General features: G+C 42.5%; 1 long non-coding RNA gene across 2 annotated transcripts; it reads right to left on the minus strand.

Moving 5' to 3' along the window:
• Window positions 1–23,620: 23,620 nt before the first annotated feature.
• LOC106021671 lies at window positions 23,621–33,875 on the minus strand. 2 transcript variants are annotated; one of them, XR_005876993.1, is made up of 3 exons: window positions 33,473–33,875; window positions 29,766–30,058; window positions 23,621–23,800 (listed from the first exon to the last, which is right to left on the minus strand). It is a non-coding gene; the product is annotated as an uncharacterized LOC106021671 (long non-coding RNA). The 2 variants fall into 2 exon arrangements; XR_001196886.3 differs by having other exon boundaries at window positions 23,622–23,800; window positions 29,766–29,939.
• Between the last annotated feature and the right edge of the window lie 38,214 nt (window positions 33,876–72,089).

The raw sequence follows: 72,089 nt of genomic DNA on the forward strand, positions 1-72,089 counted from the left end.
ACCAATGAACCCTCTCAGGAAGAAAAACGGAAGGCTGGATTTTCCCTATATAATGAAGCTTTTTAAAAATGTTGCCAGTAATACAAGCATCTCTAAGGAAAGCCCAAATGGTTTCACCTCCTGTAGGGAAGAGCAGTTCATGAATCATTGTTTCCATGCAAAAAAGGGTTTCATTCCCTTAACTGGGGCTATCAATTGTAGCAGCTGGATTCTTTTTTTTTTTTTAAGTAACAAAATTTGATTCTGCTTTAAGCTCATTTATTACAAGCAAGGGGGAAGATCCTTCAAAAAATCCCCAGTCGTTTTGTGGATGAAGATGAGAGTGTACTGCCGGCATCCCTTTGTCCTTAGGTAGTCTGATCTGTTGTGGATGTTCCCTAAGCAGCTACGGTGGGTTCTTGAGCAGCGGCTGCTGCTCTCAGTAGGCTCAGAGGCATTTCATTTTGCTAGTTAAAAGCATTTGTTGCAGTTTACATGTGGTCTTGCTGGGGTGTTGTGTGGTGGAAAGAATATGGCTTCTGAGCCTCCAGTACATAATACGGTGACATGACCAGGTGTTGGGCATAGGTTTGATGCCTCCTGAGTCCCTGAGAGCCAGGGACTGCCAGCCACTGTAGAACTGCCACCTTACCTGAGCTACTCCAAGGGATCTGGAAGAAGACAGACTGATAGAAGGAGCTTAGTGTTAATGATACATCACGAGGGGAACCTTGGCAGATTCCATGGCAGGCAAGGGTGGCCAAGGCAGAGGGACAAACATGCCAGGCAGACAGAGCTTAGTGAGTTTTATTAGAAAGGGAAGCGGGGGGCGGGGGGGGGCGGGGGGGGAGGGAGTGGGAGGTTGGTAAAAAGACACAGAAAGAGAGAAGACAGAAGAGGGAGAGAGGAAAAGTCCTGTCTGCCCCAGGGGAACAGTAGGAGAGCGAGCGGGAAAGAGAGGACCAGGAGAGGAGAGCAGGAAAGAAAGTGTAAGTGAGCAGAGGTTTGTCTTTTAAAGGGGTCCTTTGCATCTGGGCTGACCTGAGTGCATTCCGCCAGATGACAGGAGCAAGCCAGCATAATCCTTACACTTAGTCTTGTGTCCTTGGCTGGAATCTCTCAGATGTAACTGGGCCCCGAGTCAGGAGAGAAGATGTGTAGTTCAAGGTGATCCCGTGTCTAGGGTCTGTTAGTTTGTTTCATTTGTGATCACTCACCACCATTGCTCAGACTGACCAGGGTTCAAGTTCCCATGACACTTCAAAGAAAGAAAATGACTATTAAACACTAAGACTTATTGTGAGTACTAAGTGTCCATTTTCCCAAGATTTGGTAATTAATGTTCATGAACATACCTGAGAGAATGTAAATGAATATGATTTCTATCTCTGAGAATATTGAAAATCATGACAAAATTATAGAGAATATAGCTCTATAAGAAGTCTCTCTTTCTCTCTCTTCTCTGGGTATGTGTGTGACTTTGCTGGAGGGATGATGGGGCAGTAAAGAACGAGTGTGTCATTCATGATGGCATTAGACACAGTCTACCACGGAGCTCTTTGATACATTGGCAGCAATTCTGGCAGTGATTTGTACTGATTTATATGCCAATGAGAGATCACTGACACATATTATCTTGTCTGATACCATCATCAAATTTAATTGTGATTCTTTTCATAGTAAAAGAGAAAAATTAATTTCCCAAATCTTTATTACAAAGCAAAATGCCATTCTACAAATCAGGTTTCGGTCAGTTTGACAGCAACTGATGTTTTTCTCTGCATTAGCATTGGAACAAATCTTGTTCTCTGAGTGAGTGAGCGAGCGAGGGAGCGACGGCAGCTTGAGCTGGGGTCTGTCCATATGCACTAACGGATCTCCATACACTGGGAGTGAGCAGAAGTCCTCAGGAGTTTACTGACCCTGTTTGGCCTGAAAGACGTGGACCCCCCCCCCCCCCCGAATGTTTGCACATTGCCTTAACTAGCAATCTCTGCATGTATTCTGTGTCTGAAGACCCACACTTGACATTTCATTCCCCCAGTCCATTCAGTACTTGCAACAGCCCTGTAAGTTAGGTGTTGTTATTCTCCTGTTTTACAAAGGAGAAAATGACACTGGGAAGGCCTGGGCAAAAAAAAAATCTTGAGTTCCGGGCCAGCTTGGTGTACTCAGTAAGACCCCGTTTCAAAGTTAAACAAGACAATGTGACAGACAAAGGACAAAACCAGTGCTGTGGGAGGCAAAGCAACCTTCCCAGGCTGCTCACCCAGTGGGCTGGCTGCTAGCTGTGGACAGAGCTGCTTTGAGTCAACTGTATCTGCTCTAAAACTGCACGGATTGGTCCAGACACCACCACCACATCCCAAGTACCACCCAATCCTGCCTCCTTGTAGCTGGCTCACCTCACACCCAGAGCCATCCTGGTGGCTTCTGCCTTTTAATGGAGGTACTGGGAATGTAAAACTCTTCATTATCCCATTATCCATTTTCTCTTTTGTGCTAAGCCTAACAATTTATTAGCACCATTTAGGCTAATGTGTACTTACATGATTTTACAGTTACTCTGTACTCTTCATATGGTGACACACTTAGGTGTCTAGATCCTCTGTGTGATGTTTCCGAAACCAGAAATTAGATGACTTTGGCAAGGTTCCTATGTAGAATGCCTTCCTTCCCCCAAACCTGAAGAGACCACTGTGAATCACATAGGCCTGAGGTGCAGGGGGCTTTAGGAGAGACATTCATCATTACTGTTCAGGTTGCCAAGGTGATGGGGAATCTTGGGGGAAGTTCAGGAGCCCCGATTTCAAGTTCCTCACTATAGACAGATTTCAATTCATACAGCCAAAGTCTGTAAAGGTCTTTAGATGACAAGTTAAGAAAAGGATCCATACTGACCCATTAGCAGAAGGAATTTATTGCAAAATCATATGTGGTCTGGAATTGAGAAGAGGTAAAATCCTGAGGGTGGAGGAAGAGGCAAGCTGCCTCAGCACACCCTTTCTCTCTCTCCCTTCCCTGTACCTCCCCTCCTCTCATCTTGATCTCATGGCATCTGCTCTCTGGAACCTCCCATCTCCTCCCTAGGTCCACTGTTCACACAGTGTGCTCGGCTTCTTCCCTCTTCAGGCTTTAGAACACAGCCAAGGAGCCAATAATGTCGGAAGATGCCTTTTATTCAGCCAGCTCAAGGTGTAAAACAAATTTTAACTTGATTTTTAGAATCAAGTTGTACATTATTTCCATGTAATTACAAAATTTTAGTTTATTCAGATGATAGCCTTAAGACTGCTATAATCTGTACATATTTGCATTTTCTTTTGTGCCTTCATCATGTTCCTACTTTTTAGCTATGTTCTGACTTTCTGTAATTCCATCTCACCCTCGTTGTACCAATCTACATAATAGCCATTCTAAGATTATCCATAGACTTCCTTATCATAACTGGGAAAACATTGTGCACTGGTCCGAGGGCATCTGTTGTTGTTGTTATTATTTGTTAATATGTATTGACTGATCCAACTCCCCCTCCCAAAAAAAGCAAACAAATACAACCTTCTCTCTTGGTACAACTGGTGACTTACTGCTTTGTAATCTGTCCAAAGACCTCAGCTAAAAAGCACAATGGCTAATCTATGAATCATTAAAAAAAACAAACCTTGAACAGACCCATGGATCTCCTCTAAATATCTGTAGAGGAGTAATTTCATATTTAGACAAATGATCTGGGTTCTTGGGTGAGTTGAATAGTAGGTTGGCACAGTCGCATTACCTGAGTAGGAGTAGGTATGTTAGGGAGGCTTTGAACACACTCTTTCATTTTTGGATACAACGAAACAGTCCATGTTTTTAAAAATGTGTGTGGTCTTTTCTTATTCTTAAAAACCAGCCCCTTCTTCATCTTTGATACACCCACCACCTCTATTAAGGCAGTGACATAGCTGTTTCATTCTCTTCCAAATGTCTCTGCCAACACAGATTTAGACTTGAAATAGATTGCAGAAAAGAGGTTATGAGGGAATAGAAGCATTTCAGCTCTCTGTGAGCTCTGGGCACTGAGGCCAGATCTCTCAGGAGTTGATCTCGTAAAAAGATAGCAACCATCCCTTTCAAAGAAGCTCAAGCAGAAAGAAAGATTTTTATGTAGACAACAAACGTAGTAAGATATGTTTACAAGGAACAGTCTTCGGCACTTCCTAATTTCACTTAATTAAGGTTAATAATTAACTTTGTTAAAAATAAAACCCAAAACAAAGAAAACAATTAGACAAATGGCCTTAGTCCAGGAAATGCAAAATTCTGCAAGTGCCTAAGACTCACTGGAGGGTCTCGTAAGTTTTCTACCAGAAACAGTTTTGAAAATTTTATATGTATTTATTTTATTTTGCACATATGAGCATTTTGTCTGAAAAATACTACGTGCATGCATGGTTCCCAAAGAGTTCAGAAGAGGGCATTGGTATACTGGAATTGGAGTTATAGCTAGCTGGCTGTGGGCTACCATGTTCGTGTTAGGAAGTGAACCCCAAGCCTCTGCAAGGGTAACTAATACTAACTACTGAGCCACCTCTCCAGCCCAGTACACACGGGCTTTATACATCAAGAATGCTCCACTAAGCTGTATAAAAAAACAAAACAAAAGGAGACAAGTCTAGGGCAAGAAGGTGCCATCTTTAAGCCAGGTGCTGTGAGTGGAGGTATCTGTAGAGCCTCTACAGGACGCAGTACATGGCTGGAGGTAAGGAGACCAGCGGGGTCTGAGGTGATGCCCAAGAGCCTGCCATAGCAGTCAATTATACAACCTGCTTTGTGTAATTGACTTACATTAGTCTAATAATGGAACTGATGCTGATTCCTCTCAAACTTCCTTACATTTATTTTATTTTGCCTGGCAATTTGACCTAGGGAATATTTCAGACATCCTGTTTCTTTCACTGGCCACTTTTGCCTGCTACTTTGGTGGTTCAGACCCGTGAATGTAGAGCCAGCAAGCCTGGCTCAGCACACTCAGCAGTGTGACCTTGGGGAAGCTGATAACTTTTCCATCTATTCTCTTTGGGTAATTGCCAATTACATATAGGGCTTTTATTCTTGATAAAAATGAAATAATACTTGTAAGACATGTAAGTCCAACGTATGCTTTGCTTGTTTTTAAAAAACAAGTAATATATATATATATATATATATATATATATATATATATATCTGTACTTTGTAAATCTGATGATGCTTCATCTGAGTCTTGGGAAAATCATTGGCGAGTTAATTTTGGATGAAGAACCCAGGAACACTTTCACATAAATGGGAGGGATCACAAAGCCTCAGCTCTGAGAGTCTAACCATTGAGCCTAGGCTTACATTTGTTGTAAGAAGGGACCTTAATTGCTTTGATGAAGGAAAGCAATGCTGGATTCGTACAGCCAGCAGAGTTACTCAAATTGTGACCCAGGGACCAGTGCTACAACATGGACTGTTTCTACTCTGAAATGAGGTGTGTTCAAGCATTGGTAGTAAGTGGGCTCAAATGTCTATAGCAGTTTCACACCCAAAAGGCTCATGAATAGACTTCACACACTGGCAGCTATCAGGAAGTGGTGACCCGCGAGGTGAGTTATATACAATGAGGAGCACAAACATGTAATATTTTAAGGTTAATTTGCTAATTATAGCTAAAAATCTATAAATATAAAATTCCTGTGTGTCTGAAAGCCAGTCTGCATCTAAATGTAACTTTACAGAATCAATGGGTGACACGAGCTTGCTTATGAATAATTGAAAAAAATGTTCCAAATAAATTATTTTTCATTTCATTTTAGGGAAGAAATGGATGCCCAATATTCTCCTTATTGCTATGAATATCTCTAAGATTGGTTTCTGTTTTAAGTGTTATTAAAACATAGAGTCAATTTGATATACATTATCCCCTATGAATAACACTGTCATCAATCTAACCCAGATTAGATAAATTAACAAGCAAGAGGAAAGCTCATTCATCACATTAAAATTAAATATTGATGTATAAAGTGTTCATTAAATGTCTGCATATAAGGCTCTAATACAAGGTTTGCTCACTCATAATTTTATGTTATAATTGAAGAGCTAGAAAATGTGAGTGTAAAAACAGTTTTCTCTGTTTGTTTCTGTAAATGTTTCAGTGATCGATGTAAATGTCACGCAAGCACTCTAATCCTGCTACGCGGAAAACTGGGTCAGGAAGCTCCTGAGTTCAAGGCTAGTCTGAGCTACACAGTGAGGCCCTGTCTCAGAAACTAGTTGCCTCTTGTTGTCTATTATTTGGTGGCATTTATTGAAATGCGACTTTATATCTTTTTAATCTAATGTTGAAGAGGAGCATGTGTTTTGTAGGTGTCTGTCTCTTTTTTAAATCTCATAATTTAGTTTATTAGCTCTACAAAAATGGCCAATCTCTCAGAAATTCTTTAAAACTCTGATTTTTCACAATAGTTTGAATAGTATCATGGTATTTTATTTTCTGGATTCACCAATGTTCCAAAAAAAGAAAAGAAAAAGAAAACAACTATGAAATTAATATAAGCCTTGTAATATTCAATCACCTATAAAATGGTTGCAGTTGTGTCACACAAGACACATGTGACTGAATATTGTTTATGAGTTAGCTTTGAAGGCATCTTAAAAATGACTACTCCTGTTCACATTCATAGCCATGTCCTCCAACTTCTTTTGTACCTCAGTGTCAGAAGTGGAAGGCATCACAGGAGGTAACCTCTTTTAAGTCACAATGTGCATGAGCCTACACCCAGAGCCTCGGTATCCTGAGGAGGCAGTGAGGACCCTGCAGGCGAGTGGAGGGAGGACTCTGCAGGCGGGTGGAGGGAGGACCCTGCAGGAGGGCAGAGGGAGGACCCTGCAGGCGGGTGGAGGGAGGACCCTGCAGGTGGAGGGAGTACCCTGCAGGAGGGCAGAGGGAGGACCCTGCAGGAGGGCAGAGGGAGGACCCTGCAGGCGGGTGGAGGGAGGACCCTGCAGGAGGGTGGAGGGAGGACCCTGCAGGTGGAGGGAGGATCCTGCAGGCGAGTGGAGGGAGGACCCTGCAGGCGAGTGGAGGGAGGACCCTGCAGGCGGGTGGAGGGAGGACCCTGCAGGCGGGTGGAAGGAGGACCCTACAGGTGGGTGGAGGGAGAACCCTACAGGCGGGCGGAGGGAGTACCCTGCAGGAGGGCAGAGGGAGGACCCTGCAGGAGGGCAGAGGGAGGACCCTGCAGGCGGGTGGAGGGAGGACCCTGCAGGTGGAGGGAGGGTAGGCATATGGACCTTCATTCTCAAAAAACATTCCTTCTTTGATATAATTTATCTTGCTGGTCCCATAACATAAACAATACTGCCTGTCCTGTGTTGTCAGTTCTAAAATTAGAATAAAGCTATAATTCGTTACTCAACACTAATCAGTACTGGGGCATATCTTTACATCCTGGAGTTACCAGGACTTGAAAGGGGTAAAAACATATATGAAGGAAGTTAGTAATAATAACAATAACAAGATTCAGTGAATGATGTTTTAAGAAAAAATATGTAAGTTACATAAGCAGGCCTGGAGAGATGGTCCAATGGTTAAGATCACCTGCTGCTCTGACAGAGGACCTGAGTTTGGATCCCAGCACCCATATCAGGTGGCTCACAACTACCTGTAACTCCATCTCTAGGGGACCCAATGCCAGTCTCTCTGGGTTACCACATATATGTGCTGACATGCATGTACACACACATACATGCACACTTGTGCACACACATAAATAAATAATGTAAGCATACCGATACTTTAAATTTTCCATTTATGGATATAACTCAAATAGAATTCATTTAAAGGGGACAGTGCAATGGCTTTTGCCATATGCACAGCACCGTGCAACCAACACCACGATCTAGTTTAAATTACATTAATCCATTATTTTGATACAACTCTTAATCATGCTCACATATATGTTGTTTTACTCAATGAAAAAGTTCATTCAGTCACTTTAGAGAATCACTGTGATGAATCAGGATGAATTCATGGTTCTACCTCTTGCTCTGGAACCAAACTCAAGTTGGGTGAGCAGCCCTCAGGGGCCCTGACACTCTCCTGAATGTGGGTGACGCTGGGCCGATCCACACAGGTTCAGCTGCCGCCCACCCCTGGTCTACTGTAGCCTGCTCTGGATGCGTCTGAAATGGCCACAGAACATTGGGTGCTGAGTCTCCTTCCCATCAGCCTGGGTTAGAGTCACACCACACTTTAGGTCTATGGGGAAGACCTAAAGGCTTCCATTCTTCACCCATCCTTCACCCATCTTCATCTTCACCCATCTTCACACCCTGAGCCAGCTGTGTCTTTAAACGTGGTTTCTCTTCCTCCCCCACCCCAACCCCAACTCTCACCTTTTCCTGTGACTCAATGGAAGGTCATCAGGGCCAACGTTTTTTTAACTACTACTAGTTTATTGGCTGGACATTTAGCCAAGGAAGTCTTTTCCTAAATTCAAACACCACATTATCTTCCAAATGATTCACTCAGAACATCCCGGCATTTTTTTAACTACTACTAGTTTATTGGCTGGACATTTAGCCAAGGAAGTCTTTTCCTAAATTCAAACACCACGTTATCTTCCAAATGATTCACTCAGAACATCCCGGCCACAGCCCGTGTGGAATTTTGTGGATTTAAACAATGAATGTACTCATCTGGTGAGAGAGAAGAAAATGTGAATGTTGTTTTATTGGAAAACCTAAATGATTAAAAAAGAATAAATGTAGGGGAAATATAGCTCCCTAAGGTACACTTCACCGTGGAAAGACAAACGTCATAAAAATGTGGTCTGTTTCAGGTAGTCTGGAAACACGCTTGAGGACCCGGCCCAAGCACTGGTGAGTTAAGGGATGAGCCTCGTTTTTGAAGGAACCTGTAGTAGTAGCTCGCTTCTCCTCTCGAGTGCTCTCCTCATCTTGCGGAATGTTGAAGGCTGGAAACTTGACTCCAATGAACAGTTTAACAGGGGCTGTGTGGCTAGAGAAATGACTTAGTGGTTAAGAGCACTGCCTGATCTTCCAGGGGATCTAGGTTTGACTCCCAGATACACAGGAAGCCTTACAACGCTCTGTATCTCCGGTTCCAGAGGATCCGACGCCCTCTTCTGGCCTCCTCGGGCACTGCACGCTAGCAGTTCACTAATACACATGCAAGCCTACCAGTCATACACAAGTAATAAAATCTTTAAACAAACAAGAATCAGTGGCTTCATTAACATGCATGTAAATAATTTCAACTTGCAAATGTTAGGCCCGAATGACACTAGTTTGAATTTTCATTGACCATAATGAAACATAAGTCACAAACAGGGCTAAGGATTTTCATCACCTGAAATCGTGAATTAATCAGAATTCTTCCACAATGTCTTGAGTTCTGGGCTGGAAGCAGCATGACTCTTGCCTTTGACCCCAGGGTGAATATTCTAGAGCACATCTAGAACAAAGCAAAAAGTGTACTATTCTGGATAAGGATCGTGGTTCTAGGGGACATCTCAGCAGAGGAAGGACCACCCCAGCAGCATCCTCACAGGGTCCCTGGAAAGGGAATGCTTTTAGTTTCACTGATCAGTACTTGAATCAGCGGATATCAGCAGCAAATGCAAACATGCTCTCATATTCCGCCAGGTCAGAAGCTCTTTCCCCAAGGCAGGGGATTGAAATGCCTTCCCTGTTACCTGAAAGGAGTTCTCCACTCACAGCAGTTTTTGTTGGTTTTCCTTTTTCCCCTCAAAGATGCTGGCATCTCTGTTTTCTTTGATTGCTAAGGACTTCATTAGAGAAAGCTGAATATCTACAATTCCCTATTATTAATACACATTGTCTCTTGTGAGTGATGAATTCTGCCAACTGCAGTATCAGCCTTTATTTTCCACTCTGATCAGTCGTAAATCCTAAAACCTACAAGTGATGATGTGATTTGGCTCCTCCTGAGGGTGCTGGCTGGAGCTCGGGTGCTCATGTCTCCAGTTTTATTGTGCTGGGAAGACAGACAACTCTTTCAAGTTGCTGATGGAGATATTGGCCATGGCTCAGCTCTCTTGGGTGATGATATGTGGATTGCTTACTCTAAGGGATTGCTTTCTCCTGGCCGGCCATTTCCTTCATGGCATCGTGTCCATCCTCTTGGAAGACTATGAAGTAGCAATACTCCTCTGGATAATGGGAGGGTGGGAGTGGGGGATGGGAGTGGGGGAGGTGGGAATGTGTCTGTTGAATTTGAAAACACAAAAGGAAGTGAGTGACTAGAAACGTACACATTGGTTCAACGCTCCCCCCACCCCTTCCCTCTACCTCCTCCCTCTTCCCCCTATCCCTGCCCCCTCCCCCCACCCCGCCCCCTTCTACAAGAACTTGTTAAACACCTTCTATACCTTTCGAAGCACTAGGTATCAGCAAGTCCTAAAGGAGTTCATGGTCTGGCGCAGAAAAAGCAGCTATAATCTGGAAAAGCAAAGCCAGCTGTGGGTTTATATCGTGTTAGTTAGCAGAGCAATGGCTGTTGTAACAACAAACCAACTTACCAGTGACTTAACAGGAACTATTTCTCAGAGAAGAGGCCCAAGGCAGGCCTTATCTGAAGGAGCCTTCTCTGTGCAGTCACGGAGGAGTCAGGCTTCTCTCCTGGGGCTTGGCCTGCCTATATCTTTAGAATCATTTCCAGCCCTCCTGGGTAGCAGAGCAGGCACAGCCACTTCCCAGAAACTCCACTTCTGATCCTTCTCCGGGGTGAAAACTTGTCATGTGACCTTGGCTAGAATGGAAGAAGTCTAGAAGCTCAGTGTGAGCCAGGCAGCTGCATTCCACAGTATAGACAGAGACACAGAACTGACAGTGACCCACAAAGAAAACATGAACTCATCCCTCCCTCCCTCCCCCATCCCTCTCCCATCTCTCCCTCCCTCCTCGATCCCTCCCTCCTTGTCACTCTGTTCCTGTGTCTTTCTTTCTCTCCTTTTCTTTCTGATAATGGAAGACAAGAAAAAACCGGAGAACATACACAGGTAAGTTGGACAAAGTAAGACACATTTGTGAATCCCCAGGTAGGGATACAATACAAGCAGATCCAACCTGTTTCTGCTCTAAGAAAGCCGGATACTCTTTGTGCCAATTCTCATTCTCAAATTCCTCACCACAGTGTGATCTGCCTCATTTTCTCGCTCTTTTCTTTCTTTCTTTCTTTTTTTCTTGAATGGCTCATAAAAATTAAGTCTAGAACAAATGCGCTTCTGAGAGCAAGTTTGGGTGCCCTTCTAACCTCACTTGTGAAGCACTTTGTAATGGATGCCATCTTACCATCAGGGAAATGAGCTGCTACCTTGAAGTCAGGTCTGTTAGCTCCTCCCACCCCACCCGCCCCAATCGCCTCCATTTTTCTTTTAGCCCCAGTGAGCAGGGTTTCTTTCATCTTAACGTAGTCAGGGAGAAGATGAAAGGAAAATGTTCTTAATTCAATACTGAAACTTCCCAGTTGTTGGAGCACTTTGAAATACAAACTAATTAATAAGCACAGCTCTCCTCCCAAGCAGTAAGGATTGCTGGGTCGTTTTCCACAGCTGAGAAGGCTGCCATTAAAGTGGCTTGCCCCAGGCTGTGCACCTTGTCTGAGAACTTGGAGGCACCAGCCCCGTATTCTCTTAGGACAGCGTGCTGCCCCTCTGGAGAGTAATCAGCTTTCATCTGGGTTGTAGCTAACAGTGACTTCCTCAGACTCTCCAGTGCCCCTGGCACCAGCTAGACAATTAGTAATGTTCTTGTCGCCAGCTTGGAGCAACCCACCAAGGAGAATAAAGGAAAAGTGACTCACTGGATGGCCCTGCCTCTCACAAACACTTTTGGGAGACTGAAAAGACTTTAGCAATAATCACAAGCGGTGTGCTAAACTGGGACTCGGAAAGAAAGAAGTATTTCATTCATATCCTCATTCTGTGAAGAGCTTAATATCACACTTATTGTCATTTCATGGGTAGAGAAATTGACCGGATATCACTGTTCCCAAAGGTAGCCATTAGTGAGTCTTTCCATAATGCCCTTATTTTGGCTTGGCTCAACACTTGAATGTGTTGTAGACAAATAACACTGCAGCTATTTCAGTAAGAAAAAAAATGCACAAAGCCACCATCAACTACAAAACCACAATCAACCACAGTGACGTTGTGTACGAGGGTTTCCCTGAGTGCGTCTTTTCAAATGAAGCGGTTGGTTCTGAAGGGCCCCATAGTTGTACAATTGCAAGCTGACCAGGGTAGCAATGAAATCTCTCGCTATCCTGTGGAGCCCAGAATGCTTGTAGTAAACCACAGTCCAAATATTTATTTTCCTAAGACTGTATCATAGTTTGGTTATGAGATATAGGGGCTGTCATTGTAAACATTGCTGGCTGTCAAGAATAAGAGAAATCCTTAAGGTGGAACATGGATCTCTGTCTCCTTTCTTGAAGCACTGTTTATGCTAGTGAGGGATTAGTAGACATGATGAAAACCAGCTCGGATATTCTGGGCTCATTTTATTTGGGATCATAGCGTTGGTTTGGACATCACAACCCTCTAGTTTTAACATGAAAGCCAATGGCTCCATGTGGTTACTGAGTACTCCAAGGGGACAAGTGAAAACTGGGGCGTGCTCTCCCTAAAAGAGAAGTGCCATGTATTGACGTTTTTACCTGAAAACAAAATTGAAAATATCTCATATTTATGTTTTATTGCTGATTGAAAGTATGGAATTTCAGAAAGATGAGGTTAAATGCAGTTTTTTTTAAATTGGCATAATTTGTTCTCTGTATGTGAACATTTCAATTGTATGTGTGAATCACATGCTCCCACAGGAAAGTGCAGCTGTGAAATGCTAAACTGAGAGTTTCCTGAATATGCATTCCTTCGCCCAGTCAGACCCACACACCTGCAGACACCTCTGCTGTTAGGAGCTGCCCCCTTTGGCATGAAGAGGAAGCGGTGTCCAGATGAAAGGATGCTTCCTGGCTTTTAAATCTCATCTACTGTTTTACCTTTTAGTACCAAAAACTATATGAAGGAGAATATTTTCCCTTCGTCTTCTCTTCCTCTCCCACTCCTCCTTATCCTTTTGTTTTTCTGGGGGTAGGAGGCCTATGTCTGCTATTTAACCCTTCATCACCAAACCCCATCCACAGCAAGGAAAGTTTCTTCCTCGCCTTCCTCTTTCACTTATTCTCGCATGTACCTCAGGACAGCTCCTCTCCACTTCCCTTACCACTCCAGCCCCAGCGCCTTACCATGCTTGTGTGCTGTTCCAATGAGATTACACACTCCAGTTAGCTCATCTCTTTCCCCCATTTCCAGTGACGTCTCTTACGGCCAGAGATTTTGCCTTCATTGTTCTGTTTCTGCCGTTTTTCACAATGCCAGGAATATTCTCATTATTTGTTAAATGATTGTATACATGAACACTGAATCAGTGAAAACAATTCTTTAATTGATACTGTAATTTGACACTGGTAATAATAATAGTTGGGGCAGGAGTGATGGCTCAGTGTTAAATGATCACACTGCTCTTGCAGATGACTAGAGTTCAGTTCTCAGCACCTACATCCAGCATTTCAAAACTGCCTGGAATTCCAGCTCCAGGGGATCCCAGTGCCCTTTCCTGGACTTGGAGAGCACTGCCTTCATGTGCAGAATTCTCTCCTATGACATGAATGTACACATAATTGAAAAAATAGTTGATGCTTGATTGACAGTTAAGGGAAGATCTGTTCTTTGACTTGACCACGGTGCTTTGGGGGATAATTCTTCATCATCAAAGCATCACCTAAGGCTGCAGTTAACAGTCCTCTGGCAGAGGACCCTAGTTCAGCTCCCATCACCTACACTGGGTGACTCACAACAGCCTGTGACCCCAGCTCCAGAGCACCTGGTGATTTCCTCTGACCTCTTTGGGAACCCATACTCATGGGCATATGCACAGACATACACATAATTAGATATAAAAAATAAATCTTTGGTTAGGAGTGGGAGGATGGAGATGGACACAGACAGGCAGACACACAGACACACAGACACAGATCCAGACACACACACACACACACACACACACACACACACACCCTTTGCCCTAGGCGGGGAGAAGAAACCACCGGCTGCCCAGCATCTTGTGGCATGGATGGTCAAGCACCGTTATGGTGAGCAAGCATGTGGTGGGCTGTGGGAAGTCTGCCTGCCACAAAGGGCTGTGGTGATGTCTGGTCCTGGGCTGCTGCCAGGGACTGTGTCTGGGTCTGTGGCCCTGCTGCAGCCTCAGTCTGTGTTGATGTCCATGGCTTCTGTTACCACAGATGTCTGTGAGGATGCCTGGGGTCTGGGCCATCACACACGGCTACTTTCAGTGCCCAGGGTAATCAATGCCACTACGGGGGCCATCCTGATCTGAGTGACCTGAGCTTCCACCTGGGGCCTTGGAGACATCAGGGCTTGAGCTGCAGCAAGGGCCATGTCTGGGTCTGTGGTCCTACCTCAGCTGGAGTCTGTGTTGAGGTCTGTGGTTCCTGTGACCATCGAAGGCAATGAGACTTCCCAGGATCTGGGCTGCCACCTGGGACCACGTTGAAGTCCAGAGACCATGCTGCTGCTGGGCCCATACTGATCTGAGAGACCTGGGCTGCCACCCAGAGCCATGGTGACATCTGGGCCCAAGCTGCTGCAGATGGCCATGTCTGGATCCATGGTCCTGCGGCAGTCGGAGTCTGTGTTGATGTCTGTTGCCCCTGTTACCACAGAGCCCCATGGGAACCATGTGTTGAACCATGTGTGAAATCCTGTGTCAAAGTAGGAGGGTGGTTGGTGCTTAGCTCGCCCTTCTCCTCACTTGTCTGTTAAGAGCCGTCCCTTCCTGACCAGAGGGCTGACTGTGTGTCCCTGATGGAAGGGCACCCCCCACACTTGGGAAAAGTGGCCTCACTCTTCATCACCGCTACGGAAGAGCTGGCTCCACCCCTGACCATAGTGGCAGGATATCCAAGAGGAGTTTTGGTGAGGGTCCGGTATTGACGGTGTACCGGAAGCCAGGAGTCTTGGAGCTGACCAACGGCACATGATACAATGAACATGCGCAAGTAAAGCTGTTTGGACAAGAGGGTGTATTGCATGACAAACAGCAGCTCCCAATGCCCAAGACAAATACAGAGGCGATGGAGAAGTGGGAAAGCCAGAGGACGCGAAGCCGTTTTCTTGCTTGCTTTTTTGTTTGCTTATTGTTTGTTTTCAATTAGTATTCTTATTTGTTTTTTGTTTTATTTCTCTCTTATTTTTATTATTTCTTTTTTGGTTTTCCTTTCACAGGGGCCATTACAAGAGTGAAGGGTAGATACAGAGAGACTGGAAGATGAATGGGGTTGGAGGTACATGATGTGAAACTCCCAAAGAATCAAAAAAAATGTTTAAAAAAAACGATCTTAAAAATCTTTGAAAACGACTTGTAGACGTTTTAAAGTCACCTTCCCTAGGTTGCCTATGCCTTGTTGTGTTGTCACACCCAGGCGCAGGCAGCCCTATTTGGCCTCAGTGTGTTGACAGCAACAACAAAACCAGGCTATGAAGTTGGGAGGGAGCAAATGTGGTGGCTACGACCAATCTCCATTGTATAAATGTATGAAATGTTTAAAAAGAATCACCTTTTGATGTAATACTTGGAAGCAGCACATTTTAGTAACCACTATTTTTTATAATTACTCCCATTAACTCAGGATGCTGTGAAAACAGTATTGATGACTGCAGAATGTTATGTGAAAATTACAAAGTGGAAATAGTAAAGTAGTAAGTAACTCCTTTGTACAGCACAAGCCAGCAGCGATTATGGTAAGAAGGCTGTGTATTCGCATACACTGGAGGTGGAGATGGCTGCTACAGGAAACTTAATGTTGTGTTTAGGGCACTACATGACTTATTGTTTAAACCCAGACATGCAGAGAGTTGGTGGGTGTGCTATAATATTCACTCGGACACAAAATGTGTAAGGCAGTCTGTTGTGAGGAAACCAGGACACCTGGTCATCCACAGTTATATTTAATGTGGATCATTTCCCAGGCAAGAGATGGGTGTGCAGGTGGCTGGGTCATTGGATGTGCCCTACAGGGTGATGGGAAGGAAGGGACCTTCACTCATAACGGAAGTCCCAGGAGTTAGGACCAACAGTCTAAGACTTTGTCTCTTGTGATGGCTGCCTCCTAGGGAGTGGATGCCCTCCAGTGTGTCGTCTCTACAGGTGAATCACACACTGTATGAGCCCCCTTGTGAAGTTCCATCGCGTGCCTCAGATCCAGAAATCAGCTCAGATGGCTTCTTTGCCTCCTCGTGTGTGTGTGTGTGTGTGTGTGTGTGTGTGTGTGTGTGTGTGTGTGTGTAGCGGCCGGGAGTGGAGGTGGGGGTCCTTCCTGGACCATCGTTTAACTCAGCGGATACCTTTCCCCGTCCTTCCGTGCTTACCGTCACAGAAGCCAGAAGGAGACAACCCAGGACCTGCAGTTCATTAAAGACACGTGCCTATCTTGGTTCTCAGTTGTTCTTCCAGTCTTGGAGAAAAGCTAATAGCTGTATTGTCTTGATCAGTGCTTCCAATTAAAACGCGCGTATTCGTTCTTATCTTCACTTGAGAAATGGGGAAATGGTGGCTCGGAGCCATGAGGAGATTTATCCAGAGGGTGGAACTATATGAGACAGTCTGCAGCATTTTCCACTGCACCACCCTGCTTTATAGAAACCTCTCATGAAGAAGGACTGCCTGCCTTAATGTCACTTACCGCAAAAGCTTGAATTATGCCAGAGTAATAAATGTGTGACTGTCACAAGTTCTTCTACCTTGTGTCATTCTTTTGAGTTGTTCCTTGGGTCAATGTGATCCCACGTAGCAATAAGCACAGAAGATCTAGGGGACTTCTGTGCTGCTGGCTCTCCGTGATGCCGACCGGCATTATTTAAGATTTCATTCAAAACCTCCTTTAGGGCGACTTCTGGGCACCTGCAGTGCCCGTTCAAGAAGATCAACAAATGGCTGAAGACAGATTTCTCAGCTAGAGGAAAGAATTATTACCTTACCATCAGTCTAATGAAAACAGAGGTGAAATACCAACCTGCACTAGATAAACAGCACACTGAGCCATCCATCAAGTTCAGCTGTGCTGAGCCGGGCACCCTAACCAACTCCATCCGACTACTGCGCCTGCGCAGACAAGCTCACAGTATCAGAGAGTCGGGACCCTTCCTCACAAGTTTTGTCCAAATGAAGACCCAGACAGGAATGCTTTAGGCGATTCCTTTTCCCGGTGTGCATTCCCTTTTCTCTCAGACCACAGCATCTTTGCAGGCTTCTGCTTCTCACTCCTGTTTTCTGCTGAACTGTGATTGTCGCGGGCCTTGTTTCTTCAGAATGGTCCAGTCAGCATTTCCCAAGGCGACTTTCTCAGGACCCCCTATTCCATAAGCAGCACATTCCTCTGCCCAGTAGAAACCCCTCCCTATTCATTCTGGACACAGAGTTCAAGGTGCCCAAAACTTAGGGCGAAAGATATTATCACTTGCTTTATCCTTACAATACCGTGAGAGGTAGAGAAGGCATTAGCGGGCTCACTTGGAAGAAAAGAAGCGACGACCTAGGGGTCATGCAAGAAACCAAGAGCAGTTTTGTTTTTTTTTTCAGGTGTGGTCAGACTGCAGGCTTCCTGCTCTACATCAGACTTTTTGGATCCTGTGTCCAGATGTCCTTTTCCTAAAAACCAAGTCTCTGATAGCATCTACACAGCCAGATCCCACAGAGTACCTCCCATCAACTCCTACCCCTCACTCATTTTCTTAGAAGTGCTGACTGTCTCGTGGACCCTTGACATCTCCTACCAGCTGACTTAAATTTAGAGGCAGTGACTGGGGTGACTTCTCCTAACCTCAGTGAGACCAGAATCTGGTTTTAATGATAATAATAGCCATGTATCACTTCCTCACTTGGGGCAGTAGCCCATAGTTTATGGGTGAAGTCAGATTATAAGACCAACCCACTTACCCAAGACTTTCTTTCCTCTTACCCAAAGTCAACTGTAGTTCAAAATGTTATGTGGAAAGTTATAGACATAAGCAACCTATGCGACCTCAATTGTGTGTGTGTCCTTATGAATAATGAAATATGAGATGGAATATTACTGTCAGTCCTTGCCTGTCCAGGACTGGAATCATCCCTGTGTACATTACCTACTTGTTAGAGGCTTCGTGACTATGTAGGCTATCAGACTGACTGTCACAGTACAACAGCATTGTGTTTAATCCTTATTTTACTCCTCATGGTCCCAAAACACAAGAGTAATAGTGATGGCAAAACTGACATGACAAGAGAAGCCAGGAGATGCCTCGTTTAAGTGAAGAGATAAGTGCTCTTGACTTAAGGGAGGAAAAATCAGATGCCAAAGTTGCTAAGATCTAGAGTAAAAATGGAACTTCCATCCATGATATTTTGAAAGAAAAGAAAATGTGTGCTAATTTTGTTTTTGCCTTTCAAACACCATGCTACGGCCACAGGAAATAGTGTGCATAGAACCCTCTGGGTTCATGTTCTTCCCATGATTTCTATCAAAAAATTCATCATGACCTTTATTGATTGGATAATAACATTGATAACACAGAGACCTATGTCCTCCAAATGGGCTCACATGCTCTTTCCCACAACCTCCAAATAATGCTATCAAGCTATGTCTCTATCAGTATATCAGTCCATTGATTAGGCCAGACCCCTTCCAGTCCAGGCACTTCCTAAAAGTACTACTTCTGAACACTACACTGAGGACCAAGTCTTGAACATATGAAGTTTGTGTGTTGTTGGGGGAAGTCCTGTATATTTGTCAATAAAGCACTGTTGGCCAATAGCGAACCAAGATAGGTGGGACTAGGAGTCCAGGAGGACTCTGGGTAGGAAAAACACAGGGAGTCAAGATGTAACACCATAACACCATGGGGTAGGAAGCCTAGAAACTTCTCCGGTAAGAGACGTACTTAGATTAACAATTATGGGGTAATTACTTAAGTCAGAGCTAGCCAATAAGAAACAAGCAAGGCCAACAGCTTCATAATTAATATAGCCTCCTGTGTGTTCATTTGGGACTGATGGGGCTCTGGAACCAGGCTGGCGGGAAGGCTTCCCTTTACACTATGTGTGTGTGTGTGTGTGTGTGTGTGTGTGTGTGTGTGTGTGTGTGTGTGTGTAGGGCAAAGCAATTCAAAATTCAAAATATGCATCACTTTTAGTTGCCACTGGAAAGATGCAGACAGCGTCTCTCAGCAGTCACTGGTCTCACAGAACATCTGAAAACACCTTCTTGATATCATATTATCTAAGAAGATTATTATTCAGAAGTGTCCCAAGGGAGAGTGACTAGTGTCAGGACACAGTCTATGAAGCCCATGGTAAGGGCATATGACATTTCGAATAACCCAAGCATCTACCTATTCCCCAGTGACAGAGGTGCCCCCATCCTTAAGGCATTCTAGACAAATCTCTGCCTCTCTCATTACTTATTTTGTGTTTCACTGCAGTTCTTCCAAGGTCACATATTTCCTTTTGCTAGAGCCATGTTGTATTCCCAGGGTAGGTATGTTTTGAAAATCAGCTCCTTAGTATGTTAGTAATATGATTTTAAAGGAAAGAAATGGAGACAGTGGGTGAACTCTATGATTTGAAAAGAAATGTATGTGAAATAAAAACACAGTGTTAATTTGGTACTGGGACTATTAAAGGTAACCTCAAACTGTCTTATGAAACACTGCAGGCTATGTTCCTTGTAACGTTGGGCTGTACCCCTGCTTTTTCTGAAACATTTTGTCTCCTTTAATTATGCATTTAGAGTTGATGTCTGGAGGTCGGCCATTTGTCCCATTCCCAAGGCACCTCACTGTTACCCAACCACCACCTGCCTCTAAGCATGTACACTTGGTGGAAGAATAAAGTTTCATCAATCAATACTGGAACTGTGACTAACTGTGTTAGCATCTCACCCATCATGGCTGTTCCACAAAATGGAATGATAAGAAGAGTTAAGGTTTTTGGATTTTTCTTCCATGGTTGTGAAACCTGGAAGTAATCCAGCTGCTGGGTCAAAGACAAGCTTCACCTGTACTGGTTTAGATCCATCATGCATGCGAAGTGGAAAGATAAGGTTACACCCAGTGAGGTGCTGAAACATGGGAAATCGAACAGACCCAAGGGCCGTGGTAATTAAAGCAGAGCTCTGCCAAGTAGGGCTTATCAACCAAAGGGACTGTCGACTCCCCAAATGTGCACAGTTCAAGATCAAACTCGGTCAATCCCTGCATATGGCGGAGAGGTACTTGGAGGGTCTGTTTGAAGCTGAGTCTGAGCTTTGCTGGCATCCATTCAAATTCGTACAGTGGACTTTGATCATAGAATGAAGGGTCACAGGATTTCAGACCAAACTTGGACTCAGGTACCTTTAACTTTAACAAAAGGGTAGATTAGAAGAAAGCAGAGATTTCAATCCCACGTCAAGAAGATATCACTGTCAGGAGGGGCTGTCAGTGCCCCACAAACTGCCTTCAAGCTGCAAAGGCCACCAAACCTATCTCAACTGGTGTCTTTCAAGATATTTTTCTGTTCCTAGTTCCCCCTTGCTGAGCTCATGGGCACCAGTAGGGATACACAGAGAGTCAATTATTTCTCTAGTGTATTTACATTCTCCAGGTTATACCATGTGCTGTGTGTGCCAACAGGAGATTTTTGAGTGGCCTGGATTCTGGATAAACATAATAAGGATTTGTTTTTCCTTGGTAAGGCAGAGTTCAAACCAAGCTCAAGGAGGGAAAGCTGACCACCCAGTCTTACACGGTGGCGTTTTGATTATTGTGTATCTGTCCAGCCCTACTTCTTGTGTACCTTGTTCTTACATGGCTCCATTCAGGGGCTCTGTGGCTGGCTGGCAGCCAGGTGTTGAAAGAAGAGAAGCTGGTGTGTTGGGGGTGTGCTGATGGAGTGCGGGTGGCCTGGGGAGCCATCAGTCCTATTAAGTGATGCTCTGCACTATTAGTCTGGGCCAGATGTTCTACACAAGAGGAATTTGTGGAACCCATGTCTGTGACCTCTGGAGTCTGAAGCCATAGAGCAGCATATTAAGAAAGGACTTTCTTATACTTGTATCCTCTTCCTGGCATTTGCAATACTCTTTCTCAGTGCATAAAGCTCGCAGTGCTGTGTCCCCTGAGGAAATAGTTACTTTAGTTGTTAATGGTACTAGTAAAGAAGTATTAACTCATGGCCACCCCAATTAAACCAAATGCAAGCCCAACCTATTAAATGTATCTAATCCACCCAACATTTTGAACACTACAACTTAGCCTCCCATACTTTCAATGTCCTTAGTGAATTTGCAATGACCTATGGTTGGCTACAATCCATCTCATGCAAAGCCCATTTGAGTACCATCTAGAAATGTAAAAACTCTGATTTCCATAGAAAGGGAAAAAAATCTTAAGTCAAATCACAGGGCGATATGCTACTGTCAAAAGCCAAACCTGTTGTATAATTGCATCAAAGCTGCGACTATTTTCTATTCTGTCTTCATAATTATTTACATCTGTTCTCCTTTACAAACATGAATTCTAAGTTAAAATTCTTTTGCGTGCCTGTATGTGTGTGCATATGTGCATGGAGGACAGAGATCACCTTTTAATGTCCTTCCTAAGGAGCCATTCATCCTGCTGTTTCAGACAAGCCCCTCGCTGGCCATAGCTCACCCAGCAGGCTGGACTGGCCAGCTCTTGGGCCCGGGAAAGCCTCTTTTCTCGGCCCCTCAGCACCAGCATTACAAGTGTGCTCCGTCACACCCAACTCCTCTTAGCATGAGCTCTGGGGACTGAACTCCTGCTCTCACGATTGTGCTGCCAGCACCTCACTGGCTGAGCCATCTCCCCGATAAAACAAAACCCTTTGGCAATCGAAAGGACCCACTTCTCTGCTCTGTCACAGTCACATCTGAGTGTCCAGCAAAGGCACCGCATCCTGTGAGGTCGTGAACTGTCTGTGTCACTAGTGGCACTTCTGCATTGTGTGTGAGATTGATGCCTGGCACTTGGTGTGCTGGGTATTTGTAGTCAATAAGCCGATGATAGCTGCGTTTTGCTTAATGTTGAACTATTATCACTAAGTACATCACTGCAGTTGTCATTTAAGATAGTGCCTAAAGTGTAAAACCGCAACCTAGTCTTACCTGAGGTTTGCACGTTATACAGTAGCAAGTAACAGTCCTTCTACAACCATTTACTGCAGTGCAGGGTCAGTGTTCTTCCCTCTGGCTTCAGCTCTGTGTTCCAGTGCCACTGCTATGTTAACTGTGAAATATTCTATAGGTGCATGTGTTTGAACCCTGGTCCCCTGTTTTGAGAGGTGGCAGAGCTTTTGTAGCAGGAATCAAAGAGGAGGGTCACTGGTGATAGTCATTTAAGGGTTAGAGCCCAGCGGCACTCACAATCTGATTTCTGTTTTTGTTTTCATTGTTTATATTTTTGTTTTCTGGTCAGCATCCCATGGGAAGCTTCCACCACAATGAGCTGACCCACTACTCCAGCTGCCTGTAATAAGCTATCCACCCTGCCACACCTGTAGCACTGACCACGCCCGTTTGGGTGTGGTCACGGTTACCGAAGTGAGGGAGGGCAGGACTAGATCTGGGCTCCCCGACCCCAGGGCTCTCTCTTGCTTCTGGTTGGGTCACAGAGGACGGCCTGGGTGGATCCTTGGAGCTGGAACCTTCATCGGTCACTCACTTCTTGTGTAAGTGCATTCTAATCAAATAAACTTCACTTAACCTGTACTGAGTCTAGTGAATCTTGATCCCCATGCAATGGTTGCCATGATTTTTCTATCACGATGAAGCCTCTGAATCATGAGCCAAAATAAGTCCTTTCTCCTGAAGTTGCTTCTTGCAGCTATTTAATCACGGCAATGAGAAAAGTAACCAGCTCACCCACTGACCTCCATACTGTGCCTGGATCTACCAGCTGGGGCTCTGGTTTCTACAAGGTCCTCAGCCTGTCTGTTTCTCTCAGCCAGCTGTATGGCTCAACCTTACTTCCTCCAGGTCTCTGCTCCAAAGGTAACTATCTTAGCAGCGTTTGCCATGGCTTACCCCACCTAAAGCGCCCCATACACTTGATGCTCCCCATTCTCTTTCCTTGCTTTATTTTCCTCCCTAACATCTATTGCTTTAATTATACATATGCAGCATTTTTTATTCTGTTTTTCCAGACTGGGTTTCTCTGTGTAACTTTGGAGTCTGTCCTGGAACTTGCTCTGTAGACCAAGCTGGCCTTGAACTCACAGAAAGCCACTTGCCTCTGCCTCCTCAGTGCTAGGATTAAAGGTGTGCTCCACTGCCTGGCAACACATATTGCATATTTTATGTTTAGCCATTTAGTGTTTATTGTCATAGTCAGAATGAGAGGCCACACAGTTTCTGTTCTGCTCCCTGTTGCATTAGGGCACACCGAAAATAGACAAAAGGAATTTTTGACAGACCAATTAATGAATGAAATGAGGGGGGGCAGGCCCTTTGCTTATCATTTGTAAGGAAATAAAACATAGCTGAGAAGTTTGAAGTGTTACGGAAAAGACAGTCATTAAGTAAATAGTTAAAAATAAAATGTGGCCACAGAAAATTCCCACCATGGCACTTTATTCGTGATTGCCAAAACCTGGAAGCAATGAAGATGTCATTCAGTTGATGAGCTAATTAACGGTGGTACATCTAGGCAATGGAATGCTGCAATCACAAAAAGAAAAAGAGAAAAAAAAAAGAGTGTCAAGTCTTGAAAAGATCTGGAGGACTGGATAATGGTGGTGCACGCCTTTAATTCCAGCTCTCAGGAGGCAGAGGCAGGTGGATCTCTGATTCTGAGGCCAGCCTGGTCTACAGGATCGAGTTCCAGGACAGCCAGGGCTACACGGAGAAACCCTATATTGAAAAAGAAATAAACAAAGAAACAAAAGAAAAGACCTGCAGGAAACTAAGCTGTCACTACAGAGTTAGTGGAAGAGACGGTGTAAGAAGGCTGCAAGCTAGAGCATTCCAGCCAGATGGCACTGGAAAGGGCGAGATTGCAGACAGCAATGAGAAAGCAGTGGGTGTTGGAAAGCAGCGCACAGAAAGGGGAAACAACACCATGGAGGACTTTTTACAGGGTAGCAAAACTGTTTCTCCAGACACCATAATGGTAAACACATGTCATGTACATCTGCACAGACAGGATTTCAACACCAAGAGTGAACCCTAGATAGAAAGGACTGAATCTGGGTGATGATGAGGATGAAGGCCAATCAATCAGTCATACCTGATTGCCATTTGAGTGAGTGATACCGGGGATACTGTGTGAGAGGGAAGAAGGTGTACAGAAAGGCTTTGAACTTTTTGCTCAGTAGTGTGATACACAATAAAGAAAAAAAAACAAACAAATGCACAGATAATATGTGAGCAAATCAAAATGTCACCAACATAAATGTGTTGAAAATGGGGAGTGTCTGTATTACAGGAAACACGTCAGGGAGAGGGACATGCTGTGGGCCTTGCGTATTTGCCCTGCAGAATGATGGGCAAACCAAGTCCTGAGCTTTCCAGAAAGGACTAGAGGAAATGCGACAGGCTTCAGGGTCTACAGTTACAACAGGAGGTCTCAGGGAGCTGAAGCTGGGTCTCTAGAATTATACAGGGCTCAGGAGGAGGAAACTGGTTCTTGAAGAACTGCCAAAAAATCTTCATGATCTTGAGACTCAGGAAGATAACAGAGGACTTTTTTGTTTTTGTTTTGTTTGTTTAGTTGGTTGGTTTTGTTTTTTGTTGAGACAGAGTTTCTCTGTATAACAGCCCTGGCTGCCCTGGAACTCACTCTGTAGACCAGACTGACCTCAAAGTCATAGAGATCTGCCTACCTCTGTCTCTGCCTGCCTCTGAGTGCTGGGTTTAAAGGAGTGCACCACCACTGCCCAGCTCAACAGAGGGTTTTTAAGCAAATTGCACAATCAGAATATCTTTTAAACTTTATTTAGGAGCCACAAGACAAAAGGTTATAATGAAGCAAGTCTCAGTGCGTACACATTGTCCAAAGTGCCCGAGTGAAAACCAGCCATCTGTGGCAAACAAAACTAGAAACACAGAGTTCCCTCTTCCTGGAACTTTTCAGTTCTGGAACACATGAAACCCATCTCCAACCAGGTCACCATCTATTGGCAATGTTCTTTTCATCCAGCCAAACTTCTGCTTCCCTTCTGCAGAACCTTCACAGATCTTTCTGTTCTCCTGGGGACTTCTTTCTTTGATGTTCTCAAATGCTAAGGTCTATGGTCTAAAGCAGAATGCCCTGTCCTTTCTGACAAGCCTTTGTACCCCATTTACCTCTTCTCACTTACCTAGACAGGAGATGAAAATATGCTGGGTTTTCAAAAAATGCACTAATTAATTTAGGTCCTGATTAGATTATTATCTGACACTCCAAGATCTTAGAATGATGCTTAATGAGTCAAACTCTATGGGTCAGACCATCTGAGTATAAATATGTCAAGAGGAAATGCCAGAGGAAGAACTAAGCAGACACCAAACAAACAAACAAGCAAACAGAAAAAGGCAGGTTGTATAGAACATCAGGCAATGGCCATAAAAACATCCAATGTAACCTGAAAACAAGCTTCAGTGAAATCCGGGCACCTGATCAAGTGACTGACACCTCCCTACCATCAAGATTGACGTCCAGACTAATGGACAAGACATATAACAGCAGCTGTAGTTTGAGAACATGAATTGATTTCTTTCCTCTCCATCTCATCCTCTCTGCTATTGAAAATATTTAACAGGTTCCTTAGCGATTATTTCCTGTAGGAGTTACTCCAGTGTCTTTTCTTTGGCTGTCCAGAACCATTGAATGAGCTAGCATAAAATGGTGCATTATCCCTTAGTTCCAGTTTCAAACCCTCAGTTTACTGCAATAAACTAACTTTTGAGTGAAAACTGGATGGTGTTTTTCTAAAACCTTTCAGACAGCAGCAACAAATGACCTAGATCAAGCAGTTTGTTAACTGCTACAGGTACTCATACATGAAAGTTACATCAGGTTGCCTCCACCTCAACCATGCACCGATTATCTCAAGTTTATTTTGTGCATCAGTCACAGAACGACTGGGGGTGCCAATCACACAGCTCCAATTGCAAGGGTGTCAGCACTTGTACCCCAGGTCTTTGTGTTCAAGAGCTTATAACTGGGTCATAAAAACTAATCACAGGATGAATCTTGGCATCTAAAAGTCACTTCCCAGAAGGATTAAAAAACAAAACAAAACTACCTCTGTATACTGTTGGCTAGCATTTGTACATTCTCTACAGGTTCCAGAATGGATTAGCAAGGATTTCCCCTTATCTTATGGAAATGGAGTGCTTCAGGGCTTTTGGGTTCATTTCTAACTTGAAGCAGAAGTAAGTGAGGTTTCCCATGATACATAGAAATACTTTTCTTGAGGTAAGAGATGGGGGAGGAATGACAAGCTGATGCCTGAGACATCAAGTTTTCCATCAAGGGTTTGACTCCAATTGTAAATGATAAGCAATCATTGATTTAAATGCTCTCCTTCCCTGAACCCACGCCCAGGATTTTAGAAAATGAAAAAGTATGAGAACAGAGTGTTAGCCTTGCTTCCTTGTGTACCTACTGCTTCAGATACTTTTCTGACAGACTGTGTCCCGGAGAACTGTGGACATTATACTATTGAAACTTACACTCATACTTCAAAGAGGTATTAATTACAAACTACATTTTATGAGTGAGGAAACAGAGATTCAGACTAGTAAAACAATTTGTTGGGGGTCATAAGAGGAAGGTGGATCCCAAACTAGCCTCAGGGAAACAGGTTAAATCTGGATGTATTCTACTTAGCCTTCACAGAGTAGGTTCTTTACTGAGGCATCTCCCATAGGATAACACACACTATGCACAGTTAGATATACTCACTGGGACTTCGTTTTGTAAGCATGGGATTTGTGGGGGGCGCTAATGCTCGACTGGGCCTAAGTGCAGTACACTGTCCACTTTTTCCAGCATCCTTGTCAGTTTCTCTGGCCATTTTCAACTGCAAATGTTAAGCTGTGGAGTTTAGTGATCATGATGGCTAGTAGGCAGTCTTAATTCTAAGACAGAAAAATCTTGCTCTCTCACTGGACTTGGTCTCCCTGGACCTGGCTCAGTGGTGTGCCCCAAACCTAAATGAAGATTTGAATTCACATAATTTGAGCTGAGCTTGTTTTTAAATAACTACTAATTGTTTTGTTGTTGTTTGGGGGAACTGTTAGTTTTGTTTTAGTAGTTTGGTTTTTTTGAAACAGGGTTTCTCTGTGTAGCTTTGGCTGTCCTGGTACTAGCTCTGTAGACCAGGCTGGCCTTGAACTCACAGAGGTCAGCCTGCCTCTGCTTCCTGAGTGCTGGGATTAAAGGTGTGCACCACCACTACCTGGCATAACTGCTGATTGCTAAAGTTCGCTTTTAATCACCCCCATCCTGAAACAGTGAAAGCCCAGTTTACCAGATTTGCAATTTTTTAAAACTCACTTTCCTTCTTAATATACTTAATAACTTATACATACTTAATAACCTTAATTCAAGGAGACAGAAAAAATATTCTCAGGAGAAAAACTTTAGCCTTTATAGTTGAAACTTGTATATGACGAATTCAGTGATTTATAAATATGTAGATCACATTTACCGAAGTTTATGAATGTACAGCTGACTTTACTGTATCGTAGGTTCAATATACGAAGACTAAATCAGTTTCTGAATTTGGTATAGCACCTATTGCAACATTGACACTATAATATCAATCATGACTACAAATCATATTGTTTTCCCCAAATGAGCATTATTTTCTAAGCTTTAAGCATGATGTGTGAGGGGCTGGAGAAATGGCTCAGTGGTTAAGAGCACTGGCTCCTCTTCCAAGGTCCTAAGTTCAATTCCTAGCACACAACCATCTATAATGGGATCCAGTGCCTTCTTCTGGTGTGCATGGAGACAACATAAATAAATATTTAAAAAAGAAGATGCTTGAGATATTGAGATGAATTTTTTAAAAGTCTAAATTCACACTGATACTGAATACATAGACAATTTTTCATAACTGTTCTTGTCCCTTGGGTCAGCAGTACAGTTTATAATCATCATAAAATTTCATTCCTAATTCCTTTCCATTTGCCAGAAGGAAAATATGGATGCTATTATCCAATTAAAATACTCCTGATGCTTTTAAGGTAGATGTTATGTGGTTTTCGGAGTTTCCCTGAAGATAATTAAAAAACAAAGGGCAGCTGGGTGACTTCAAAGTGTCTTTAAGTGCTCTGAGCCCGTAGGGATTCTCAGCTACCCTTTCCCCACCTGTCATAGTCTTATGTGCTCTGTGATGTCATCAAGGGGCAAAGAACATTTTAAAGGTTTGGGAGCACGTGACTAAAGGTACGACTTTCATTTAATAACTAACTGAGTATCAACTTGAGATAAATTCATGAATCTAGAGTTCATCCTCTCATTTGGATGTAGTGTTCCTTTCCTTGGGAGACAGAAAAAGTGTGTGTTTGGGGTGGATGTTCAAAAGGTGCTCATAAAGGTGTTTTCTCTGGGTGACTCACTAAAGAGCAACTTGGCAGGTGCCCACACCCCTAGGAGAGTTGACTCTATTAACAAGGCTACACTTTCTTGCTGAGAGATTAAATGGGTCAATGTGATTTGTATCCATTAAAAAAAGTGCAGAAACATCAAAACTGCACCCTGATTCATTGTGAAAGAATTATAAATAGAATTTAGGCTGACACTCCTTTTAATACACTCAACTTCTTTACTAGATCATAATCTTAAACCAGAACTGTGTTACAATCTAGTGGATTTTTTTCTCTCATTCATTAGAATGTCTTCTGTCTGGTATTGCTAATCAAACTCACAGGTAGGCAACCTTTCTATCACTTGCATCTATTTAAAAAAGCCTTTACTTTGGGCACACATGCATCCAGTTCTTTGGAAAGAAAACCTCACAAGTACATAGCTTGCAGATGTTTCCTTAGTAATATCATGAAAACACTATGGAACGTCTCACTCTGAGAAGACCCCCTATTTGGGCTCAAGGTTTCAAAGAATTGGGGGGCCTCCAAAGAGCACAGACTGTATCTGCAGTGGGAACTCAAGAATTGATGAGTGGATGGAGTGATGTTAGACAGCTACTTGATTACTTAGAAATAACACTCATTTGTAATGAGTGATACTGTTACAGAGAGCTGTGTGCCAATTCATAAAAATAAGCATTGTCATTGTTAGAAGTAAGTCACACGTATACTAACAGGGGTGCATGTGCGTGTGTGTGTGTGTGTGTGTGTGTGTGTGTGTGTGTGTGTGTGTGTGTGTATGGGTGAGAGAGAGAGAGAGGAGATACATGGCATTTTCTTTTAAAACTGGTCATTTTTTAAACTAAAGATATTTAATGGTAGGTTCCATATCATTAAAGATGATGAAGTAATAGGCCCTCTTCAATTAAAAACCATACTTTCTTTTTTTTTAAGGTAGGTGGGTTGATTACTTAAGTGATTCACCAACCTTGGCACCAGTTACTATTTTACGCTCTGGCAGAAGATGCTAACGTCTAAACAGCAGTTACTCCTGTCCTCCAAAGCCATGAGTTTTGATATATGGCCCCTCGTTATGAAATCTTACCTCTTTACGGCTTCATCCAGGTGAGTGTATGGCTCCTATGCTCTTGGACCTAGAGGAATGAAGCTTGGAGCAGGGGCCCTCGGGGGCTGACTTGCAGAATGGAGTCCCGGAGCCTCAGGGACCACTGTGCTCTGGGATCCCAGAGACTTCAGCCTGGATCTGGAGTTGTAGAATCTTTCATAAGAGAAACAGAGCTTCAGCTGTCGAGGGGACTAGCCAAACAGGTGACAAACCACTGTACTTCAAAGACAGGAAGTCTCTTCAAACGTTAAATTGTAAGGACACAAAATAACCTACGTTAAAAAAAAAAAAACACCAGGGAGGCAGTAATTCAGCAGCATGTTTGTTCTAGTTTAATGAAGCATGTTGAGTGGGTATTAACTGGTCATGGCCAACCCTCCTCTAAGTAGATGGCAGCCTTTTATGCTGGAAACCCACATTTTCGAGATTTTTAAAAAAGATTACCTGAGTTCACATCAGATCGAAGTTACTGTGTAAAGACTCTGTCTGGGCACACTAGCCTGGTTTAAAATTACATTTCATCAGGAGGCTTAAGAAACAGTGAAAATGTTTTAAAAGTTTCTCTGAACACCAAACTCAGGGAAGGCAGAAACTGCATAGGGCAGCCTTGGGAAATGAGCAGAAAGTATGAGATTTAAACCAGCCTGTGGGAGTCCCCAGTGCACGGGATTCCCTAAGTGTTTTTCCAACTTGGAATACAAAGTCTAGATGGACTTCTCGTCAGTTCTTAACCTTAGGGCTGAGGATGTGGGGTCTGGGGCTTGTGTCAGTCCCTCCGAAACTCCTGAGAGTTTATTACATTAATTCACCAAGGATGAGGGAAGGCTGGGCGGAAGGTGGTGAAGGGCAGAAAACCGACATGTGCTGTTGGCTTATTGCAGGACCTCTGCACCCCAGTGTCTGGAAGAGTTACTGGACAGAAGCAGGGAGGAAACAGACGAGTGAAAGCCACTCTGACTTCAGAGTACACACTGGAAGGTGTCCTTCAGTGTTTACACTTTCCAAAGTGAAAACTTGAAAAAGGGGTGAGATTGGGAAATTCCTGGTAACCAAAAAGCCTAGCCCAAATTCCTTCCTTTTATCAAGTTAAGCCTCTCACTGCAAGGCCAAAGTAAGCTGCTTCCGGCTTACAAAGCAAATCAACTTATGTCTGATGTGTCACTCTAAACCCCAAGGTTCCTAAGGCTGCACCGGGGGTGAATTATGAATGGAATTAACTCTCTTGACTTGGAATTTCCTCACTTTTACTGGTCTTTAAACTAGACTTTTCATACATAATCGATGGAACCAACCCATGGAATGACCCTTTCCACAAAACACTCCCTTCGGAGTGATTTTGCAGTTAACGAAACTCAAATTCGAACTTCTACTGTGGAAAATGAAGTTTTCCCCTGCAGCTTTAAAACCGCTCTGGAAAAGTGATGATCTGGCCACGAGATTTCTGTCAGAAACTGAAGCTGAGTCTGTATTTTAAAATACAATTTACAGTGCCCAGTTACTTTCATAAACCAATCTGCTCCTCATATGTTTAGCCTAGTCACCTTAAAAATACATAACTTTGGTATTTGGTTATTGAGTTTTGAAGTTGCCGGGTAAAATCATTTAGAGACTCATAAACACAGAACACAGGAAAATCCCTCTGTGCAAAGGGACCATAACAAGATCATGCAAGGAATAACTGATAGATTTCATGATTTAACCTCAGCTATTAGCCATTTTATACCTTAATATACAGTCTCCTGTACAAAACTTGCACTGTCTTAACATTTTCCTACAGTTTGTCATGTCCAAATTGATTTCAATAAAAGTCCAGGGACATAAAAAGTGAGCCCAGGGTCAATGCCACGTTCTAGAAAGAGATATGAACTTGGGTTGTTTTTTACTCTAAGGCACGTGTTCAAATCCAGTTCGTGGCTATCAAGAAAAGATTAACACCAGCATTTACTGTCTTTTTTTTAATGTGCAAAAGATAAAATATAATAAAATATTTTTCTCTGACAGCAGATATAGTTAAACATTTGGAGGATTTAAGAGAAAAACCAGTTCATATTGATTTTAAAGTTGACTTTTGAAAAATAATTACTTGACAATTTTTGGTCTCATTCCGTCAGTAGTAAAATGCTTTTAGCCAACTCCTTGCCTTTTCAAGTTCTAAAAATAAAAAGCGCTAAGAATTTTCTTAGTTTTCTCACAATGCGTTAAAAGGTTTTGATTATCTTAACAGATCTAATTACTTATATAACTTCATATCAATTATTGTATTTTTAGATATGAAAAACAGTCCCTGAATATTTTGCTTTTTGGAGGAGGTGATATGGTATGGGGAAATCATTTTTTACAGTATATTCTTACATTCATTTAGACTATTTGCATCATCAAGTTTCTTTACAGAAACATTTGACCTTAAAATTTAATATAGATTGCATTCACAGACTTGGACGTTCTCTCTCCATTAAATGTCTTGAATGGGGATTTATCAGTCTTCTTTAATAATAATAAAAAAGACTGACTACAGCAATCCTATGTCTGTCTGGAGAGAGGTAAAATAGTGTCACATTTTAGTGTTTATGAATACACTTTTTAAATTGAACGGTGAATTAACTTTAATCCAAACTGTGAACAAAAACCAAATAACACAAATATAAAGCTCCCCTTTGAGCTTCATAAATGAAAGAAATTAAGTTTACAAATTTTAAATGAGAACTCTCAGCCTGATCCATTGAGCGGGAGAATCCTAGGCAGTAAAAATGTTGCCTCTGTATCTTAGCAGGCATATTTGCCCTACTTTGTAAACAGACAGCAGCGACCCAGGACATTCACAGTTGCTGTCTGCAGAGCCACCTGCCCCATCCCTAAAGGCAGACAGACACATTGCCTCAAAGAGGAACTGTGTTATTTATATCCATCCCCTTAAATTCTGTTTGTACTGGCCCTCAAAGCCTTTGATAGCAAAGCCCAAACCACATTTAAGTTGACTCGTTTGCTTTTTTAAACCTGATGTCCTGACCTATTTAAAATTTAACACCATATTTCGCAGATGACAGGAAATATTGTCATTTAAAAATAGTTAAACACCTTTTTCTCTTATAGCAAGAAGTGTGTAAGACCAGGGTCAGTCATGTCCTCTGCAAACTGCTCTGGAGCTAGAGTTAATACAGGATCTCTGCTTATCTAGACAGGTTTAGGGATCCCATTTGTCCTTGAACACTAACCTTGCCACTTCCTAAGCAACTGCCCTTGCCATCTGGAAGGTTACAACTACAAGCTGTCTTCATTCTAATAAACCCTGTAAGCGTCTACGGGAACCCTTAGGAACCCGCGTGATGGCTTTAACTCACCACTTCCAGGCTTTAGTCGGAGTTAACTAAAAACACATACTTGCTGGAAAAATGTCTGATTCTTACATGCAGCCTTGGACCTTGGACATCCCTAAGGATAAATAATGCCACGAAACACATCACTGCCCACTCATTTCGCATTTCACTAACTTCCAATTAACACACAGACACACTCTCTTCAGAGGCAGCATTGCCATTATTTGGGGACTGCAGAAACAGAGGTGACATGTTGATTCTCTGTGGCTAAAAAGCACTGAGCATTCACTGGGCACTGCGACCAGTATCTTTCTTCTTAGACGACACAGATATACATAACTTTTTAGACCTCGCCCCCGTCTCTTTACAAACCTGCGCATGGCGCTGCGGGGAGGGGAGACCTGGGTGGAAGCCACTTCACTCCTGAAAAGCAAGGGCTTTGCGCTCCAGTCTTTTCCGGCCCATCAGAGTCCACTCGGAGCAGCTTGGAGAGAAGGTGTACTTTTTCTCAGGCGGAGCCTCCAAGACGGGCTTTGAGGAAACCCTTCCTTCTCCGTGGGCCCGGTCCATACCTGTCCCGGGTAGCAGGGAAACCCGGTGCAGCTGCCCTCCTGAGCCTGAGCAGCCACCTGGAGCCAGACCGATGGCCCAGCACTGCTGGGAGGCGGGGAGAGGGGGACCCCAGGGCTGAGGGTCATTCCGCGCTCCTGGAACAGGGCTAGGAGTTGGCGGTTGCACTTGTCCCCAGCGGGAACGGACTTGACCCCCCGCCAGGCAAGGACCTAGGCCTCGCGGCTGGCTTCTTCGGCCTCGCCTTGGGTGAACTGTCACTGCGGGAGTTCTGGCCTAACCCCCCAGCCCCCACCTCATTGCTCTCCAAGGTTTAGCGTCTTGGTGGACAGCGCATTCCATTACCAGGCTCCGGATCTGAAAAAGAGGGGACCGAGCGCTGCTTGCGGCAAAGCTCGACCTACACTTCATTTTCTTCCGATTTGGAAAAAAATGTCACAAGAGTGGGTGGGGGGGGACTCTCGCACTGTAAATATGATTTGGAGGGGGCGAGGCGAGGCGCGCAAGGCCCCGGGCGGCGTGGGCACCCTGCCGGAGATTCCCGGTCTCGCAGCGCGCCCTAGTGGACACCCTGGCCTGCGCCGTCACCCCCCGGACGCTATCTGGGTCTCCCAGAGCGCCTTACAATCTGCAATATATTATTTCTTGCAAAGTATTGACAATGTGCGAGACTCCAGTAACCCCGGAGCTCTTGTCTGTAATCAGCACATTTATTCACAAGGGGGTGGGGTCCGGATTAAATCCCCATGACCCTGATTAGGTTACAGTGTCATTTTTCCCCTGGATCCTTTTTTAAACCCACTCCACACTGCTTCTCTGTCTATTACATGCTAATTTAATTTTACTGTGGACGATATTTTCAGCATTTGCTGAGGACAGTAAATTTTGTAGTTTATGTTATTTCACTTTTTATGACTTTTTAACACTTAATAAAATTTTATTAGAGCACTTTTGTGTTTACAAGGCCACAAAACTCTTGGCAGGTTGTCAGAAGTCCTTTTTATTATGATCCTACTGATATACTGCGAGTAATGAAATAATCATGTCCAGAAATGTATCAAAGGCCAGAGGGATTATCCCACTTAATAGCTCCACAGATGCGCCCAGAAGAATGCGGACTGCGGCGGGCCAGGCTGGGAGGCGGCAGGAAGAAGAAGGCTGTCCCCCACTCCTTTCTTTACCGTTTCTGTTGCTTTCCTAAAAGACTACATTCGGGGTCATGTGACTTTCCGCGGTCTCAATAAAAAAAGAAAGAATCTATTCCATTGCAAAATGTGCTTTTCTTTTTATTCTCCTTGTGTGGGCTTTAAGGCCGTTCTAGTGGTAGTGGAGCTGGCTCAGCCGATCCCTGTCAGTCACTTTCCTCTCCGTACTAAGTGTGCTTTCGTGCCATTTAAACAGCCGGTGGTGACATTGGTGTTGAGCATGCAGCTTCTCCAGCTCACCCTGAAGGCTTTAAGAGGGACCCGGGAGGGCACGAGTTGTTCTAAGGTCTGTACCCTCCTGCAAACAACAGCGTTCGCTGTTGCTGTTTGGTTTTATTTTGTTTTGCAAAGCAGAGAACTCTGCCTTCTCTGCTTGACAGAGAGTCACAGTGTTGTCTTTATTTAGTTTTTATTTTTTAATCTTTGAGGGGTTAAGACTTGCAATGAGGAGGACTGAGATATTGCAGCTTTTATTCCCTTTTAAAAAGCCCATCTTCTACTTCTTTTAAATAGATGCCTGTTCGTTCGACACACCAGTGTTGAGGTCAGTCTTGCTACAAAAGAAGGCTGGTGCCCTTCCTGACTCTGGAAGCAAGGTGGGTGGCTTTGTTGTTTTAATTAAATTTTCTGTCTCTAGCTTCAGATTTCTCTTTCTCCTATTTCCTAAATTGAGTGCCAAAGTGATAAAAGAGATGAGAATTGGACTCATAAACGGGGTGATTTTGAAATGGCCATTGCTATGCCCATAACACATGTTCTTGTAGACTTTGGCTTTGAAGGACTTTGGCAATGGTTTCCAAAAGTGTGTGTGTGTGTGTGTGTGTGTTTCCAACACACTGAGTTGGGGTCTTGTGTCCTGCCATTATTTAACATGACCCCTAGGAAATGTACATCTCTCCCTGGATTGCCTCCATCGCCCACTGTATGTAACCCTCCTCTCTAGATGAGTCTGCCCACAAGGTCTCTTTGATTTCAGCTTCAAGGGAGCAACCTTAGCTTTTGTGCGTCATTTGTTAACCATGAACAAAACTTAGTACTTGATCTAGTAGCCTACTGTACGTGTGTCTCTGATGGTCTAGGCTCTGAAAGGAGCTCCATGGAGGATATGTTCACCCTTAAAGAAACTGATCCACTCAAACTGTTCCCACAACCATCTTAACTTTTTATAGATGTTTTGGACTTGCAAGTGTGTCAGGCTTTTTCCCCTCTTTGCATGGTTTCCCTAGCAGTGGAAGGACCCAGAGAGAAAGTGGTGTTAGGTTCGGAGGAAATCTTCTCCATTCTGGTTATAACTGATGGTTTATGTTTGCTGCCTCTTATTGTTGAAGATGGGGGAAAGGGATCAGACTGAGTCACTCCAAATTTCACAGGGCTTTAAGTAAGGGGATCAATGCCTGTGTGTGAGAACCAAGGGGAAACTATTCATTTTCATTCTGTATAACAATTCAGGAAGCTTGTGCCTAGCACAATTTAAATAATACTTCAAAGGCTGTAACAGATTTCAAGTTAAAAGTTGGCTTCATTAGATTACAAAGTAAATGTCTTTGTGGTAGACATATTTTATACCTTGGAGTTTTGTAACTCTTATTTCAAAGAAGTGGCAGAGAGCAAGCTGGTAGCTGGGTGTTGGATGCATGGCTGTCAAGGGCTGCTTCCTAGACTGTCCTGGTGGAGGCAGGTATGGTCACTAGGCAGTACCAGGGGCTGGACAGGCCTCACAGTGGACCTGATTCTCCTAAGGGTGGGTAGTGCATTATTCAGGGGACAGAACTTACAGAATATATCAGGAAGGGACTTGATGTTCCTATGGATACTAATAAGGCTCCTGCTGACCATTCTGAGTCATTCAGTACCATATTTCAGCTGATCTCTTCCCCTCTCTCTTTGAAATAAGAATTACAAAACTCCAATGTATAAAAGATATACCACACACCCCAGAGCACCCCATATTACCATCTGCTGCTCAGTACACAGTGTTATGTGTGTTATTATGATATTAGAATGGTTTACAGGAGGTGGTCCAGCTAGCCCACCAATGGCTGTCTACAAAGAGAGGTCCAAGAATCCAGTAGTTGGTCAGTCTGTCAGTCCACGAGGCTGAATGTCACAGCTGGTCTTCAGTGTATGCCAGAATCTCAAAGAAGTAGGCTCTAATGCCAGCGAAGGAATGGACTTGCCACCAAGAGTGAGAGCAAGCAAGCAAAGAACAAGCTTCCTTCTTCCATGTCCTTTACATGGGCTGCCAGCAGCAGGTATGGCCCTTATTAATGGTGGATCTTCCAGCCTCCAAGATCTGGATTAAAAGTAGGTCTTCCTACTTCAAATGATGTAATTAATAATAAAATCCTTCACCAATGTACCCAGCCACTTAGGTTTTAGTTAATTCCAGATGTGCTCAGGTTGACAACCAAGAATGGCCATCACAGGTCCCATTCCTGGACAGGTTGTGTTCAGCTGCTCTCTTCCTTTTCGGTGTGTTTCTCTGTGGTCTCGATTACCAATGCCATAGTTGTAGAGTTGTTGAGAGAATAGAGAGCCCAAAGTTTGTTTCTTTGTTTGAGTCTTTATTCCATGTGGTGTGGTGCTTTCTGCATGAATGCCAGGTGATTGACAAGACAATCTAATCTGCCACACACCTCAGAGCACGCCACATTGCCATCTGCTGCTCAGTACACAGCTTTGCCAAAGCCTTTGCATACATGGCTTCATGGCTTCTTCACTTTAGCTTTCACACAGGACGTTATCACAACTCCTTTTTAATGGGGATATGAGGCTCAGAGAAGTCAAACGACTTGCTTAAGGTCACACAGCTGATAAATGACCATCAGGGAATTTAACCCAGGTCTGTGGAAGTAGAATGCAGTTAGCAGTTGCCCTGTAATGTGTCCCTAGATCCCCTAGTGGACTTGGCCGCTTCTAAGTATTATATAAACTATAGAGAAATAGAAATGATGAGACTGGAACTCAGGTCCACTATCTTTGAATCAGCTTGAATTTCTACCAGGGAATAGAGCACAGGGCATGGACAGAAGGTGCAGGCCCCGGGGGGGCCTCACCTGTCCGGGGGGGCCTCGCCTGCTGGGGGGGCCTCGCCTGCCCTGGGGGCCTCGTCTGCTGGGGGGCCTCGCCTGCTGGGGGGGCTCGCCTGCCCCGGGAGGGGGGGGGGGCTCGCCTGCTCCGGGCCTCGCCTCAGCTCATTCTACTGCTATCCACAATGTTCAGAAGGATCCAGAGAAATGAGAAGTCTGTTTTCCTTCTTTTGGATTCACTATAGTTTTCAAAACTGTAATGAAGAGATTTACCATTAAAGACCAAGAAACCAGATCTCATGCGGGTGGGTGGCCGAGCAGCTTTTCACTTTGACCTAGGGTTCTTGAGAAACTTTAGAGGTGATCATTCTGCCAAGACACTTGGTGAGATTCTGACCGGTTCAGGGAATGAAAAACGGCCCGAGACGAAAAGGGAAGCCTCAAAACGTGTGCAAGTCTATTAGTGAGCGAACAAAGTCACATGTGAGGGCCCTGACTGAAATACACGCTAGCTGTGCACCCCTGAAATAAAAGCGCATAGAACCCCCAAAGGGGAAGCTAAGCAGAAGTAGCTCATGAGTTTTTCCAGGGATTGTTCAACACTCTCTGAATAAAGAATTCATCCAGTGATGAATTTTGTTGAGTGGAAGATGCAATGGAGAAAACCCATAACACCAGCATGCTGTATCCTGAGCTTTCTGTGGGAAAAGAAGGGGTGTGGTCCGGGGCCTGTGGTCCACAGTGATCCTCTGCGATGGTCCAGATCATCAGAAGTCACCTTTAGCTTGTCTGTTGACAGGGAGGGAGGAAATGGCGGTATTCCCATGTCTTGTCATGTCCACACGAGGTCTGTGCTACCTGAAGGAATCTGAAAGCAGCTGACCCTGATCTCAAGCCAGGGAAACAGCAGGCTTTGGTGGCTTCACAAGAGAAGGAAGCTGGGTTTGTCACTTTTCTGTTGCATGTGACTGGGAACACTGAATGCAGCTTTTCTATCTCAGAGCTTTCTTTCTGAGAGAGAAAAATAACTAGGCTTTCAGCTCATAATTATGAGGTTTGGGAAATTGAGAATATATTTAAAGCTGGTTTTGGACCCTTCATAATGAAGCCCCAAAGAAAGCATATTCAAAAACAGCGAGAAACCTAGTGTCTTGATAAATATGAGGAAACTAAAGATGCTATGCCAATGCTATAAGTCAGAGTCAGCAAGATAAAAGCCACAGGGCTACATACATTAAAGTCAAGGTTGGAAATCTTTAGAAAGAGCAGGAAGGGAGCAGATACTCAACTCACATAGCAACAGATAGCTTAAGTTATCACATCTTTTCAGGCTTTTCCTGAGCCATTATCTTCAAACTGGACTTCTCTTTCCTTCTGCATCGACAAACTCGACAAGTCAAACTTTATTGCTTTAACAGGTTTTGAATGACAAGAGCATCTCTTCAAAATAGGTTTGAGTACTTTTTGATTATCAGATGGAAAGGATGCGAGATTTTCCCTTTTTATGTGTCTTTTAAACCAACTGCCCTGATGTAAATAAAATATTTTTTAAAGAAAGGACCTTTTTAGGCTAAGATAAAATATTTCTTAAGCCATCAAAGCCATGACCCACTGCTAAAAGGATGCTAAGGGTGAAATGATACCTCAACTCTCACTAAGGCAGGTGGACTGCAGATCAGACTGCACTCCTAAATGTTTCAGCATCAGTAAGGCCAACAAGTTAAACCATGCCCAACAAGGTAACCAGCAGAGCCAGCTCCCAGGACAGGAAGCCCGGGAATCCTGTTGCTAGGAGACGCTTGTCTTTGTCCAGCAGCAGGAAGATGTCCTTGAGCATGACTTCCCCTGCGGTTGGCTTTGGACGAGCTGTGAATCAGACTGTCATTGTTAGTGCCACCCTCTCATCAGCACCAGCTAGTCCACCGCGGGGCAATGCTGGGTCCTGGTCTCTTGGCAGGTTTCTCACACACACACTGTGTTTTGCTTCTTGAGCCAGTATTTTATACATCTATGAGAATATGAATAGAGTAAGTTTATACCTGAGAGAATGTTATGAAATAAAATCACATTTTAGATTGTGTGAAAGAGTGTACAAGGGCTGTGAGGAGGGAGTTAATTAATGGTAATTCAAAGGACTTCACAGGGGGAGGGCCCCAGAGAAGGATGGTTCTTTCCCAGCGAACACTACCCAGAGGTTCTCCTGGAAGGCACTGAATGCCCATGAATTTGGTTTCTGCTCAGAAAAATGTCCCCAGCCTCTCACAGTGCCTGGCAAAGAGCTCTTACTTGGGTTCAGGAGCTGCAGGGTTCATGAGAAAAGGTTCTGGGTGGCGTGCGATGAGGATGTGGGATTGTAGCTGGGATTTGGGGAAAGTGAGAGGCTAGTGAGGTCAGATACTGTGTTGTACTTCAGGGTATCAGAAAAGGATACAAAATAAGGTGGATCATGCAAGGTGAGAACCAATTGTGACCACTCCTCAAAACCAGCCAGAAAGTGGCTTTACAAAGGGTGGAGCTGCTACGAGACCAAGTCTAGAAAAGATCAGAGCCTTAGGATCCTCACACAAATCCCCTTTCAAATGCTCACCTCCCAAATACGTGCGGCTCATTACATGTCAGTTATAACTTCATCCAGCTGCTCAAAATACACGATCTCACTAGAGATCAGTATTTGATGTTTCATGAGTGTTGGAGTGATGCAGGATGGTGGTTCTGTGGGGTGGGAGACCTCTAGGACATCATCCTACCCATCCAGGAATTCCTTTTGCACAGCAAACAACTGGACAAAGAAAAGCTAGCTGACTGGTGATTTACAGAAAACGTCCAGTTTGGCTGGAGTTTTTTTTTATTATTATTTGATTCCTTCCTCCCACTATTCTGGCAAAATTAACTCATTGTTCCAAGCATCCAGTTTTACCTGGCAGCACTTTGGAGACAGGGCCCCTATTCAATGTTCCTTTTGTTCCCAAGCCTCTGTCAACTGTTCTGGAAGATTCGGCAGTCTCTGGGTCCCCTCCAGGGAGCCTTGCTGGCTCTGACAGTCATCCTACTGAGGAACATTGGCTTGCAGCACAGGTCTAGACTGCGTGTAATATCAGTATGAAGCCATTGACTATATGACACACAGGCACAGATGTAAACTAACAAAGGGAGTCAGGAAGCCTATGGGGGACGACAGTTTGGAGGATGGGGCATCTCCTCTGGTGATTTGTACAAGTGACTGGAAACAAGAAGACTCTTCTTAAAAGTGGATGAGTGTAGAAGCACCACTCCCTCCCCGCCCAGCCTTGTCTGAGTTGTAAACTCCAGGTTCCACCAGAATACTGGTACCAGTCATAATTTTGAACAGGTTTCAGGGCCTGGGAAACCTCAATGTCTTTAAAGGCCTTGCTATGTAGCTTGAATCACCAAGACAGCATCCATTCCAGGATCATGAAGAGACAGTGACAACCATGGAGTTTGTCTTGGGACATCTCTCCCTGGGTTGAGGCTGTGTACCTCCTTGAATGTGCTCAGCTCAAGGATCATGTTCTAAGTGGGTACCATGCTAGATTATCAGACCTGAGAAACACTTGTCCCCTCAAGCACCTTCTACCTGTCCATCCATGATCCTATTCATCTAGCTTTTTATCCATCCATCCACCCATGTTCCCATCCATCCATCCATCCATCCACTCATCCATCACTTCAACACATGTCCTATACCGGCTGTACTCGAAGGAATGTGGGTACTAACCACACTTGTTTTCTTGGTTACTTTATTCCAAAACTTAGCTCAGGCCTGGCATAGGATAACCATGGAAGGAACCTCCACTCAGTAAATGAATGAACAGTGATCAAATAAATCCCTACTGTGTGCTGCAGCAGGCAGCAGTGACCCAATGCAGCTCCTGTTTTTGCTTCCATGTTCAGAAATATGTTCCAGGATGGCTCTGTACTGAGCAAAAAAAAAAAAAGCAGACATTGACATTTCTGATGATATATGTATGTTTGTTTGTGTGTACATATGTATGTATATTCAGTCGCCTTATTATTTCACAATGTGATGTATTAGATAGAAGAAATGCTCAGATCCCTTTGGAGGGATGTGGGAACACCAGCAAAAAGCCCCTTTTGCATCTGGAGCGTCTGATTTGCCTTCCCAAAGTGAATGTCACCTCCAAACACTAATAGGTCTAAGAGACTCAGGGGACACTGGTCTTAATGCGCTGCTTCCTACTGGTCTTGTTAGCTGCTAAAGCCATCTGTAAGGAGTTATTGTATTTGGCTTTCTGAAGCCATGTTTCTTAAGCACGGACATTTAATTAGTGCTTGTTAGGGTGTTTCCAATGCTTTGGCTGCATCGCTCACCCCTGCTGTTCCTTCCTGGTCAGCATATTTTTCTGGAAGTGTTGTTTCCAGGACCTTGCATTCAAGGCTTCTGTTTGGAGACTTGTTGCATGTGTCCACATGAAGAAACAACTGGAGGGACCAACCACAGTGTCCAGCCAGCTGACGGGAAAGACCTTATGTCAACAACGGCTTTTTCGAGAGGCCTCTGGTTATGATATTTCTGAGGGAAAGCTGAGACCTCAAAATGGGTTTGGAGCTTAACCCATAGTGTTATACATCGAGGCCCTACACAAGGATGTCAAAAAGGAGATGTACTTGAAATATTAAGAACTCTCTAAAAACTTCATTTGAAAGAATATGCCTAAAAGAACACGTGTTTTAGTCACTCAAAAAGGTGTTGGTCGAAACTGAGAAACAGTTCACAGACACTGAAAAAATTCACCAACTCTCACTAACACACCAAATACAGTTCTATTTTGACAAATATCTAAACTATCTAACTTTATAAAATTATTAAAATTTCAAACGGTTTCACACAATGAGACACATGTACTGAGTTTATTCCAGATTCCTAATGTACATTTAGACTAGACTGTCTTGATATTTTTGCTAGTTTATGAATCACAAACACATGTCAAATCCAAAAGAAAAGCATTTCAAAAATATTTGCAAAAAATGAAGGAATGAAGGAATGTATACCCAGATAGGAACATATATGCATCCATACATCTCTCGGTGTATTTAAAGATGTATATTCATTTGTTCACATATATACATAAATATATTACTGAGAGAGCTTTTCAGTAAACATTGCGAATGTTTTATAACATTCACAGTGAAAGAAAAATTGCTCCAGGATGGTTATTGTTTTAATCACAACTAAAACAGATTTCCTTTATACTTGAGTCCTAATAACTTTCTTTATGATAATCCCTGATTAAGAAGGAAGAACAATTAAGGTAGTAAAGGAGTTAATCGAATGATGAAGTCTCCATATTACACAAGTAAGGGTGTTTCTATTGGAACCCTGCTTGCCTCCATAATCTAAACACTTAAGTGTATTAAAGGCTTCAGTGATGGATCTATGTTGGCCCTGGGTGTCAAAATAGTTCCTGCTGAGCTCTCAACCACCAACAAGCTTTTGCTTGTGAGGAGGAGTGAGGAAGAGATGGGAGGATTGAGGGGAAGGAACTGGGTTGCAACTCTTAACATCAGAAGTCTTTATCAGTTGCAGTAACTCTTTGTCACACTGATGGTTTGTGATACTGCTGTTGATCGGTCTATCATTTCTTCGACTCACTGTTCAGTTGTAAATGTCTCCGGCCCATCTGCGGTCTTATCCACCCGGCAGACATCTGGTTGTCAGTTATAATTGCATCCCTGCTTCCAGCGTTCTTGTCAGATACCCTTGATCCCCTTTGAACACACTGCTCTGACGTACCAAGACTTCAGGCCATTGATGTGAGAGACAGAGTCAGTTCCTGGCTTTGGCATACTTGGGAAAGATTTATGAAATGAAGAGGGGTCCCCATTCTGCTGGAGGGGTGGCTGTTTTCGTCAGCACTCTGCTTAATGGTACAGACATTTCCTCTGAAGCTTGTAGAAGTCACCCTTTGAACACGGGAGAGGAAGAGTGCATACAAAAATTATTTTCATGGTGTTGCCATGTTTACTGTTTCCTGTTGTCTTTGCCTGAAAGTGTCCAAACCAAAAATAATGTTGAGGGGAAGGTCATTTGAACCAGGGATGAAAGGAGTGGGGGGTTTTGTCTTCCATGCAGGTTCCTGTGTTCTCTTTGATTTAAGCACTGTAGACCCTGGACAGGATATGATACCAATTAAAAACATGAAACTTAATTTGGGGACTAAATAATCCCAGAATCTCTCTTCTAGCGCATGACTGGGGGGCATTTGACATGACATTTATTTTTCAGCTGCAATCTTAAATGTATTGGGTTGTCTTTGTTTGAGGTACACATAGCAACAAACACTGGCACATGCAGAAGCCTAGCAGGGTCTCAAATTATAAAGCTATAATAAGGAATATATTTCACATGATGACTGACAGCTCAAGCCTGAAACTTAGGGACACTCACCCCATGAATTCCAGACCAACCCTACGTGGTTGGAGGCAGATACTGTTTTAAGATTTGAATTTCAAAACAAATCCACTAATTTCATCTTAAAATGTAAAACAGGAAAAATGAATGCTAACTGCTTCTTCTTTGCTTTAAATTACATCTCTCAAGAGAAAGCTTTAATGTTAACTGAAAATCAACTATAGATAGTATCACAAAATAACACATTCATGCTCAAAGAGATGAAAAACAATATATTAGATAACATTTAAATTATAAAGTTACATGCTAGTGTTCAATTTGAATGCCAAGAATAAAAACAAAGGCTTGCAAATATAGGCAGTTCGGTCAACCTCCCATCTTTTTAGTTGACACTACGTTTGACTCCAGCTAATGATTCTGTGAAAAAGGTATCAGTGTTTCCAGGTCAGCCCCTGGTGGTCTATAGCACACATTACATAACCTGCTGGTGGGTCCAGCAGGGCTATTTCTCATCTGCAGACGGTAGCCTTTTATAATTCCGTCTGGACATGGAAGAAAGGAGTTTTTACTTTAACCTGTTTATTAGACACTTGAAAACAGTGAAAATGTTTATAGAAAGAAGTCAAATTAAATTTTGTGGGACACTTTAGTAAGTTTATAGGTTCAAAGTTGATCCTACCACACAATACTAAACTCAAGTCATTATGTTTGGAACAAACAAATCACCCGTGACTTCTTCTCTTTGTGGACAATTAGCACATGTTTGCAGCTTTTCTAGCCTGGACTGGCCATCGCATTTCCTGTATGTAGTTGGTGCCCCCTCTATCTCCAAGGAGTCTGGGTGAGCATGCAACCCTGCAGAAAAATCAGAATCTCCACACTTAAAAAGAGCCACAACAGCATTTGGAATCACCGAAAATAAGAACAGAGGAAGAGGAGGGAAGGACTTTCTTCCATTTCCCCACTTAAAAAAGAAATGAAGGGGCAGGGGCGGGAGACTCCAAGGTGAAAATGGAATATGGGTTTGCTTTTCATTTTTAGACGATGTTCCAAACAAAACAAAGCAAAAGCTCTGCCAAATCTTTGACATTTCTCAACTCAAATTGGGAAGCAGTGGACATTGAATTGAACGAAGTCATCAAGGCCAAACTCAGCCACTGTGGTGAGCCTTAGAGGCATTCCCGGGGCTTTTGGCCGAGGTTTACATTCACTCAGTGCGAGCAGTCATTCTTGAATGGTGCTTCAAGTCGTTTCCTTACACATACACGGCGATTCTTTCTTCATTTTGCACACACACACACACACACACACCAACCCACACAGACGCATCCTGTACATTTAAACAAAAAACAAGTCCCTTGAAGGCACCGCCTAACAGCATGCTAAAAAGCAGCATGAATTTGAGATTGGAGACTAGAATCCTCTCAGTAACAGAGCTGGCAGGCACGGTGAGCTAACTGGTTCCTAAGCCACCATTTTATTGTGTGCGAGCGGACAGAAAATGGTGATGCTGCGTTTGTTGTATGAGGGTTCCTAAGCATGCGTTTCGCTTCTCATCACAGAGCCAGTTTGTACACCAGCAGGAGAGCCAAATTTCTCAGGCTAGGGGACGGCTCAAACAAAGCACACACACACAGTCCTTCCACCCAAAGCTTAGCAGATGTGTGGGCAAAATTTGAAGATGTTAGGTAAGAGGAGAGCAAAATTTCTATGGGATTTTTTTTAATGCAACAGAACTGACGTTTCAGTGAGATATGGGACTCCACGATGATACCAAATGAGTATGTCATTAATAGATCTTCCTGCCTCACAGTTCATACTCTACCTTAAGAAAAGCATCTGAGACAGGGAAGCACTGAGGACAGGAGTATGTCACTTGTAAATAAGTGCTATTTCCCGATCATTGGTAAGCTAGCTCAGGTAAACTCATCCTACATTTGTTTGCACAAGTGAATCAAGGCTTTAATTTAAAACAAAATATTACTACCTTTTGTTTGTGTCTTGGTTAATTTCTTAAAAATGCAATGACTAAACAATGCCCCTTTGCTAAATGCATTTGGCTCAGATTAGCTGCTTGTTTCACAACCAAAGTTAAGATGGTCTCAGACTCCCTGGAACTGGATCTTGAATTGAAGAGAGGAACTTGGCTGGAAGAAGAATTGATCCTCTAGTAATGACAGCTGATTACCACTCCCTTTTGTTTAAAGAAAAGCATTTTCTTCCCTATGAGTTTTAGGCTTTTAAGATGGGGAAGAAAAAAAACAAAACTAGAGCAGAGTATTCTAATTTTTTCTTTTTGATTGCAGGTGGCAAGCATTTGAGACTATAAAGCTGATAGTGTTGTGAAAAGCAGACTTGCTGAAACACTGTTTATGGCACACACAATACTCTTTTCTGCTACTTGGTGTGCAGAGTTGTAAATGGGAAAATGTGTGAGCTATCAGATCTAGCAGTAATAGGAGTCTTGAAGCAAGGTTTATTATACCAATACCTGAAAAGCCCTACTATTTTTATCTCAGTGTGTTAAATTTTGGTGTTTGCAATAGTATTTTAGCTCTGGAGCTATTTATTGGAAGCATCTTTGAAAAAAAAAAAAGGAAACGGACAGATGTCCATAAACAAGGGGCGCCACCTGGTGGTAAAGGAGAGATTTTAAAAATATTGATTTTGGGATATTGCTTCAAAGGCAAACAGATGGAAGGCAATTTGTGTGTGTGTGTGTGTGTGTGTGTGTGTAAGGAAAGTCATTATTCCTAGAATTTGGATTCCAACATTTTTCTAGTTCTCCAGCTAATAGCATTTGATTTTTTTTTACTTCATATTCAATCCTTCCAAATTTACATTGCAAATATTTTATTCTCCATACACACATCTGAACAGATTCCAAAACATAACCCTAAGACATATTAAGAACAATAGGAAGTAAAGTGCCAAATCTTCTAGGCACCTTGTTTTACTGTTGAATGGCATCCCAGACAAATTTAAACAAAGGAAGCATCCGCGGCAACACAGGGTTGTTCTCAGGGTGGCTTTGTGGCTCACCTGGTCAGAAAGCTGTGACAGGGACATGGCACAAGCTCAGCCACTGCAGGGAAGAAATGTCTTTGGAGCCATGACAAAGAAGCAGGAAAATGTTCATTTGAAAATGTCAGCTGTAGCTGAGGCGTTGAAGAATTTAAATCTATGTATTGTGACTCTCCCACCTTTTCAAACTCTAAAATTAGGCCAGGAATTACATATATCAGATGCTATGCAAAATGTAAAATAGCTTTGCCATTTATGGCTCTCCACGTAAGGTGTAGATTAAATCTTCAGCCTCCAATAAAATTGTATTTCTGTAATAAAACTGCTGCACCTTGACTCGTGACTACATTGAATTCCAAATTAAACACCCCATTTACTGTACTGTAACAAGAAAAAGGGTTTGCTACACTGAACAATATTACAGATAGGGAAAATGTCTTCCATTTCACTTTACCACCTACACAGCATTCACCAAGATCGGTTCCTTCCCCACCCTTCTTAAGAACTACAAAATGCAGGGGAAAAGGAAATGTGTGTGCTTTGTCTTTCTTTACTAAAATTTATATTCCTCCCTAAATTATCTAAATCAGCCTAAGTGGTGAGGCCTAAAAAAAAGTCAATCAAGTAGTGTATTTACTGCAAAATGTCCTACCACATTCCCCAGATAACTCAGGCTTCTAAGCAGGAACATCTGGTGTGCTAAAGGCTAGGTACATTTCTTTATGCATTATATATAATGCAGGCACTTTCCTATAACATACAAGCGCCATTCACTCTGCGGCACATATAAGACTGCAGAATCCATCACCGCTTCAGACTCAGGAATTACGGTCTAGTTAATCTCACTCAACATTTATTTCAAAGACTAAAACTGGATGTTTATTTTCGACAGCCCAATAGGTCAATTTTTCTTGCCACATCCTTTGACCTAGCCAGCACTGACCTCTGACGTTTGTAGAGTGGCATCATTAGAAAGGGAAACTGCAGAAGGTAAGAACTGAGAGCCAGGGATACTGAGGCTGCATCCATCTGAAGGGCGGTCATCAGGTCATGCAATGGAGGGTCTACTTCTGGTCCTTCTTGCTCAGGAAAGCCACCCTCTAGTGGACTGAGACAGAAATGTCCTCTTTAGCTGTCACACACAGGTCTTCATTTCATAAATACAGTCTCTCGCCCCCTATCATAAGATGGCAGACATTATTAACCTTCAAGCAAGACACAGAGAGATGAATGTTGATCATGAAGGGATTTCTAATCAAGTTTAATGGTGTAGTACACAGAGGAAGTTGTGTTAGCAATTTCCATCCTGCTAAAAATGCTAATTGTTATGTTTCATTTGATAGGTGAAGGCAAGAACGGTCACAGATTTAATGGTTCAGATAGGAACTTGGTATGTAGAATTCTGATGTAAATATGAGGGAAAAGTTAGATTTCTTAATGTCTGACCTATCAAACAGGAATTTAGGACTTCAGACTTTGGAGAATTAAGACTCAGTGTCTGCTCAGATCATGGAAAAATAATTTCTGTAGGAAAGTATAAGCAAACTTAAAATTTCCTAACAAAGTGTCTCTACGGAGGGATGCAGAGGCCCCGAGCACTGTGGTGTCGAGCACTGACCTTTACACCACCTTCAGCTTTCCACGTTTCTTTAGTGACTCATTGACATTTTTTGCCAATATGCAAAGGAATCATGGGAAGAGCAATTGGAATTTTTAGCTCAGAATCAAGAGAAAGCGTATTTTTATTTCCTTGATTGCTCTCTCACTGTCTTATGAAGTCATTGGCTGCACCCTAGTGAAAGGAAGCATTACTGTTCCTACAGCCCTGCTTCTCCTCATGCAACATGAGCATGTCATGAACTTCGATTGTCTACATTGGCTTTTGGATGCTTTGGCTGGGGTTCTTATGGAGCAGATGCCTACACAGAGGTAGATGATGTTGAACATCTGAACAATGTCTTCAGTTTATGTTTGACATGAATTTGATGACTCTGAACTCTGTGACTCCACCTAAACTTGGTCTAGAAGGTCATGGTCTCACCCCATACTGACTTGGGAAGCATTCTAAGTGCAGATTGCTACTTGGGGGTGAGTCATGAGAAACCTCTTTGTATTCTTGTGTTGTACACATTTAGCCTAAGCTTAGAAAACATCTAAACACAGTTTATCAAAAACCATCCACTAGGGAGTCAAGCTCAGGTAGACAAGGGCTGTTTTTGACTGCATCATCCCAGGTTCCATATATGAATGGCTTTCGTCATCTGGTTTTAAAATAAACTTCTATAAAATGGATGCTGTATAGAGGAAATACAAATAAACAATTCCCAGTGCTAATAGGAGATATACTATCAGTGGCCAGCATTATTTTCCCATCAATAATGGTAATTATACTAATTAGTCCAGGCATTACACCTGTGCACAGCTCTTATCCCTATTTTGCAGATGAAGTAGCTGAGACACCAAAGGTTAACTGCTGGCCCAAAGCCATATCGCAACTCTGCTAACACCACAGTCTTCAAAACCACTTTGGCTGAACCACCAACACTCTCACTACCTTGGCAATGGAATGCTTTTGCCTTTCTCCAAAGAAGGAAAATTACTCATTTCTTATGTCACAGGAGATCAGTGTTGATGAACAGTGGAGCCAAGAGGTCACCTGTTATTGGTTTAAAATCCCAACATCCTTATATTCCTAATATTCCTAACACCATCTCCATTTTCTAGGTTAACATTACTCATGAGGGTCCATGTAGACCCTCTGAGCAGAGCCAAGAGACCCCCATATCAATCAGGACATAAAAGAGGGAGGGCAGACACTAGTATGTGCTGAATCTGAAAGGATAATTTGTGAGATAGGGTCTTCTTGTCCTCTTTTGTCACAGAAGTATGTGGGGGTCTCCTCCCCACACACCCAAATACTTCAGTGAAAACTGAAACTATGAATTAACAGGCAGTTTTTGCATGTATGTGTTCAGAGAGTAGTGTGGGGAATTTATCGCTTGGGATTAAAAAAAGAAGAAAAAAAAAAAAGCCAGCAACAACTAACTTGAAAACAGATGGCTGTGATACAGTCTGGTAAAAATGTAAACAGGAAAATGTCGCTGTTGACTTCTTTGTTGGAAGTCAATAAGAATTAGTTATTGTCTAGAGATGAATTACAGATTTTTAAGTCTGGCCATTAACAGCCTCTACAAAGTGAAACTAAATTTCTGACATGGGTGAGGAACTGGGGACTCCCAGGAACCCTCCTCATTAACATTCTTCTTGATGGATATAAAGGACTGAAGCTCTAGGAAAACATCATTTCTGCATTTTTTTTGTTTCTTTCATCATAATTTGATTTAGAAATATTATACCCCACGGATGAGTCCCTGATTGGGTTCATTTGGAAAGGGGCTTAAAATTTCTCTAGAGGTTAGAGAGCTAATGCTCTTTTAATTTCTTTCTTTTGTTGTCAGTTTTCCGGCATGTGTTACTCTAGACACATATACTAAGTATCTTTTTGGAATGCTAACTGGTGTTTGTATAAACTTGTTACATTTATTTGCCAAAGACTTTCTTTCTTGATTGTTACTTAGGGTCATTAAAGAACTTAGTGAATCCTTCATGTTTGCCTAGCCAGGTGCCAGGCTATTACAACTCAACCAGGAAGCAGACTCACTTGCTGCTGCTGTTCAACCCATACAGTGTCTCCCTCTGCTTAAGAGGAAAATGCACAGACAAGAGGGAGGAGGATGGATTCCTTGAGAAAGCAGCAAACTCTACAGAGGACATATTAGATCTGGTGTTAATTTAAGTATTGTCCTGGCTGCAGACACACCCAGGCTTTCTGCAATGACATCACGAGGAACTATGGAAATTTAAGCTTTCGGCCAGTACTTTGGGTCAGGTAGCTGTATGCTTTCAGCTGTTTTGGCAGCAGGGAGACAAAAGATGGGATCCAGCCATGATCTTGCAGTCTGAAGAGGTACCCTTCTTTTCAACACACATCAATCATAGAAATCATGGACTATATTCCTCCAGGGTAACATGCCTTGGGGAAGAGCAGTACCTTCTCAATATGTAATTCATTTACTTGCAAATACTTCTTAATGGATGGACACAGCGTATGTAGTATATCCTAGAAGCTCCCTGCCCCAGCATTTCTTCCATTTAACAATGCTTATTCACTAAGTTCTTATGAGGCTCTAGACACTGCCCTAGATGTCTCTTTGTGGGACATACAAACTGCTGGGGAAGGACAGCATCAAATGGATAAGTACCCAACTTACTCACTGATGAAAATGTGACAAGTGCTATTACAAACAACAAATGCTGTTTTCTCTTCTCAGCTTCTGTTCTTTCTTCTGGTGACAGCACCATGACTTTGTTTCCAAGGGCCACCTTTCGACATTGCACACAACTTTGATGCAGTTGTCAGTCAAGGCGCTCTATTCCTTGCTTGTGATACAAGCCACACCAGTAGTTTCACATTTTAAATATCTTGGAAGATTGGAGTTGATTTATTCTTGTCCCTTTCTCTCATTTTATCCCATATCTTAGCAGCAAATTTCTTAAGTTAATGAGTTTCAATGACCTACAACCAATTACAGTATTTATAACACTGCCCCCAAATGCTGTGACTCAAGTAGGAAGTAAATTGTGTGGTGACTTGATGGTTTACTGGAACTCAAGAATAGATGATCCATTCAAAGGAGATGCTCGGAATATTCTATTTTGAGTATGGTAAGTTCGATGGCCATATTGTTTCCTCTTGTGTCTTCAGTGAGTAACATTTCCATATTAATAGTATCAGAAGTCATGCTAATTACAAAACAGAATCCAACTATTACAAACTCTTATGGTGTAAAAAGAAAATCTACACCCTGACAAAAGTCCAGAGGTAATAGCTAATGCATGTTAATATTCTATGAGTATGAAGGTCAGTATTAGTTTTCAAAGCTAATGGATCCTGAAATGAAGGTGTAATTAAATCATTTAAAGTTATACAGATAGCTAACTAAAGAAAAGAAAATCAAAAGTTGACCCAGAGAAAAAAATAAAGAAAAGTCAATAGCTACTAATGTTTGAAAAATCAAGAGACAAAGGTTTGTGTGTGTTTGTGCATATGTGTGTATGTATCTGTGTGTGTTTGAATGTGTGTGTGTGTGTGTGTGTGTGTGTCTGTGTGGTGTTAGAATGGAACTATAAATCATTAGAAGAAATAACATAAAAGTCTGTTAACAGTGACTTCCTATAAGGGAAGTTTGTGGTAGAAGAAAATCTACCTAGAGATGGTAACTAGACATAAAGTCAGTTGGTGAAAATCTAGCATTGCAGAAGTCTAGGAGTTTCTAACCTGGTGTTAGTCTTAGGAGTTTAGTATTGTCCTTTTGTTAAGACAGTGTTGTTTGTAGCTAGTAACTAACCCTTTCATAGATTTCATCATGGGCCAAGTTCTTATTTGAATACAACACACTGGATATATATCTGAAAATCTGTGTGTGATAACTAATCTATAGAAAGAGGACAATGACGACAAGGATTGGAGACTGGGTTCACAAGGAAGCAAGCTGAGGTTGTTTATTCTGAGAAAAACAAAACAGATGGCAAGAGACAAAATCAGAAATCCTTGAGAAAAGAGGTAGTACCTTGGAGACTGTCTCCATCTTACTAGACACACAAGAGACAGTGAATTTCAAATGTATCAGGGGAGTCTTTTTAGGATCCCAGCAGACTGCCATGATTTTCTGGTGTGTAAATATGACATAATTTAGGAATATGCTCTCTTAAATACTTTTGGAGAACTTGATAAATAAGATCAAACCATTCATTTTCAAAATAAGGGTTTGTGTCAGTTTTGATGTATTCTTAGAGACATAGCAAGTATATTATCTAGTTAGAAGTCTTGGATTTACATGTGGAGAAAGGTTGATTGCTGGGATAGTCACACCTTGGCTGTGGTTTCCAGCTAATATCTCATTAGAGGAAAAAGAAATCAATATTCATATTTTTCCCTCTGAAGTACTGTGCTAACTTATAGTTTCCCTAAAAATATATATGCACGTGAGCTCACACACACTTTACTTTATATATCATGTTTTTCAAAGAAATTCACATATTTTAGGAGAATTATAAAGCTCTTACTTTGTATCAGTATTAAATATTTATCGATTATTTCCCTACTAAAAATAATATGTTTTTAATGTCGAAGCGCTTCAGAAATACAGAACGTAAGAAAGTTATAATCTTTTTCTCACTGCAAAGGAAGCAAGGGAACAAAACATATAGCACGCACACTTGATGCTGCCGTGTCCAGACTGCAGCAGAGGCAGTCTGCGACCCACCCCTCATCCCCACCCATGTTTCCTCCTGGCATGAATCTAATCTGCCAGGCATACCTTTCCAAAAGCAATCAACTGCATCTTTTCCCCTCTCTGCTGTTTGAGCTGCCATTGCCAGCCTCTGACGCGTAGGTTTGGGAGCAATGATGAGGCACGCAATAATGGCGCAGTGACCTACCTGACCAAGATCAGACCCATGCCTTCCCGAACGCAGCCATCGTGATCTGCATCTAGGAAGCTGTGGCCCTGGAACCTTCCATCTGAAACACTAAAGTTAACACTGGGGCGTTGCATCAGGTATTATATTTAACACCTCTGTCAGTTGACTTTAGACTTTGGCTACCAAGGGGAACTCTGTGGAACTGAAGTTCAGGATGTGGGGGTAAGGGATGACAACTGGATAACTTAGTCAATAGTGGCCACTCTAGAGTTCAGAGATAAGAGAAGTATAAGCCACGATGGACAGATGTGTCTGACTGGCCAGATCTTTTCTACGCATTCACAGGCCCAGTCAAACCTTTGTTTCACTCATAACAGTGAAATTCTCACTCTGCCCATCACCTTCCTTTGTTCTTGTCGAAGCTTGAATCAGGATGACATTCTGGTTTGTCTTAACTTTGCCTGTAAAAGATCATTTGCCCACTCTAGCCTTTCCTATTGACAAAATGACTGCATGGACTTTGGGGGAGATACCGTCCTCATTTGTCCAGCCACTAATCCAACGTGCTTAAGTGATTAACTCCTTTCTGACCACCAATCCTTGCTGGTTGTGGAGGTTGGACCCGTGTCTGCCCTGGGCATACATTCCAGGGTCATACAATTTCTCCCTGACTGTGCATACTGAACTGGACAGTGCTGGGGAAAGCATTGTGGAGGATCTAAGCTTTTGAGATTTGGATCTGCAGATGGAGAATACTCAAGCCTCAGAGACTAGAAGTATTGCCAAGACCATCTAGCTGCTTACTGGAAGATCTAAGACCAGAGAGAGCCCCAGGGCTTTTGCTTCCTGCAATCCCACCGTTTCCTCTAGAAAGAAGGGTCAGGGAAGCCAGCAGCATCTGCATGCACTCAGCAACCTCTACCCCTCCTTCTGTGCTATGTGTACATCATCAGAACACAGATGTGTTCTCTGGTGAGTCACTGGTTCCCACAAAGGACTTCTTTAGGGTTTAACAAAAATTACTCTTCTGGGGATATTCTCTGTAACTGAGCGTGGCTATCTTCCAAATAGATATTCAGCATCAATGTTGATACAGTAAGAAAATTTTGTTGTTGTTGTTGTTTTAAAGGAGATATACCTGGATGAAAGCTTACATTTTGTTTCCAAATTCCCAAAGAACAAATGATTCTTGATTTTTCTTTGCTTATGTTTAAAATGAACCAACCATGTTTCAAGAGATAACCCCACTGTTCTTTGAAAACAGAAATGCACTTGAGGACATGTTGGTCCAGTGGTGGGCTGTTTTTCTACCCTGGTTTGATCTACAGTTTACATGAAGAACCCAAAACAAAACCCCTAATGACCTTGAAATTCTGTGTTTAGATATTCGGAAGAGCTAAGATTTGAGTACTTCAGTTTTGAATGGTTTGTAGCAAAGCCGTTCCATGCTGTTTAATGGTGTGGTGTCCTATGCCTAGTCTCCCCTTGGCAAGACATGACATCACCACACTTCTGAGTACATTGCAACAGTGACATTCTCGGGACCCAAGACAGCATTTAGATCACGGGCTCTTAGAGGTTTTTGTTCTTGTTGTAGTACAGCTTTGTCCCAATCTTACAATCCTCCTGCCTCAGCATCCTGAGCACCACTATTACAGATGTGCACCCACATCCGGCTTTTTGAGCTCCTTTGTCAGCAACGAGTGATATGATGTCCTGAAAGGCAGAGAACAACAGGAACTGATGTAAAGAAGGCTGAAGCGCCACTAATGAATCAGGAAATTGGCTAGTGGCGAAACGCCAAGTGTCCTTTTCCTATGTTTTTTCTACCTCTGGCATTTACTTACCTCCTGAGTAACTTTCTCATGTGCTAGACTTTATCTCTTATGTGATTTGTTTAACTGGCAGGAACATTAGGATACAGGCATTCATGAGGCTTTTAGGATAGGGGCAATTAAAAGATATGGGAGTGACTGCCAAGCTTGTTAAAGGACCTAAATATGAATGCTTTTTCTAGCTGTGTTCTGCCAGGGCTTTGACAGTTTGGTTCACATATGTAGCATTTTTCATTCTTGTGTATCCAAGGGTGGACTGGAGCTTGCTATGTAGCTTAGAACTTCTAATTCTCCTGTGTCTATCTTCCAAGCGCTGGGACGTATAGACATTTGCTGCCATGCCTAGTTTATTTATGCTAAGACTGAGCCCAGGGCATCATGCCTGTTGGGAAAGCACTCTACCTACTGAGCTACATCCCCAGTGCATGCAGAATTGGCGTACATGATAAAGTTAGCAGGACTCTTAAGTAGATTATCATCTTGCTTTCTTGGAATGGTTTAGCTTTCTTCCATCACCTCTGACGTCGCTGAATGGGGACATGACTTGTAGGAGGCCCTCTCTTTGTCTAGTGTGAGTGAAGATGGACACAGAAGGCCAAGGAAGCCTGAGATTTCTCTCTTGTCTTTTAAATGTGTCTGTGACACAGCAAAACCACTCATTTTAATCTTTTCTACATTTATAGAGCCTTAAAAACATATAGATATTTTTCATATTATAGATTGAGGAAACAGAGAAGAATATCTCTATATATACACATATGAAATGCATATATTCTGTGTATATGTATGGGAAAATACATATGGACAGTGGGAAATATATAAACACGTGAAGGAAAATCATGGATCTGCATTTGAGACTCCAGAGAGAGTCAACTTGTTTTATAGAAATAAAATGATGAGGTAGATGAAGGAAGAAATTGAGAATCTGCCTGGGAGTGGGGAGGAAAATTCTGGAAGTTTGGGGAACTTTCACAGAGTAGGCTATGGGGAGACAAGGGGTAAGGAGTTGGTTGCCCATTATACCATGTATCACCTTGCTGCTGCCCCACAAAAGCATTTGCCTGACTTTCCCATTCTGGATTGGGCTTTGAGAGAGAGCCACCAGAAGGAGAAGGATTTTCACTAGAGCTGCTTTCATTTAGGCGACAGATGCTTTCACTGGCATGAATAAAAGGTGACCATGTCTACAAGCCAAAGCTGAACGTCATGCCTGCCACTCTTGCCTCTGCTGGCCTGGTTACAACTGAGAGAGGGGGCCTGGGTGGCAGAACTAAAGAAAAACAAGAGCATTCTAGCAGCTCTGCCTAATTTTCAAAGATCACACAGCCTCTCTGGACCTTTCATTCCGTGCCTGTGAAAAGAAACCCTTGAAAATGCCTGCAATTCTGAGCATCTGAGCACCGAGCCTATCAACTGCCTCACCTGTGGCACAGATACATTTTTGGAGCAGAAGAGAATGTTGAGTTTGTTAGAAACTGTTTGCATGAGAAATTGATAGATAAGGCGTGCCTGCCTACCAGCTCAGACCATGTGCTGACCTTTGTCATCTCCACGGACCTCATTAGCACAGCAGAGACTTAATGTGCCCGTCTAGCTTTACCATGGCACCAGGTCAACTCTGGACCCCACCCAGATGGTGGCAGTAGCAACGCTGCAGTGTTGCATGCCAACGGGAACCAGGAATACATCTCTGTTTCCCTCTCTTCAGGATGGAAAATTCCATCCCAGGAAAACAAGGCTGTCCCAAACTTGGGGTTCCACTTTGTGCATGAAATATAAGTTCTTTGGTTACCCTCATCTGTGGGACTTAGGTTGTATCAATGAGGTCTCTCCCTGTGATTTGAATTGCCCCATTAGATTCACCTACAAGGAAAGAAAATGTTGGAGTATTTTGGTTCCTGTGACCATTATAGCTCATTGTATCTTTTTAAAAGAAGAATTGAAGAATTAGACAGTATTAGCATGAAAGGAGATTTAATAGGCTAGAAATAATAAAGAAGGAGTTAAATACAGAGGAGAGACAGCTAATTGGGCAAAAAGGGGGCCATATTTTGCAACTCCTAGGGATTTTTGTAGGACATGGAATTCCAGGTTGCAGGTTAGTGATGTTGACACAGCTGACATGCCAGTGTACAGTTGGTTCAAATGTCAACAGTGAATTTTTTTGCGCGATTAAGCTGACCTTTTGTAATTCATTTTTAATAAAGAATAGGAATAGTTTATTAAAACCAGGTTTGCACTGTGAACAGTGTATATTGCAAATGAGTGAGTAGTACAAGTCACACACCAAAAGAGTAAGGAACCTTTCAAGCTGGAGCTGGCATGGACTGACTGCAGAGAGACCTCCTGCAGAGCACAGCGAGAGCCTGCCTATGTGGAAATCCCAGTGTGCTCATAGGGGGACAAACCCCACACGCTTCTAGTTACACTAGCACTGTTAACAGGGAGAGCATCAACATTTCAGAAACTGAGTGTTAGATACAGACCCCTCTCAAGATGCACTACAGATAACCGAGCACACACACTTCCTTCTTAAAGGTCATTTAAAATAGGTTACAGCCAGACGGTGGTGGCGTACATCTTTAACCCTAGCACTTGGGAGGCAAGAGGCAGGTGGATCTCTGTGAGTTCAAAGCCAGCCTGGTCTACAGAGTAAGGTCCAGAACAGCTAGGGCTGTTCCACAGAGAAACTCTGTCTAGAGAAACCAAACCCAAAACCAAAACAAATAAAATGGGTTACAGCAGCTGCCAAAGCCATAGATTTTCTTTCCATATTAATATTGTCTAATTCTTTTCTGAAAAATTGCAGTGAGCTATAATGGCCATAGGAGCCAAAACATGACCCTTTCTGCCTTCTCCCTAAAGATGGAGATATTTAAGCAAGGCAATCATAGAGAGGGGCCCCTTGGTGCACGCTGAGCCACAGAGGGACTGGAAACCTCCAACTCAACAAGATGAGCCTGAGCGCAACCACCATCTTGCTCACTGGTATGAGGGTGTAGATTTCTTTCTTAAGCCTCGAACTAAAACTCTTAAAGAAGCATAAACACAAATACCCTCAAACAAAAAGGGATTGCCTAGCAATCCTAAGAAGACTATCGTTAAGAAGCCCATTTTAGACATTTTCCTTAAGGTAAGCCTATCATTTGTCTTCGGTGGAATGCCTGGGTGATTAAGCATACAACTCATTGCCCTTTAAAATGAAATTAACAAAAATAAGATGCTCAAAAACTTCAGGAAGTTGACTGGCAAGCTACATTTTCTATGGATTATAAAAGGATACAGTATAAGTTAAAAATATATAAGCTAAAAACCCCAGGTTACTGAGTGCGGAAAAATAAAATAAACTTTCATATATTTTGAGAACCATTGCCTGGTCTGAACTATTTATAATACTTTAGAGTGCACTAGCACTTTTTGGTAATATAAAAAGTAATAGAATTTTAGTAATATGAGGTCCCACTAGAGATATTTGCTATTAAATTGTTGCTGAGTGTGCTGGGGTTTGGGGGAGAATTATCGAGTTTGCAGATTAGCAAAACTGTTTTCAGCAATGTTTTAAAATTGAATCAGTGATGCCTTAAAACAGGCTATATTATAAAGATTCACAAAAAGAACTTAAGAATAGATGAAAAGATTGGTTTGCTGTTGTCAATCAGGATATGTTAATTAGTATTTTTATGCAAACTAGTTTCTTGTTTGTCTATAGGTTTAAGTACAGACAAGGAAGGGGATGAAGGCAAGGCAGAGCTCAGATACTGATTGAAACTGGGAGGTGACATTAATCTTACGTGTTTTTCTTTATCGCTTGTTTTTTGTTTTTGTTTTGTTTGTTTTTGAGGCATTCCAGGTACATATAGCTTCTTTTTAATGCAGTCTTAAATGAATGACAATCCTCCTGTCGCTGTCTCCAGAATGCTGGGATAACTGATGTGAATCACCAGGGCTGACATTAATTTCAAACAAGCATTTTTTATTTCGCTTCAGCACCCCCCCACACCTCCTTTTTCAACCATTAGCTGGGCTACAATCACAGGCTGACTGGGTTACGTGGTGTTAGCCATTGCCTGTGTTTCTAATTCGGAACAGAATGGGCATCTTTCAGTTTTACCCTGCTTGAATTCTCTTCTCTTCTGAACACTGTGATCCTTGGGGGAACACTGAAAGAAGAGACGTGTGATATGCAATCTCTTCCACTTGTCACAGGGAGCCTTCTGCTTGTGTCCTCATGGACCCGTGTTCAACAAAGAGTGAAATTGAGAGCATAACCGGGCTACTTGATGAGGGCGTTACGATGCTCTCCTAACTATGTCAGCCTGCCAGTGTAAAACAAAAGAGGTCACTGAAATGGCGAGAGCAAGCTCCAAACAATGCCTTTAATTGTTTTCATTATCCTATCCTACACTCTAGGGTTATCAGTGGCAGGGAAATGCTGTCTGGAAGTTCAAGGGGAGAGACATAGTGGAAGTTTGTCAGTAAGAGTTTTCAGTGGCTAGTTTAGTTTGAAACTATTGTTTAGCCGGAATTAGCTATTATGCCATATATAAGGTAGTTAGCCTATATGATATGATTATTCAAAGGGAATCTGTAATTAATTATCATGAAATATCTGTACTAGAAAACAAGTCCTTTATAAATTGGACTAATTTGCATAGTAGTAATAATTATATTTATACTTATTAGTGGTGGAGCTTTCGTTAACGATTCACATTAATTGTTGTTAGAGGGTAATCTTAGATTTGCAAGCATTCTGAGAGGTTCTCTGGTTTTGCTTCTTGCATTCAGAAATGATTAGGCTAAAGCTCTACCTCCTCCTCCAGAATAGTTCTTTCTTTCCCATATCCTGGGGCTTTCTTTCCTTTGAATTCTGGTAGAATCCATGCAGAATATTTGCCACTTAGCCTTGGTTTCTCTTGGGTCTAGTTTTATGTGTGTATCTGGCCTCTGAAACAAGACCATCAGACCCTTCTAAGTCAGACTGGATTTAACTACCTGCTGCATTCCCTCCATCACCTCGAGGAGTGGTCTTCATAGAAGATACTCAATGCTTGGAGATCACCTAGCCCAACATTGACATTACAAATGATAAAAAGGCCAAGGCACTTACTGATGACATATTGCTACTTAGCAGACAGATTTTGGGGCCAAATTCCATTTTCAGACCCATCTATTGTCACTGAATATTATTTCCATGTATATGTCCCACTTTAAGTTTTGTGTTTATTTCATGTGAATGGGTGTTTTTGTCCGCATGTGTGTCTGTGTACCTCATAGGTGTCCTTGGATTCCATGGGACTTGGGTTACAGACCTTGTGAACTGGCTTTCGAGTACTGGGGCTAGGACTCTGGTCCTGTAGAAAAGCAGCCAGTGATCTTTTCTCTAAGCCATCGTCTCTCCAGCCTGTACAGGCCCCAGGTTAGGCTCCAGTTTCACAGGTAGACTGTATTCTCCTTAGGTTTATATAATGAAATGAACCAGTGTTCTGGGTACCAACCCAGTATTCTTTCTTTGTATATTCATGGGTGGAAGGAAGTTTATAATGCTGCTGAAATATTTCGACATCATTCAGGGGTTCTGCAAACTGATTTACAACATCTGGGTTTCTAAATTCTGTGAACATGTTTTTTTCCCTTTCTCTGAATTCCCCGTCTCTTGGGTTGCTCACAACAGAAGGTTCGGAGGCCTATCTTCCTTGTTCACTACTGATCCAGACATGGAAAAGCGGGTCAGTGAACTGTCATCTGTTTCACTGAGAGGAAGGGGCATTTTTAAGGCATTCTCAGACATGTAGCTAAGCAAGTCTGGGGCTCTCTGGCGTTACATAATTTCTGTACTAAACAAAAGATCTCATGAAGCTTGCTGCTCACCCGCGTCTTGTTCAAGGGTCAGTTGCACAGTTTCTCTGACTTCGCGGTAACCTGGTAGATCCTGGGAAGCTTCAGTTCAGGCTGTCCTGGGTTGTCAGTCGCTGCGGGCAGTGCTCAGAGAAGGGCAATGTGGGGTTTTCCTTTATGACAGGTATTATCTCTTTTCTAAGTTTTGTTCAAGTTATTAGAAGTGAAGGAAAAGTACCACCCTGACAAACTTAAAAAAAAAAAGATGAAAAGATCTTAGCACGAATAATAGCAAAAAGCACATGACAGTCGGAGCTTTTGAAGTTCAGAAAGCTGGGATGCCAGAGTGATTTTCTTTAACCTCTTCAGCTCACATGTGTGTGCGATCAGAGAAGACTGTGTGATCTCAAACACTCCTGGGTCCCGTGGGAAGTCTCCAGTTCTTGACTAAATAGGTTCTCTGAGTAGAAATTAGCATTGCGTCATGAATGCCAACACCTTGCACTGGGCGATTGCCCTATATCTGTGTTTCCAAATTCCAGTGCCTTGGAATCCCTTTGGGTTTGGGGACTAGGAGGAGGATCCAATGAATCATTCAGTATTGAAAACGTAGTTATAAGTGCAACCTGTGTCAGTCAGAGAAGGAATGAATTAGAAACAGGCCGTTGAAAATTTCTCCTGCAACCAACACCATCTAGGAGGAGTCCCACACCAGCAAAGAGGTTTGGGAACCTTGGTGCAGGTGGCCATGAGAGTGACCAGAGCTCCGTGGGATCTGTAGTTTCAGGTCTCACTGTCTCAAGGGCAAGTTGTAAGGCTAAGCACTATATACATTGATCACCTTACCTCAGAATCTGTAGTGAAGTTCCCTCAAAAGGTTTTGAGAACTAACTAGTTTACTCTCTGTCCAGTGAGGACAGCCAACACAACCAGTTTTTTCCCTTTTTATTTTATATAAGAAGGGTAATTTCCCATGTAGCAATTTGAGAAACTATAATCTAAGAGAAAAGACCATCAAATAGAATGCATTTAATTTTAGGAAAGAGACTTAATTGTCTCACTTAAAACAAAACAAACCTCTTCTTTGTTCTGGACCTGTGAAATGTTTGCATAGAGCTGCCTTTGGATCATGACTCCAGAGTGTCCAACATCACTAAACTCCCTCCATGTAAGTTCCTAGCCACGTCTTGCTCTCTACCACCCAGACCTCTGCGTGTGTTAGATGCCCTGTATAACATTCTGGCTGAATGATGCTTCATCCTGGCTGAAGTAGTGTGTGTAGATACTGCTGGCACCATCATTGATTCATTCGCTTGCTATCTAGCCAACTGGGTTATGTGAAAGGGAACTAAACCAAGATAAATTTACTCTCCTTAAGGAGTTTCAAACTCTTGCTAAAGAATTTGTTATTAAAACAAACAAACAAAAAAGCAACAACAAAAACTAGCACCACCAGGACTTATATAGAAGTCCTTAAGCCCTGAATGTGGGTTCTCTCCTTCTCACTCCATAATCAGATCCTTCCCCTCTTCCTTCTTATTGCTTTGCACTATCCTACCAAAAGATTCATAAAATAATGGTGAGGTGGAAGTTACCCGACTAAGTAAAATTGTGACAATGAGACTCAGCAAAATTGAAAATGGTTTGAGTATCAAAGCCAAAAACTGTGCTCAGCCCATGGGCTGACCATTGGTCGATGTTGTTCACCACAATGATGGTTCAGCTCTTTCTCCCTTCTCTCGAAATACCCCAAATTCTAACATAAACAACAATAAGCAAAAGAAAGGGATTAAAAAAGAAAAACCTTAGAAATAAATTACCCTAATTGTTCTGCCACAATGAAATTAAATGAATATTTACTAAGTATGTGTATGTATGTATGTAAGTACGTATGTATGTATGTATGTGTGCATACATATATATTTGCATAGCATATATCTATTCTTTGATTACTGGTTATGACTTTTGTGCAGCTGTCAAGGCAAACAAATTATAAGCCATTTGCTTAGAATGGAATGGTATTTATTCAAAGTCATACTAAGTTAAATCCAATTGTTTGCAAATTTAAAACAGAAAGGCTTTGCTTCCATTTCCCCTAGGTCCCATTTAAAGGCACACTGATCACTGGAGAGTTTACTGTTCACAATTACACGCTAAACTCTAAGGTGTCTTTACCACAGTGATGAACACTAAATATTCAGCCAATGAATAAATACATGAATTTAGTTAATGAATTAAATTAATGATGCCATCCTGTATTTATGTGTTTATGATTTGTAAAGTGATTTCACATTTTGCTTTACACTAACATTTTGAAAAACTTAGCATGTTGAAATTCACTTTAAAGTTTGGAAGACATTTACAACATCCTTGGTCTACAGTCAAACCATAATAAAAACATGCTAGGAAGTGTAAATGATTAGAAAAACAGAGACATAAGCTACATACAAAAATCTTAATGAATAACATGAAGACAAAAGCTAAGGATACAAACAATGGTTCAACATATGCTAGTATTATTTTTATATAATCCGGGCCAGAGTAGACCCTTAAAGTTTAGTTCTACCTCCAATTAATGTCTATTGGCTTTGTGTGTGCATGTGCTCATTTGTGCATGCGTGCATGCTGCCGTGTGTGTGTGTGTGTGTGTGTGAGAGAGAGAGAGAGAGAGAGAGAGAGAGAGAGAGAGAGAGAGAGAGAGAGAGAGAGAGAGAGAGAGAGAGAGAGAGAGAGAGAGAGAGAGAGAGAGAGAGATGTATTTTGTAGCTTTTCTGTTCTTTCACAAACATGCCCAGGCCATCTGGAGAGTTACAGTTGCTTCCATCAGAGCATCAGTATTCGGCATGATGTCAGCCATTCCCCAGCTGGACAGTCGGCTTCTCTTCCTTGTGGGAACCATGGATTTGGATCAACAGAATATCAGTAAAAGTAGTAATAGGCAACCCTTTCACGTAACCCACCCAATGGCCCCCAAACTGGCCTGTTCAGGCAGTGCTCCTTCCTTAGCTAAGGCTGTAAATGACTGAAAGGCTTTCTTGAAGAATAGTGGCAAAACAAACATCATAACTCACACCAAACTCCCAGATGGCCAAACTCTCAATTTTATTCCAGGAGTTCACACAGCATCAACTGCTGTGATTTCTGAGGCATCTATGCAAAAAAGCATTTCCGTCACCCTAGGGCATATGTGTTATGTGAGGGTTGGTAAGCGTTATGTTGAAAGTGGCAAATGACCAGTGTAGTAAAATGAGGTTATAATGCATCCACAGGAAAGTAATACAAAGTGTGTGCACGCACTGTACATGTCCCTGTAAGATGTGCTCTTGTCTGCACACACATGCATTTGAATTCCACCACGAGTTCTGGCTCCCAGTCCTGCAGTGGCCCAGAGACATGATCAGATTCTTAGTGTTTTTATCCTTCAATGCTTGGGCAAAAAGATTAAAATGAAGACTGACACTGAGGAGCTTCTCGGGTGCCTTTTAAAAAATCAATGTGTTCATAAAAATATATACTAAGGAGAGCCACTTGAAGGCAGGCCCCAGCATGGGAGACAGTGATTCTGTAAAGAAACAGCCCGTGTCTGCGGACGTGAGGCTTGGACTCTTGTTCTGTCAGAGAGGAACTGAACACCTACCGGCAAGTCTCTTAAGCTCTCTGCCTGTCAGTTTCCTCTTATGCAAATGCTACCATTACATAGTGTTTAACGAGAGTATGACAAAACAACTCCAGGAAAGGCCTTTGTAAACTATGAAGCAATGTCAAAATGGGCATTGTTACTAGTGATGGTATTTTATAATACTTAATATTTCTGCCATAAAGTTAGCACTCATTGCAGGAAACTTTACAATCTTGTGAATTATAATGTGCTGACAACTCAGCTAGGGAGTTGGGCTATAGCTGCAGACACGATTAAGCCTCAGGCATCTGCCTCACGTTTATGGAGCTTGGACCATGCCAGTTCAGGAACTGCTTTGGCACTCTGGGTAACCACAGACTGCCCATAACACTAACTCCTAGGACCACTTATGGACTTTCTTCCCAATAGCTCAGAGGTAACTAACCAGCAATACTGCAGATCCCATAAAAACTATGAGGCAGCCTGTGTGCTGGAAAGAGACCTTCGGGATGGAGATCTGGGGACAGAGCTCCTGTCCCAAGCTCTGTTAACCCTTCACAGTCTTGGAGTTGGCTTTTCATGTAATCAAATGACCAGTTTGAACTGAATATTCTTTGGTGTGCACTATAGGTATAGCTTTCATTAATCTATTATTTTGTTGGACTCTTTGGGCACCCACAGAGATGAATCAGGAAGGAAAACCCACCTGGTGGTCAGCTAAAATACTTCTCAAGTGTTTCCAGGCAAAACTCTCTCTCTCTCTCTCTCTCTCTCTCTCTCTCTCTCTCTCTCTCTCTCTCTCTCTCTCTCTCTCTCTCTCTCTCTCTGTGTGTGTGTGTGTGTGTCCCTTCTGAGCCACTGTCACTGATCTGGAATTCACTAGTGAGCCCGCCCTAGGGATACCTGCCTCCACTTCTCAGCACTGGTAGGAGTGCCCTAACATGCCTGGTATTTTGGGTGTGGGTACTGGAGATTGAACACAGATAATCTTGCCCAGGCACCGATCTCACTGACTGAGCTCTCCCACCAGCTCCCCATCAGAAGTTGTAGACAACACAGTTACCCCACTGCACCTGTGTGGGGGAAACAGTTACCCCACTGCACCTGTGTGGGGGAAACGAGGACTCAGTCAATAAAGGTCGTCCTAAGACAATTCTTTGCCCTGATTCACAGTTCTCCACTTTCTCAAGTGGTTGGAACAACTCCACCAATAGGCCTAGCAGTCAGACATGTTGATGTAGTTTCCCACCAGTATACAAAGTAGACCCAGCTGGTGGAGGAGATAGGACCAAATGTGAGGGGAGAGTATGGAAATACAGCTATTGGGTAGGGACTAGAACTCATTTTGTCTTTAAAGGAAACGACAGTATGTTTTGGGGCACGTAAAACATGTTGCTCCAAGTGATGGATCTAAACCTGTATGGGACTCTTGGAGTGAAAGACCCCTACCCAGGACCCCCTAGGAAAAGAAAAGTAAGGCCAGGCCGTTGCCTAATGAAAGAAACCCAGACCAGGTGTCTCACCCTCAAAACAGGATGTCTGTGATCACTATAACAGTCATGGGACCCGGATAATAATTGCTGAAGCGTGCCAGGGTCTTCCATAAAGTAATACCAGGAAACTTAGTCCGTGGGAACTACCCCTGCCCCCAAGATGAGCCAATGAAATGCCTGTTACTTATGTAACCATTAAAACTCTATAAATAGTGTACTCCCTACAAGCCCGGTATGCTCTGCACCCGAGTTGCAGTAGCATCCGCAGGCGCCTGTGTACTCAATAAATCACCTCTTGCATTTGCAGCCAGTGGTCTGGCCCCGGTTCTTGGGCAGAGGGTTCGGTTCAGTGCCCGGCGCTTTGATGCCGAGGTCTTTCAGGAGTACTGTGGAAGGATGCCTTCTTTTTTTTTTTAAAGATTATTTGTTTTTATTTTATGTGCATTGGTGTTTTGCCTGCGTGTACGGCTGTGTGAGGGTGTCAGATCTTGGAGTTACAGACAATTGTGAGCTGCCATATGGGCACTGGGCATTGAACCCAGTTCCTCTGGAAGAGCAGCCAGTGTACTTAACCATTGAGTCATCTCTCCAGCCCTGGAATGATGCCTTATTAAGTGTGGTATCAGAATGCTAACAAGGGGCTCTGATGCTGGGGTTCTTCAACCCCAAATCAACACCAGCTTTACAGTGGTTCCAGCGGGCGTTTGAAACTTGCCAGCTTTGCCTGTTTAAGGCAATTTACTGGAAAATTGGGTCAAATTTCATAACAAGAAAAAATAGAATCCTTTTTGTTCATCTAAGCTGATATTTTCTGTTAGAAAACTGTCCAATATTAAAATGTGACTTCCTAATAAAATGGGTTTGCTTTCACTTTAGTGTGAGATCTCTATATATCAGGCTCTGAAAAAAAAACAAGTGGCTATTAAAATGAATTCTTAAAAGCATAAGAAATCTAAGAAGTGGATTTCCTTGGAATGTAATGAAATATAAGTTGAAAGGTAACTTGCCAAAGTGACAGTTCTTTGCTAATATTACTGGAATTGTCTTTCTGATTGAATCAGTAATACAATATTCTTTTTAATTAAAGGAAGCTGATGTCCTAACATTAAATTCCATACAAATATTCTGGTTATTTGAGAGTAATTTATTGTAGTTTTACTGGAAACTTTATCCTCTTAGTTCTTAAAAGGTTTCCCAGGCTCAATTAGCACCTTTTCTCCTAATAATCAATATTGATTTTACTGTATTCACTTTAGATTGATTTTTTTTTTACCTAGAATTCAAATCTTGGCTGTTTTTAAAGGATGTATCTCATTTAAAACTTCAGTTTAATAGGGAGAACTTTGTTTCCACCTGAAAAATGATCTGTGTGTTTGATTGGAGTTCTCTGCTCAGGAAATGCATGATCAGTCTGACTGACAGCACTTTGGCTACGGAATTGGTGGCAAAATGTTAATAAACAGGAATGCACGATATCAGTTTCCAGCATTTCTTGAAACTGGGTAGCTTTGGCTGTTCTCAATCACACTGCGAAGGCTGTTTTCAGTCTGTGTGGTTGTCTCCGTATTTCACCAGAGTCGATGTGTCTCTCAACTGATTCCGATGCCCAGAAACTGCGTCAAATTTTCAGGAGATATTGCCTGCCTAGGACTTGCGAGGTGGTCCCAGTGTGTTATGAGACATTCTCCTGAGGACAATGGACTGCAGTCAGGGGCTGTGACAAATTCTTGTCCATTGAACTGGCTGTGAAAATTATCTGGAACCATCTATTTGTTTTACATTATTAGTTTCCCCTCCTCACATGCCTGGCATTCTGTGATAACATGAGGCTCTTTGAATTTGGAATGCAAGCCTTCACAAAACCATCCCATTAAATCCCTCCAGTTTTGTTGACAGGATTCCTATGATCTTTGACATGGCTTTCAGTTTTATCTTATTTTGAAAATTTTAACCTCAAGCAGGCTTTTTTTTCTTCTATTTTCGATGTTCAGTGACGCTAGCAGAAAAAGAACCCAGTTTCTAAGGACGGCCTTTTCTAGTCACAAATATCCGAGCTACCTTGGCTTGGCTGGGAAATGTCTGCTGCTGCATTAATGATGGGATGATAGGCTTCTAGTATCACCTGGGCATTAATCGAATGAAATCGCTTGCTGTTCATGAGAGGAGCTTTCTTCTCTGTGTGCTGGAGGCATTGTGTGCAGACTATTGCTTGTGTGTGCGTGTATGTGTGTGTGTGTGTGCGTGCGTGTGTGTGTGTGCTGTACCTGTATTTAATGGGTCTACTGATACTTGACATAAAGGATGTCTGAGGCTCCAGTCTGCTCCACTCAGTGACATCCAAACCTTTCGTTGACTTGGGACTTTTAACTCTGCCCCAGTAGTCCATCAAACATGAGACTTTATTCTCTCATAACAACCTTATAATGTGATCTGCACACAAATCTGCAAACTTTTCCCTGAGCTGTGCAGATGTGGCCATAAAAGCATGTATGCCATTGTGTATTTCCCACTTTCGTGCAAAAATGAATTTGTTTTCTGATTACAGCAGAGTGGTTGCTATATATATATTTACAGGTGCACACCCTCTTAAAGAAAATCCAAGCTATGAAAACCAAGAAACACAAAATGGGAACCATTTCTGTCTACTATTAGTTCTATAGAAGCCTTGTGCTTTGAGAAGACATTTGCATTTGAATTTTTTAAAAAAGAATCTTCCAGTACACTTATGATATTCTTTATTGAATCAAAATTAGATGTGTAGATGTTTCTCAGATAGACTCTAGTCATATAGATTAAAATGCAGATATTATTAAATAATTACTTTTGGAATTCTTTGGGGTTGAAAAAACTGCAAACTGTGAATGGATTTGCTGTGCAGAAGGTATGCATATATTTCTACCTAAAAACAAAAACAACAACAAAAAATGAACGGGCTTTGGATTATTGTTCACAAAAATAAACTGTGTGGTTCCTAAAACTCCGTCTTGTGTTTAACCTTTCTCCTCTAAGGGATGGGGCTTGTGAACAGCACACATTGTTCAGCTCACGTTCGAAGCCTGCTGTGCGTTCCCAACAATCCCAGGGATACATGTAAACAGATAAACAGTCGCCACACACCACCGAGTGCTGCGGCTCATTTTTCATCTTTTGAAATAAAAGCCCAAGAGAATTTTTGTCAGGATAAATTGGAGATTAAAAAAAGTTCTCTTTTGAAGTGAATACTTTGAACATGGCAGATTTGTGGGGAATTTTCTTTTGCCTTTGACTCCTTTAACATCTAGAAAGCTCTGCGAAGCTACAATTTTAGTACGTAACTCTATAAACAGTGTTTATCTGGGCCTGAGTTAAAGAAGGCCTTGTGAGCCAGGACTGGCGTTGTTTGGAGTTTTGTTATTTTAGATGTATTATCTGGTTGAACAATAAATTTAAACATAATAAATTAGTTGACATTTCCTTTAATTAGCCCCAGCTACATTCCTACAGAAAAGCCCAAAATAGAAACACTTACATTTCTTCCTACAGGCATCTAATTCCATTATTATCTGAAATAACTCCTTCTTAATGATCCTGTGGACAATGCTGCCTATGTTCTCCTCCTCCGTGCAGACTTTTTATAAAAACATAGTCTACATCAAAACAAACACTACATTCAGCAAGTGTGATGCAGAGAAAGGCAAGCTGAAGACGTGAATGAACCCAGGCCCTGTGTTCATAACAAGCCTTTAGACTCATTAATGTAGGCTTCATAAGAGATGGCACATTGTGTGTTAGAGTACTTTAATACCCTTTTCGTGATCAGATAGCCAAAGAAGGAAAATTAAGATCTAAGAAAAGAACTCAAATAGACCCAGGAATACTGGGCTCTGTGTGTCATGTAATCCCAAAGGTAAAATGTATACTGACTAATGACAATAGGAGAACTAACTACTAAAAAGAAGCAGTGGTTAGATTATGGTCATATTTAAAAGAATCATTTTTATAAGGCTGAAGACACCCTACTGGTTATGATTTTACATCCTTTATTTAAGACAAAACAAAGCAACACTTCTAGCAAATCCCTCCAGACATTGTAAATCCTACGTAAGATGGCCCAGAATTAAGGAGCATTAGGCAGGCTTTGGGATGGTACGACCACAGTGTTATTATCCACCACTCTATAAGAAACAGCTTCTCTCCTGTCAGGAAGGGTTTATTTCCCCCATAGTCAATGTTTAACTCACTCTTGAAGTCTACAGAGGTTCGATCTGCAAAGGGATTCTGCGCAGAGAATTACACTGCACAAGATGACTGATGTATATACTGCTCCTTAATACAAGCTTCTCTGTTTTCCAAACCTCAGTTTTCATCCACTATTTATGCAGTTCTTTGAGAACTACTCGAGCTAATTTTTTTTTTAAAAAATCCTTATACGTGCCACATGCCACGTACCCATGAGTGTAAATAACATGATGTGAACTCAGATACACATCCTTTCCCATTCGTTTCCATTCTCAGTGCCAACTTTGGCTCAAGAAACAATGCCGCTCAGCTTGGTATGAAGGAAGCATCCAGTACATAATGCACAGAGCAGTGCCCAACCAAAGAGGAAACACTCCAGTATGGTCAAGGGTGAGAACAGAACAGACACTTAGGAGGTTATCAAGTGGGGACAGCTGTGAATCCCCCTGAGGTGATGGGGAGCAGTTTTCAAGCTGGTAACATTACAAAAATGACCCAAGAATTAGCTTAGAGGACAACCGTGAGATGAGTTGTTCAAATGACTGTAGGCTTGACCAATCAGAGATCACCAGCTGTGTTCTTCATTGCACATGACCCTGGCCTTCTCCATCAAAAAGTCTATAAGCATTGATCTTTCCCGCCTTTCTCCAAAGCATGCCTCAGGCATTCAAGAATTCAAGGTGGTAAAGCATCAACTTGCTATTTACTTAGAATTTTTTTCTAAGCAGCAAAGCCCCACGTGGCACACTGGATGGGTTTATTTATTGGATCCCCAATTGCATTGGCCTCAGAGAGTGAATGCAACATCCGTGGTGACAAATTTAGTCTCCGTGAATGGATTGCATTAGTCCAGTTCTTTGTAAAGCATTTTCCCACCTGGGAAAATGGTGCTGTGTAAGTGCCATTCTTTCCAGTGTGTTGGTGCTTGACAGGGGAGGGGCTTCCACAGAAACTAGACGGGTCTTTTTCAAGCTAAAATGGTCAGAAGTTTTCTTGTGCTCATTTGCTAAGTCTTCCCTGCTTTGTGCGCGGTAACACACTGGGAATACAGCAGGTGCCAGAGGACAAGGACACAGGAGAAAAGAGGTGGGCCCTTTGCTCGGCCCAGCCCTTCGGAAGTTTGTGGTTTCCCGCGATTAGGGGTTGACAGTTCAGAAACAGGCACCCAGAGGTAACAACTTAGAAACACTTTAATGAAGGCTATTTCCAGGTCTGAAAGCCCCTCAAAATTTTAATGCATTCAGCACAGTCTCAGAGTCCCAAAACCTTAGTTCCTTTCTTTGTAAA

The sequence above is a fragment of the Mesocricetus auratus genome, unplaced genomic scaffold (genome assembly GCF_017639785.1).
Source record: "Mesocricetus auratus isolate SY011 unplaced genomic scaffold, BCM_Maur_2.0 Super-Scaffold_100004, whole genome shotgun sequence".
Lineage (NCBI taxonomy): Eukaryota > Metazoa > Chordata > Mammalia > Rodentia > Cricetidae > Mesocricetus > Mesocricetus auratus.